The sequence below is a fragment of the Fringilla coelebs genome (assembly GCF_963513975.1).
Source record: "Fringilla coelebs genome assembly, chromosome: 18".
Lineage (NCBI taxonomy): Eukaryota > Metazoa > Chordata > Aves > Passeriformes > Fringillidae > Fringilla > Fringilla coelebs.
Window position 1 is genome coordinate 9,302,641 of NC_140044.1, and position 60,948 is coordinate 9,363,588.

Below are 60,948 nucleotides of genomic sequence, written 5' to 3' on the forward strand. Positions count from 1 at the left end.
AAGGATTGCACTGGTTGATGAATGGAGAAAGATATTTGCCTTTACAAATAAACTGTAGGTTTGCTGATAAACGAACTTGGACATTGAAAGATGAAAGAAACAATAGGGAAAACCCCCTGAATTCCATAAGAATTAAAAATTTAAAGGGAGGGTTATACACTAGAGGGAAATCTTTGGGTCTTTGGCAGGACAGGTCTCTCTCCTCTCTGGGTGCAGCTCCAGTCTGTGCTCATGGACCATCTCTGTGTGGACAGGCAGCCTGGCAGCGGCCCTGGCTGGGGATGCTGTTGGTGCTTGCCAGGGAGAGCATCAAACCCTGTGGCAAGCACACCTTTTGCTCTCTCTTTTTTTATGTGGCTGAAGGTATGCAGGAGTTTTATCCTTCTGAGAGCTCTGCCCCACTCCTGAGCCGTGCTGGCACTGCTGGCACCCTGGCTGCTCCCACTGGATAGACAGAATGTGAAAAAATTAATTATTAATGTAAAAAATTAATTAAGCAATATAACTAATTCAATAATTATTAATTATCAATTATATGATCTCTTTAAAGAGGGCAAGGTGGAGGAAAACAAGGCAGAACCAGTGATTCTGGCTGGGAGTTCCCTCTCTACCCACCAGGTCCTGCCATCTCCCTCAATAAACCACACATCCCAGCTCTCACCCAGCCTTGGGTTCTTGGAGAAGGGATGGTGCCTTTAAAAAAAAAAGAAACAACCCAAAAAACCAACTGAAATAGGTACCTGCCAGGAAAAAAAAAATCAAACATATTTTCCGTTGTGTCTTGGCTGTGGAAGGGGGATGTGACAGCCATGGAAAATGGACAGATTCTACGAGCAATAAAAAATTGCTTTGCTTTTTCCCCCTCTTCTCCCCCTGCCTCTTTTCATGTGCTGCATTTCCTACAATCTGATTTTCTTCTCTCCAGCAAGTACAGGTTTCAGGTTCCCGAGCAGGGGGCTGTGGTTTGAGAGGAGCAGTGGAAACTCCCTGCGGTGGGAAGGGGCCAAAGGCACAGGGGTGCAGGAGGGGAAGGAACATGGGGCTGTTCTCACTGGGGTGTGAAGGCTCACAGGGGCAGAGCCAAACCCCTGCACTCTGCTCTGCTCTGGGCATGGTTTTCACTCAGTGCCTGAAGGTGAGCATGCATCAGGAGCTGGGGTGTGCTGGAAGAGGGGACCCAGGAGGCTCCAATCACCCCAAGGCCATCCCAGAGCACAGGGATTACCCACAGCAGGGTCAGAGCTGGGCTTGCTGCTGACCCCTGCCCGCTGCCACCTCCACCCCTCCTGTGCACATCCCCCGGGGCACTGCCCTGCCTGGCTGCCCTGCTCGCCTCTCCAGCCTGCTGGGGGAGAAGTGAAAGTGCTTCTCCCCATTCCCGAGTGAGATCTCTGTTTACAGGGACTGCAAATATTTATCCAAAGTGCAGGGCTCTGGCAGAGACATCAAGTCTCTCTTCCTCACCTTTGGGCCGTCTCCTTCTTTTTATTTATTTCCTTGAGGATCTTCCCTGCAGTAAATCACTGCTGGCAACATCAGTCTGGGGCTGATGGGATTCAGCTGCCCACTGGCATTTTGGCCGTGACCTGCAGGAGCCCCTCTCCTTCTCCTTACAGGGGATGGATTCATCCTACAAACAGGGAAAACAATGGGGTTTTCTGGAGGCTATTTCCTTGGATCAGGGAGCTTTGAGGCAATTGGGACAAATGAGAGGCATCCTTTTTCTTCCCCACCACCCGTGCAGGATCTCCAGTGGGCAGGCACTGCCAGCATGGCTCAGCTGGGTGAGGGCTGAGCTCTGCCTGCCCATCCCTGTCCGTGCTCTCATCAGATAAAACATCCTCTGAGAAAGAAAAGGGACTTTCTGCATTAGATTCTGGCATGAATAAACACTCCTGCTAGAATTTGCCAGTCTTTCAGGAACTGCAAGTATTTTCCCAGTGTCAAATGTTCATGCAGATACTGTATAAATAATGACCTCGATTATGTCAGTTATTACAATGAGCAGAGCTCTGGGCTTTGGTTCATAACAGTATCTGCAAATCAGTGTCTTGACTATTTGCTCTTCTTGGGAGATTGCTCTGAGGCCAAACGTCTGTGGTTTTGGACAGGGCTGTGGCAGCCTGCCAGCACCTTCCTGCACTGGGCCAAGTGCTGCGTCCCCAGCACATGGCAGAGCTGTTTTGGGAGAAATGTGGGGTGTGGGATTTCCTGGGGGGCCTGGCCATGCACCATGGATCAGGGACCTCTGTCCATGGCACCTCCTGCAGCAATCCCCAAAGGAAAGCCCAGGCTGGTGTGCAGCAGAGGATGTGGGACACCCCAGAGGGAGCTGGGTGGGAGAGGGTCCCACTGCAGGGGTGCAGGGCTGTTTCCCTGAGGGGGGGCCAGGCAGAGCAGGGAAATGTGGCAGCTGTACCTTTGAGAACACAGTGCTGTCCCTGGGGCTGGGGGTTTTGGGGGCTCCTCCTGCCCTACATTTCCCTTCACAGAGAAAAGCAAGGCACAACTTCCCAAGGATGTTTTCTGGGGTTCATATCCTCTGAACCTCAGGGAAAGGAAAAACAATTCTTCCACAATGCATTCTACTTGTGGACAAGAGAAGCAGCAATTGAGAGAAGAATTGTTTTTTCTTTCTCTGAGGTTCGGAGAACGGGAATCCCAGAAATATTCTTGGGAAGTTGTGCCTTGCTTTCCTCTGTGAAGGGAAATGGGGCTGCATTGGTGCCTCTTGGGGGATGGACCTGGGATGGGAGGGAGGAGGTACCTGGGGAAGCTGGAGACACTCCTGGGTGGGATGAGCAATTAATGAGCCCTGGTTGCCCTTGGAGAACATCTGGGATCAGCCTCTGCTCCTTACCCAAGCTTGCCACTTGCAGAAATCTCCCTTTTTCTCTCTCCCAGTGAACCATCTGCCAAGAGCACAGAAAAGCACCAGACCCAGCAGCTCTGTGGCTTCTCCAGAGGGAGAAATGGCATCCACAGGCCGTGGGTGAGGAGAGCACCAGTGGGAAATGGCCAGGCAAAGGCAAACTGAAACTAATCTGAGTCTGTTTTTTCTCCAGATTGCTCTGTTTATTCAGTCTTTCTTTGATAAAATTGTAGAAAATCAGAGGCAACATACACTGCCTTCCAAATGTAAAGGGAGGGATGGAAAAAGAGCCAGGAAGAGAAGGCAGCTCCAGCACAGAGAGAGAGATGCAGAGGGGCCATCTGAGAGGCACAAACAGAGTAACTGCACTTGGTCTGTCAGCAGCCTTCATTTGCTGCTCCTTCCATGCAAGAATTTCCCATTAATAGCCAGTGTCTGAATCTGCAAATTAAAAAAAAACCAAAAACCACAAAACCAAAACAGAACAAAAATAAAAAGGAATAATAGTAATAAAAAGGAATAATAGTAATAAAAAGGAATAATAGTAATAAAAAGGAATAATAATAATAATAATAATAATAATAATAATAACAATAGTAAAGACCTTTTGTTTTCCAGGCTAGAAGCAGCTGCACAGCACCTCCCAAGATGATGGCTGCAAAGATGAAAGCAAAATCAGGCACCAGTTTCACATCAGCCTGGAGCAGCGTTCTGGAACCATGTCCTTGCCTTGTCTCCCACTCTTCCTGATTCCTCCTGCCCTCAGTTTGTCAGGAGTTGTGCATTGCCCGTTTAGGATGCTTACAGGGTACATGTGGGAAATGAGGTTGAGAGTTGGATTGCTTTGATTTTAGCCAGAGACTGCAGAGTAGGTGAGAGTCTCCAAAAGAAAAGGGAAAAACCCTAAGAAAAAAGAAAAAAGGGAAGAAAAAAGCATTCTTACAAATTTCCAGCAGTTTTTATTGTAGGTGGAACTGGTCATAGATGTAGCCTGACACTCCTAGCTACAAGGCTCTGTTTTCATTTGCCTTTAACTTTGTCAGACTCAAAACACTTGGCCTGAACTTCTCCAGGCTGGCTGCACATCAGCCAAAACAGCACCTCCATTTGCAAGGACAGGGTTCAGGCAAAAAAAAAGCAATTTCTGCACAAGGCTCCAGCAACCCTCTGCTCTGGCAGGGAGGTGCACTTCCTCAAAGGTGCATTAGCTAGAGATGAGATGAAAACCTACCCAGGTTATAACCTCTGAAAAACTGAGGTCTGCCTGGTACAAAGCGCAAAAAACCTGAGAGTTTGAGTTTGAATTTGTGTCTTTTACAGGCTGATGTGGAAGGAAGTAGTGCAGCCTTGCTCTGAGGCATGAAGGGTGTTAATGTGGAGCTCCAGCCCTGTACAGAAAGCAGAGCTTCCACTGCACTGTGCCAACACAATTCCTAAAATCCAGACTGAAATTTACCCTTCCAGTCCAAAGTGGAGATCCACTTTCTTTCTCCTTGCCCTCCTGCTTTGGGAAATGACCCAGGAAGGAATTCAGGAGGCTAGGGAGTTCTCATTTCTCCTTGTTCCAGGACTTTTCCAGCCATGCTCTGGAGAGAGGAGCACACAACACCCTCTGCACATTTCACTGGGGGTCCTCAGGACTGGCACATCAATGCAGGAACAAAATAACAAAATAGCCTGTCTTGTGTCCTGACTCCAGCAACCAGGATCCATCCTGAGCCAGCTCCACCCTTCCCTTAAAAAACTGGAGAAAGGATTTCTCCAACACTTTCTTGCAGATAGATCAACAGCAAGGAAGGGAGTTTCCATCCCTTGTGCGCTGGTCCAACTCTGCACTGCGCAGCAGCCTGATGTAGTCTGGGCAGCCAAAACCCTCCTTGCTTCTGCCTGGGATCTGACAGTGCCAGGCAAAACCTTCCTGGCTGCAGGGCCAGCTCTGGGCAGTTGTTATGGCCTGGACCAGCTGAGGAGCTTTGGGGCAGCCAGGAACTGCAGCACTAAAAAGCTACGGAAGGAACAAGTGGTGACTGCTCAGACCGGATCTTGGCCGGGGCACCTGAGTTAGCCCCTCGCCCTGGCTGGCAGCACTGAGCTCTCCTTAGCAACAGCACTTCAATATTTAACACCAAATGCATGTGCCCAGATGACCTTCCAGGTCCTTTCCATGGTGCTGCTGCTGAGCTGGCTCCAGAAGCACTGCAGCTGCCAACTGAGCCCCTGCCAGCTCAAGATTTCCTCTGCTTCTCCCAGACGAGCACTCACTGGGCTTGCCACGATCTGGTGCTCAGCACTGGTGAGCTCATGGGCAGGGTGGAGCCTTCAGCAGAAACCATGTCTGACCAGGGGGGTTAAAGACAGCCAAAGTCCAGAGGGTCCCTGGATAGAGACCATCCTGTTGTAGCCACCAGATGGAGAAGGAGGAGATGTGCTTGGAGATGCAATCTGCAAAGAGGTGGAAAACACAGCTGGCAGGAAAGCCCTGATGCCATCATTGTCCTGATTTTGGGGAAAGACAGGGAAGATGGGCACAAACTGAGCAGCTGAGCTGATGGGCAGCAGAGGCAGAAGGGGGCCTGGGGGTGCTCCATGGACAGAGGAGGGCAGTGAGTCTGACTGGCCATGAGGAGCTAATGGAAGCTGAGGGAGGCAAAGCCACGGCCTGGAGGCTGTGCAGCCAGGATAATGGCAGTGTCTGGGCTTGCAAGGGCAGACTCAAGAGAAAGTCAGCAAAACAGAGACGTGGGAGCTGCAGGAGCTCAGCACTTCTCACTCCAGTAAGTGGCTGTTTATTCTGGTTGTTATGAAAAGCAGGACTGACCCTGCTGTTTGCAAACCACGGCTCTCCTTCTTTCCCTCCATCCATCCACTCACACATCCCTGGAGCATTGAAGTACCTCCACAGCAAACTGTGTTTATTTTCTATAGATTCAACCAGGAAACTCCAGCACTGCACCTGCCTTCACCCTGAAACTTTCCTCTGTGCCTCCAAGCATCAGTGTGCACTCGTGGTGTGTGCATGGAGAGGGAACAACCCTGCCCCAAGCAGGAGCTGGGGGATGCTTTATGAAAAGCAGTTACAGCCATTCTTGGAAGACTTTGGCCCCGAGCCCCTCTGCCACATTCTTAGGAGAGATCATATCAAAAAAACTATTTTTACTAAAATTGTAGTGGTAACAGGCTCCAGATGTCTGTTGTTATGTAATAGGGTTTGTTTTAATGGATCCAACTTCCAGATGTGCAGCGTGGGCTCGGGGTGTCTGCTTGGTCCTCTGTGGGCTGGGGGGAGCAGCCAGCTCTCCCTGCTGTGCCAGAGGGGGCAGCTGCCTCCCTGGCAGATGGGATTGCTCCTGCTTCCTGAGCACTGCCCTTCCTGGTCCTTCCTGGTACAGCTGTGCTCTGCCTGGGTGCTCATCTCAGCTTCCACATCTCATCCTGGGTAAAAAGCAAGAAGGGTCACTGAGTACTGGCTTGCTCAGCTCTGCAGGGGAGAGGAAGGAGCTCACTGGCAAGGCTGGGATGGGGAATAGTCCCTGGCAGCTCTTGTCCTCCCATAGGTCTCCTTGGGACTATCTGTAGGTATCAGCATCACACCCATGAGAAGAATTGTTTGGGGATTCTGATTAAGCAGTGACTGAAGATTGGAAGCTAAAGGGAATTAAGGGATTGACCATGTCTTGATATCCCAGGGCCCATTTTGTGCTTTCCCTGCTGTGAGAAAAACTTGGGCAGGATAACTGCTAGGAGGAATGATCCAGACAAGAGGTTTCCTCAAGCAGAAACATTTTGGACTTGGAAGTGAAAAGCATCAGAGGAAAGAGACAGTCACCTTCCCTTTGAGCCTGTGGGAGCAGCTCAGTAAGCACCAGTGGGACCAGCCCACACATCCTTCTGCACCAGTTTTGTGCTGTCATTGATGGCTTCCAGCTGAGCTCTTGCCTTGGTTCATCTTGGTGAGGTTCACTTCCCTGCTGGAAGCTGAAGGGAAGGTTTTTGAAGGCATTTCCAGGCCTGGTGGTTTCCCCTTCCCTCAGTGCAGGTCTTGGTGCCACAGCATCAGTGTCTCCCTTCTCCAGCACTGCAATTAGCTGGAAAATTGGCTGCTCCCCCATTTGATAGGAAGAGCTCCAAGGAGGGATGCAGCAGACGTCTGGATCCTAGCTGCTAGGTGGACAGGGGGATGAGTGGTGCATGCTAAGCCAAGGAGGATTTAAATTCAAAGTGTGTGTGGCTCTGTGCCATTGCTATTAACATCTGCTAATGAAATGCTAAGACTTATTAAGTGTGCAGATGGAGGAGGGAGATTTAAAGGGATGTACTTGGACTGAAAGCAAGAGGCTTAAGTGCTTTCTGGAGAGCAGAGGGAAGGGAACGCCCCAGGGCTGGCTCCCCTGAGGAGAAAATGGAACTGCCACCTGATGGCAGAAGGAAGGAGAGTGAACACCAACCCTGTAGCACCCCATGGGACACAAGGGGAGCCACAGCTCTTTGGAGAAGGGAGCTCAGGGGGGCAGTGACAGATCTGCACCTGTGGAGGGGCACTGACCCAGCCCTGACATCACTGACCAGCCAGGCTGGGACCTCTGAGGCAGCTCAGGAAAAAGTGTGGTCAGAGAAACTTCCTGTGGGTTTGCTGTGTCTCAGTTTGAACCTCCCTAGTGCCAAAAAAAATCAACAAAGACCAGTGGGACAAAATCAGCACTCAGCTGGAGCCTGGGAAGTCCAACGGGGAAAAGAACTGGTCTGGGTTCCCGAGTTCACATCCACTCTTGTGCCTGATTTTATCTGCAGCAAGGCTTTTGCAGAGCTGGGATTGCTTTGCATTGCAGTCACGTGCCTGTCTCAGTGAGTTGGTTTTCTCTCTGCTCTTTGCAGAGCAGCACAAGGCGGGCTCTGGGGCTCTGCTGTGCACGTGAAGGAGGCCTTGGCCGCAGAGTCAATTGGAAAGCCATCTGCTCCCACCAATGAGGATGTTTCCATGGTTTTGTGAAAGAAAGGGACTCTTCTTCTCCTCTCTTTTTCCTTTTTATTTTCCTTTTCTTCCTGTGAGGAAGCCATACGTGTGCACAGACAGCCTTGCCAGAAATGTGGTGTTTATCAGAGGTGTATTCCCCCCACTGCCACGGGACAGAGCCTGCTGGAGGGGTGAGAGGGGAGGGGAGAGGGGACACAAAGGCATCCCCAGCCCAGGAGACAGCCCATGGAAGGTGTGGAAACAAAGCAGGGGAAATGAATGAACACTTCATCCATGGCCCTTCCCCCCAGCACGTCCATGTGAAATGTGGAGATTAGGTGGAAAATCCATACAGAAGGGAAATGTATGCCTTTAGCAGAGCAGGGCTCCCCACAGGCCAGCTAATTGTTCTGAATGGATGTCCTGGCTCACAGACAGTCTTTTCTAAGTTTGTTTTCCTGCTTTGACCAGTGTTTCTGCTGTTAACCCTTCTTCCATGGGAGGACAGTGGGTGGGAAAGAGGGAACTGTCCCTGCCTTGTTTAATCAGGCCAGAAACACCTGACCCCTCCAAGAGCTTCCAAAAGTCACAAGGGGGGAAAACATTTCAAGATGAGGTGTGAGAGGTGAACACACAGTTCTGACAACAAACAGCAAAGGAAGGAGGGCTGCTGCTGGAAGGAGAGTGATGAAGCACTCTTGTTTGTTTTCTGGCCAGCTCCTGGACTGGCAGGGGTGGGGCACAGAGGAGACTGAATTAACTTCCAGGTTTCACCATTAGTTATTTTTACAGTGCAAAAGGATTTCTCCAATACCTTCAGATGTCAACAGTCTTGGGGAAATGAAGCCTCAGATGGCATTCAGAGCAGGTGGGTGAATGTGGAAAGATGAGCATGGAAGAGGTATCTGGGCATTTTTCCAGTGGGAGATCATATCTGCAAGCTGGCTGTGCTGGGCAGGGAGAGGGCACTGCCCTCTGAGGCCCTGCCTTGAGCCACTCCAGCCCCAGGTGTGGCCCTCACACATGGTCCCTTGCATGGTAAAGAGGTGATTCACAAGGAGAAGAGAAGGGGGGGTTGTCAGACATGGGCTTAAACTGAGATGGGGAAAGCTGATGTCCTGGAGGATGTTCTTGCTCACAGCAAGCACCCAGCTGATCCAAGTGCCAGCTCCTCTGGGGACACATTGATTAGGGCCTGGGTCGCTCAAAGCAACTTGGGAAGGGAGGAGGAAACGTCCACATGATGGGAGAGGGGAGAGCCAGAGCAAGGGGCCCTCAGTGCCTGCTGAGGCAGGCAAGGCTCAGCATCAGAGCCTGCTGGCCAAGGGGGAGGGTGGGACAGCCAGACTCAGCCCAGGGTAAATGGATCTATCACATCTGCCATGGGGAGTCCTTCCAGCCAGCCTTGATGAGGGCTGGGGACCAGGGCAGGCAGGAGAGCACAGGGTGGAACTCCCAGGCCAGCTCTTGCTCAGTTTCACTCCCTCCCTGCAGCCTTGGGCAGGATTTCTGCTGCTGGGCTGAGCTCCCACGAAGGGCATCCCATGGCTGGGGAGAGCCTGCTGATGGCTGACAACTGCAGGCAGGCAGGCAGCAATGGTTCTGAGCTGGATCCTCCAGCACAGAGCCTCACCCTGTCCCCAGGGTGTCTCCTGGACATCAGACAGGTCATGGCCACACACATCCCCCTCTGGCTGGCTCCAAAGGGGATGCTAGAGGGATGAAGGAGAAGGCAAGCCCTTACCTCCTGCTTTGCCAGAACCATCCTCAACACTTCTGTGGCAGACACCTCCTATCCCCCCTGCTGCCCACTCACACCCACGGCCTGGGGGTGCCAGGAGGTGCAGTAGCTCAGCAGAGGAGGGCAGAGCGTGGCCAAGGCAGCGTGTTGAAAATACGACCACTAATTACACGATGGGTTCCTTATGCTCCCTGGAAATGCAATCTGTGGGAGGACTCCCAGCCAATTCATGTTTTAGGGCAAATCAAGGCGATATATTACTCGACTCAGCTCCTAAATTTGGTCATACTTTAGCTGGTGTTTTCAGACGTTTGTGAGTTGGGTTGGCCAATGCCACAGAGAAAAGCCATGGGGCAATTATCCTAATGAGGAACAAATGCATTACTCCTGCAAGTTATTTGGTGCTTGGAACAAGCCCTCCCCATTGCGTGACTACTTTGTACAGAGTTAACCCCTGCTGAGACCTCGGGGAGGTCATTTTTCTGGAAGATGAGAAGGAAACTCAGTGCCCATCAGATTGCTGGGGTTAAACACCGTGCAATGCATGAAGCTTTCACGGCATCTGGCAGCAGCCTCAGTGGCTTCACTGGCACTCAGCAGCTTCTGCCCTTCACAGTGGTCATGGACAGGCTGTGTGTCCTGCAGAGGTGCCAAGGACCAGCCTAGGAAAGCCCAGCTGCCTTTGGGCCCAGAGCAGCCCTGCAGAGATCAGCCTGGGCGGTGTGTCTTGCACAAAGTAGCATCTTTACCACGTGGATGAGCAAGGCTTCTCTTGGCCCTAAATCCCAGCCTGCAGGTGCTGGTGATGCCATGTGTGTGTCTCCTTGCTTGTAGCACCCTGCATGGGAGCAGGATGAGCTCAGCCAAAGACCTGACCCTTCCCAGCTGGCCACTGGCTCTGCAGACCTGTCCCAGCATCTCACCCCCAGCACCCAGGGGGCTTCTGAAAGAACCAGCTGAAACTCCTGGCCCCCTTGGCCCACCCACTGTGCCTCATTTTCCTCCTTTCTAGCAACATCCCCAGGTGATTTAGAGCAGTAAGGACCATCCTGCCTCTGACCATCCAGGATTTGCAGCCCCTCACAGCAGCTCTTCCCTCAGCCCTGTTGGAGAGCCCACAGTGGCGTTCAGGCTCTTGTGTGGCCTCAGTCACTGAGGGGACAGAACCTCAGCCATTCCCCAGACCCAATTTCAGCACCTTTAAATGGGCTTCCAACCCAGTCATCCCAGCATTGTTTTGGGGATTCAGCATCTCAGTGGTGACTGGCTGAGTCCCATGGCTGGGTGTTGAGTGGCGAGGGGGGCTCCAGCACCTTGCTGCACCTTTCTGGCAAGCAGCCCCATCCAAAGCAGACCCCCAATTTCTGCACATCCATCCCCTCTCTGTATGAGCCTGTGGCTCACACCAAGCTTCCACCACCTGCCCCAGTCCCCTAGGGAATGCTGGGTGGGTGACAAGGCACATGGCAGGATGGCTGGGACAGGCAAACCCCCGTCTGTGCAGGACTCCTGGCCACATCCACAGCGGGGGCAGAGCACGGGCTGGAGGAGCTGCTTCTCTCCAAATCCTTTTTTGCTTTTGTATTTTTCTTTCTTCTTTTCCTGCCTTCTGCAGAAGGGCCCAGATGCCTTTACTTTGGCTGGGCTCCCTTGGCCAGCAGCCCGTGGAGGCACCAGGAGCGCCGTGTGTGAGTGCGTGAGCCTGTGTGTGCAATATTAATACACAGGAATGGAAGAGGACCAGCACATAAACATTCTTTACTGTTTGGGTCACAGCCCGGGGAGCTGTAAGAGCTTTTGTGCTGTTTTGAACACACAGACTAAATAGAGAGGGAGCAAGTAGAGCAGAGAGGATGAGGAACTGGGAGAGACAGGGTAGGAGGATGAGCAGGAAGGAGAGTGAGGATGACCCCCTGCACACCATGGGGTCTGACAGGAGTGGGCAGGGGAGGTGTTGGAGCAAGGCTGGGAGCTCCCAAGGACACCCACATCTGCTCCACACTAGGGCTAGGCTGGGGGTGGGACACAGACCAGCTTGGGGCTGCTCATCATGCACATTTTTCTGCATTAAAGTAAAAGGTAAAATAATAATAATAATGCTGGAAGCTGGCTGAAGGCTGAAATAACCAGGATTCCTGTGCAGATCTCGTTAGAGTGGCTTCAGTGTCAGTTTGGGAATAAGGAGGAGGGGGCTGTGCTGGAAGTATTTCTGCAGCAGGCGAGGGGAAGGACGGTCTCTCTGGAGCTAACAAGACCCAGCTGGCTCCCAACTGCAGCCGAGAGTGTTAAATCAGAAACTATTCCGTCAACAGCCAGTTTGGCCAAATATGAAACATTTCCAGGGAATCAATGGCCAGTGCTGGTGACGCAGAAGCCAATAGACCTGACTTCTTTTCCAGAGCCTCCAGAAATACACTCATCATTTTGGACTTAAAGGGACAGGCCGCGCTTTTCCCGCTCGTCTCGGCGGCGTTGGGCTGAGAGATCCACACTGAGCAGCAAGAACAGAGGCTGGGCTGCTTTAATCCACTGGTTAATGCTTGCAAAGGGCCCCAGGGGGGTTGGACCTGCCAAGCTGCTCCACATGACAAATCTGAACTGGCCGTGTCCTCCCCAAATGTTTTCCGTGGAGATGAGCTCAGACGGAGGCCTTGAGCTGCGTGCAGCTGAGCTCTGACTGCTGCTGCCCTCATCCTCCGTGGTGCTGAGCCTTGGGCCCTCACCTGTGCAGGGCACGATGGAAAACAAACGTTCAGGCTGGGCCCATGGGGCTCCAGGAGAGCAGGGAGTCACCAAACCCTCTGGCACAGGCAGGGCTGACCGGTGTCCACCTCTGCACTTGGTGGCACATTTAATGTCCCAGTCTGCACGAGGGCTGCAGCCAGCACGTCTCAAGAACATTTAGATCATTTAGGAACAAAGCAGGGCAAATGGTGTAACTTTTTCTGTAGGTCCTCAGCCACTCAGGTCTTCTCCCACTTTCCAAGGCACTGGGATATGCCAGTGGTTTGTCCCAGCCTTCCTTCCAGCCTGGGTCACACTCGTCCCATCCCAGCAGAGAAGCAGCACCTATGGCACCTCACAAGGCACAGCCAAGCAAGGCAGGTAAATCATTAGAGTATAAAATAATGACCCCTGGGGATAACATGTTGAGGAATACACTGAGTGCAGGTAGCCTGGTGTGCAAGCTGCAGGAAAGTTTCCTTAACAGACAGAAGGGGCAAAAATGGAAAAAAAAAAGACTATTAAATAGTAGTAAATTGCTTGACAATGCAGCAGTAAGGTCTGTGGAGCTGTACTTGCTGCTACTTGGCCTGTACTGCTGTTTGGAGCAAGGCAGGTCTGAGCTTTGCAGTACCCATGCAGCCACGTCCTTTGGCATCCTCCCTGTCTCAGAGAGCTCCTTCCCCATTCCTGCCCCTGATGGGTCATCAGAGACCTTCCCCCCAAATGACATTTGGTTGAGGACCTGCTCACACCTGCAGCTTGGTACTGTAAAAAAGCCATAAAAACCAATCTCCCACCATGCTTAACCAGGATTTTCTTCCACATAGCCCAAAGCTGCTGATCAGGGCTCCCTGGGGCAAAGCTGTCCAGCTGCTGGGACACTCACTGGTCTGGCTTTTCCCAGGGTGTGCTCAAGCACATGTGGCTCTTCCAGCTCTGCACAGCTCCCAGCTGGAGCAGGTGAAGGGCACTCTGCATCCACAGCATTGCCAGCTGAATGTGAATTCCCAGTCGTGCCTGGACTTTAAAGGCTGGGTTGGTGGTCTCCTCTGGTGATCACAGCTTTTATCAGGGGCCAGGGAGCTGGAAAAAGGAGCCAAGCATCCTGTTTCTCTTTTTCTGCTGCAAGCAGCCTGCACTCTCACCAGCTGCTCCGGCCACAAAAATAATCCTGGGAGTTCTCCTGTTGAACAAACTTGGGGAAAGAGTGAAGTAGATGGAGAGGTTAACCTGGTGGAGTTGGGGGCAGCCAGAGAGGTTAACCTGGTGGGGTGGGGGCAGCCAGAGAGGTTAACCTGGTGGGGTTGGAGGCAGCCAGAATTTGGGCAGAATGAGAAGCAGGGGTGGGGCATTTGGAGCTCCCTGGAGAAAGGGGCTCTGCTGGGGCATGGCAAGTGTGTCCCATTGCTTTAGAGGTGATCATGGAGCAACTTGTGTGTCCAGAGGGCACTGGGGTGGCAAATGCCCTCGACATGGCAAGGGATCAGCAGGGCTCCCAGGCTCCTGGGGTGGCTGTGGATTCAGAGCCCTTGCCAGGCTGCCCTTGCCAGTCAAGGGCAGAGCATGGCAGGGAGATTGAGCCCACGGGTGAAGAAGGAGATCATGGTTGTGCCACAAGGAAAACAGAGGATGAGCCATGAAGCCAGAAGCTGTGTCCTGTTCCCCATCCCTTGCACCCCACTGCTGTGCCTGCACCTATCATTCATCCTGATGTTCCCCCTCCACTGTTTCCAGAGGTATTTCCAGCATGGAACATTCTATTAAAGGTATTTTTCCTTTCTCTCTCTTTTTTTCCCCCCGCCCCAGTTTGAATGAGAAGCCAAGGGGCTGTAAAATGCAGAGTTTCCCACCTAGCTGAACCAGAGGAAATGATGCTGACAAAAAGTTTAATTTACCCCATTGCAGCAGTAACAGGCACCAGTTTTTGGAGATGGACAGAAAAGCTGGAGTGGATGAGGTGGACCTTGGCTGGGGAGAAGAGGGGCTTGGCTCTCCCCCTGCTTCCTAAGCAGCATGCAAGGCACAGCTGGGAAGATCCAGGAGGGTCAGAGCAAAACTGTCCCCACAGCTCCTCTGCCCCTGGCAGCTCCAGAGCCCTGTGAAACACCTCGTGTCTCCAGGCACAGAGCAACTGTCAGAGTTCAGGACATCCCTCTGGCTGTCCTGGATTGCATGTTCCTGAGCCAGGGGGCTCAGAGACCCTGGCACAGAGCCCAAGACACCTGTGACTTTGATTATGACCCATGAAAAAAATTACCAACCTTATATGAGGATCTGCAAGCCTCAAAAGTCTGAGTAGAATAATAATTAGTATGTCATGGGGTGAAAAATAGATTTTTGGGGTTTTTAGAATGGGGGTTCAGGGGGCAAGATGGAGGAATCTGGGCATGTCCAGTCTTTCTCCTTCTTCTTCTTGGCCTCCACCTTCTGCTGTGGTGTTGGCACTTTTGGATTGGTTTAGAGTAGAAGCTCACTGTCTAATATAGGTGATAGGTATTGGGAAGTTATGGTATATAATGCACACGTATAAAAAGATAACACCAACCTGGGGGCAGGCAGAGTGCCTCTGTCTGACCTGCTAGGCAGACCTCAGCAGGCCAAAGAAAGAATTTTATAGATGAAAAACAATAAACAACCTTGAGACCGAGAACAGAAGAGTTCTGACTCCTTCTTTGACAGTCAGGCTGGGAAAAGAGACTTTCTAATGCATCTGGGGGTCACTGTGAGCAGCAAAAGCCCCGAGGAGCAACCTGCCGCTGGAGCTGAGCACGAATGAGCTGAGCAGAGCACCTCAAGCCGAAGCTCTTGCACCTCCCTCCTATGGATCCAGGGCACCTCTCTCCAGATGTTTTTCCCCCTGGGATGCCCCAGTGGAAGGGGTGTCCGTGCCGGACCCTGCGCTCCCGGCGCCGCTGGGCTCCTACGGAAGCATCCCCGCACACGCCCGATCAAAGGCGCTCTGCCTCGGCCCAGAGCTGGGCTCGGAGGTTAATCAGCTCCTGGGAAACCTCTGGAGAGCAGGCAGGGGGCAGGTCTGCCAGAGGCGCCAGGAGGAGGGGAAAAGGAGAGCGCCCGGCGGAGGTCACCGCTCTCGGGGAAGTCAGCCGGGTCCCCTCGGGCAGGGGCTGCGCAGGACCCGCCAGCCTGTCTGGGATGCAGCACAGCCTGTGCCACACGGAGGGGCGATTCCCTTGGGGGATTAGGCTTGATTAATGCTAATTCCTCTGCTGTGCCGCGTTTTTCCAGCCTTGCCGGTGTGCTTGGCTCGGACACACGCCGAGGGAGCCGCTGTAATGAGTGGGCAGTGCTCCTGGTGGAGCTGATGATTGTCTGTCTCTCACCGTTTCTTGCTGTTGGGACGGTTATTTCAGGGAATATTTTGCTCTCAAATTCACTGATGGGACATGAGCAGGCACCAGAGAGGGACAGTGAGACCCTGTATCCATCTGCTGCTGCTCCAAGCAGGCAGGGATCTGAGCATCAGGAGGGCAAGAAACACCTCTGGGTCCCTGCAGGCACCAGGAAAGCGCTGTGCATAGATGCAGAAGAGGTCAGGGGCAAATCTCTGCTCCCAACAGAAGGACAGCTGGGCAGTTGTGATATTTGGGGGGTTTTGGCTCTCCTGAAAGCCTTTTTCAGGCTCCAGCCTGCCAGCATTGGGGTTGCAGTGAAAATGAGCTCTAGGACCATGCCACGTTGCAGGAGGGGTGAGCTCAGGAGTGCCAATGCAAATGTCTGGGGCAAGGGGCCAAATCCAGCTTCAGCTGAAGGTTTGGCTGTGCTGGCACTGGCAAGGAGCACAAATCCTGGCCCTGGATGGAATGGCCATGGGTAGATAAGAGACAGCCTCTCCTACCTGAGCAGTCACTGCTCCACAGCATTCACAGGCAGCAGGGTCTGACCAAACCCTGGAGGTCAGGGCCTCCTGGAGTCGCTCATTGCCAATTAACAAGTCAGCTGCACACCAAGACCTGCCAGGTTTTGCAAGAAAGTATCCAGGAACAGACACAGGCTGGCTCTGTGAGCACTGAACACCTCCACCATGGGACCCTGCCTCTGGCCACAGCCACAGAGCTCTTTCTGGGCCAGGGCCCAGCTCCCTGGGGATGCTCCAGAGAGCAGCTGAAGATCCTGGATTTGTTTGCATCCTTCAAGCCAAGCACGCCAGGATCTTCTGCTCTGCTTCCCTTCTCTGGCCTGGGTGGATTTTGGGATAGCACTGTCTGTGCTCGAGTCCTCAGCTGCTGAATGCCCCTGCTGGACTCATGGCTGGGATGTTACCCCCTGTCCATGTGGGCCTCAGCCTCTGAGACTGCCCAAACTCCAGAACTCTTCAAGGCAGCCTCAGTTTTGGGAAAATTGTGGCACTTGCTGCTTGGGTCACTCTCATGCTGTGCTCTTCCCGTGCTGAGCTCAGCAATGGTCCAGCCACACAGGCAGATCCCCCTTTTATTCAGAACAAAGCCAGCAATTATTTTCAGGTGTTCTTATTAATGGTACAACCTTTTTTGCAGTTCTTTTAAGGAATTCTGCCTCAGATGTGCACCATCCTCTCTGGGTGATGCCTTAGATGAACCTCTAAGAGCAGTGGTGTCAAAGCATGACCCCTCTTGGGGCAGTGTCCTTCCTGAAGGCTGCAAACTGCCTTGGGGTTATCATTTCTACACCAGACTCCAGTGATGGGGACTTTTAAATTCTCTCTTTAGACTCTCCATGGAGAAATCTGGACATGCAGCAGCTCTGCCCCTTAGAGCAGTGCCTCTAAGCTGTGCTAAACTTGTGCTGCTCCAAGCTGTGAAATATTTAGGATCTAATTGTGAGTTTACCTCCCCAGATTCAGAAGCCACACTGGTCAGCCCAGTCAGCTTTGCATGCTGCAACACTGGGAGAAAACGGAGATAAAAACATCCTGTAGGGCAGGAGCAGGATGGTGATTAATCCTTGGAAAAGGCTAACTGACATGGCCATCAATAACTACAGTAACTTGTTATGGCTGCCTCATTCCAGGAGGATTACATGCCTGAACACTCCTTAAAACATCTAATGAATGTCATTTTGTTTTTACTCTCGGTGCTCATGCAAGTGAAGCACTCGGCAGCGCTGGCCAGAACCATGGGGAGAGCCAGCAGGGCTGATCCTTCTGCACCTCCCTGCTGACCTGAAATATCCTTGCTGGGTGCTCCTGCTGTCCTGCTGCCAGCTCTGTGCCACCAGGATCCTTGCTGTGGCCCAGTGCTGGCTCTCCCTGGCTTGGGTGACATCCAGCTGCAGGACACCTTCCCAGTGGCACAGGCACTGTGGCTCTCACCTCGCTCCTGCTCTGAAAACAGAGCTTTAATCAAGCAGAACTTGGGTCAGATTTTCCTGCCTTGCCCCATTTTGGGCATTTCTATGGCAGTGTTCACAGAGGAAGGTGGCAAAGGCACAAGGGCTGACACAAGTCTTGTTTCACAGAATCACAGCATCACAGAAGGGTTTGGGTTGGGAGAGGCCTTGAAGACCTTCTATTCCACCCCCCTGCCATGGGCAGGGACACCTTCCACTGCCACAAACTGCTCAAACCCCATTGGACCTGAACTTGAGCACTTCCAGGGATGGGCTTTGTCTGCTCCACCCTCAGATTCCTCCTCCTTGTCCCTGCAGAGAAAACAAAGCAGGCCAGCTATGCATCTGCCATTGGGGGCCGATAGCCACCAGCCCTGCAGGCATCAGCAAGCCAAGGCAAGGTGTGGAGTGTCCAGAGAGGGTTTTCCACCCCCAAGTTTGTCTTGGTATGCACCACCCCAGCCATGAAAGTTACTTGCATCTGTGAGATCCATTTCCTCTTAATTTTGCCAAGGAATGTTCTTTAAAAAGGAAGAATAGTGAAAGCAAAGCTGTGAAAGGTGTGTTTGCACTGCAGGACCATATTGTTTTGCCCCTCCTGAGAAGACAAGAAATGATGAACAGCATCCCAGCAGGCTGGGGCTAGGAATCAGTGTGGAGATGCTCACCTCCCTCCCACATTTCAGGGAGGAGCAGAGGGAGTTTTGGCAAAGGTTGTGTAGCTCAGATCCTGAGGGTTAATTCTCTGCCTTGTTCATGCTCTACATGGGCATTATCAGTGAAATACAGGGGCCACTGTTTTTCTCCAAAACTCCACCATTAATCCATTATGGCTCCAAGGAAGGCTTTTATATTTTCTGCTGGCAAGGCTGTCTGGGTTCATTCCAGACTCACCCCTCATCCCCACACCAGGGGCAGCCAGGACTCCTGCCTCACCCTGCTGTGGATTCATTTTTTCAAGGTGCTGACAGTTTCTTGCCTGCTGATGCTGTGGGAGACTTTCTGGATCCCGAACAAAGGTTTTTTGAAAAGGTCTGGAGATGCTCTCTGGAGTCACAGTGTCTGACCCCACCGGCGCTCTGCAGCCATGCAAAGAGACCTTGGCACTGACGGGGACATCAAAGCAGATCCAGACTCCAGGATCCCACCCCGCTCCTCCCCACATCCTGCCAGTATAAGCAGCACCAGTTAGTTGCTGGAATTCCTTAAACACAGACTGTCTGCAGAGGTGCAGCCCAGCCCCGTGCACAGCTCACACCTGACCTTCCCTGATTTCTGCAGCCCCAGACTTGGCTTTTCCTATTAGCAGAGGACCTTTCTGCTGCTTCTTGTACTCTCAGCCTCATATTTCAAATTCCTTCGCAGCTGTGTCTGGTTTTCATTTGAACATATTCCATTCAGATAGATCTATCTATATATAATACAATGAGAAAGGATTTTCAAGGTAATAAATGGAACATGCAAGCCTAATTATTCAAGATGACCCAATGCAGTTTGGTAAGTCCAGCGAGTTGTTTATATTGGCAAGATGAGAACAAAATATCATTGGATATGCTCATTACTCTTATAAGATTTCAATATATATACATTGTCAGGAGTCCCTGAGTTATGAAGTCCTCCTCACTGGAGGAATAAACAAGCTGGGTAGTAATCCTGGAAGCAATCAAAATGCCTTCAGCTCTCTCTGCAGCCAGCCCTGAGCCCGTGGGCCTTGCTCACAGCCCAGACTCACCCACAGATGGTTTATCTCGCTCTGAGGCCATGGGCAGAGCTTGGAGAGTGAGCAGAGAGCAGAAATAGGATTCTTGGCGTTTCAGGTTGAATTACTGGAGCTGACTATGACTGGCCCCACTGGTCAAATAGGAAAAAATAACATGAGGGAGTTGGCTTCTCTTTCAATCTGGCTGGGGGAGCCTGACGGGTGTCTGCTCCTGCCTGCTGGCCTGGGAATGGCCTCAGGTGTTCTGGGATGGGGAGGCAGGACTGCCTGCTCTGTGCTTTGTCCAGAACATCCCACCTGGGCACGCTGCCCCTGTTCCCCACCCAGCTGAGCATGCCTGGGCAGCAGCTCCTCCATTTGTGGATGCAAGAGTGGGCTCTGCTGGGAAGGAAGCGTGGAAAAGGGCTGGCCTCCACTCCTACCTCCTGTGCACACCTTCGTGCCAGCTGACAAAACTTCTGGAGCTTCTTTATTGCCATCCCTTGCCCATGACCCAGGGCACTGTGGGGATGCAGGGCAGGGCAGCACTGAGGCAGCAGATGCCAGAAATGTCACATCAGCCCTTCAGCTTCCACAGGAGGAACCTCTCTGTGACGGTGATGCACAAACTCCTCCAAGAAACAGGGAGAATGGCATCCTCCCAGCTCCTGTGTGCAGCCCTGGGTTTGCCTCTCCTGGGACCCCAGGGACTGTCACAGAGTGCAGGGGCTGAAAATACTCATCAGGTCCCAGCTGTAGTTACTGTCTGTCCAGAGACACACACCTTACCCACCACAGCTCAACCCCTGCTTGCTCCCAACAGGACACCCAGGAAACTCCTGGCAAGGTTCTCCAGTGGGTAAAGGGCTCACCCTCAGCTGGTCCTGTGTCTGGGGGGTATAAATCAGCCCAAAAGACAGCGTTTCTCTTTCAGGGAGAAGTTAACTTTCCGCTGAATACACTGAGCTGACAAGCAGTGAAGCCTTGGCTGTTTACCCCAGAGCCCAGGCGTCATGGTCCACATGGCTGGGAGTCTCAGCAGGGCTCTATTCACTTTGATTTTACACCAGGGTTAACTAGACCCCGGTAATTATCCCCTTTTAACAAGGCAGTGTTTACACCTATGAGAAAGGGTCAGCTCCTGCCTTGCTCACTCCTGCTGGAAGGAGAGTATTGCTCATGGCAGCTGGAGAGGTGATGTGACTGTAGGGGGGAAAGAAAAGATGGGAAGAAAGAAAGAAGTGGAAATAGGAAAGGTGATCTTAAAGCTCAGATGAAAAATATCCCCCATGATCCCTGACTCCACAGCTTGCTCCCTCCCCATCCCTCCTTCCCCCACCAGGATGCGGTGCGGCCTCGGAGCGCACACAGAGATAGTTGGAAGCTGGGATATGTTGATGGATTTCTTAGCTCCTGGGCTATTAAATGTCTGGACCAGCTAATTTTAAAGCAAACAAGCAAAGGCCAAATGACAAATTGTTTGGGAGGTGCTTCAGGAGGAGGAGGAGGAGGGAGTTTTACGACCACCAAGGGCACAGTTGCTGCCATTAAATCCGTGGACAAAGGGGAAAAATAAGATCTGATTTATTTGGTGATGGTGGAAAATATTATCCACGCTATAATTTATTGATCATTGCATCCTCAAAGTTTTCAAGGCCTCTTTCTCATGCATATGGAACACATACATATTTTTCTGCACATATGAGGCTGAATACATAGTGGCTCCTGCACCTGAGGAATTTTTGCGTGCTCTGCTGGCCGTGGGGCAGGAGCCAGCAGAGCAGGACTGTGGAGCAGCTCTCTACAGTGAGGGACAGGTCCCCTTGGGGCTGGGGCTGCTCTTCAGGCAGGCAAGGAGCTGTGGCATTACTGGGAATCACTTGACCCTGGCAGGTCTCTTCCTTCCAGCTGGGCACTGATCACCAGGTCACTGCTCTGGGATCCTTCCTCTCCCATCCTGCCCTCCTTGACCCTGTGCCTGCCCTGCCTGCTGGCCCCCAGAGCATCTTGGAGACATTGAATTGTGCTTGGAAAAACCTGCAAGATCAGCAAGTGGGACACAGACACTGTTACTCCAGCACTGCCAAGGCCACCACTGACCCATGTCCCCAAGTGCCACATCCACACACCTCTTAAATCCCTCCAGGGATGGTGACTCCACCGCTGCCCTGGGGCAGCCTGTGCCAAGGCTGGATAAATAACCCTTCACATGAAGAAGATTTTCCTAATCTCCAATCTAAACCTCCCCTGGCACAAGCTGAGGTCATTTTCTCTTGCCCTGTTGCTTCTTGCTTAGGAGAGACGGGCTCTACCTCCCATCCACGAGGAGGAATGCTGTCCCTGGGGAAGGGTAAACTGGCCCAAACAGCCCTGCACACCCATGGGCAGGGGAAAGCAGACCTTGAGAAGGTTTGGTCTTTGCAAAGGGGGGCAGGGACACACAGCAAAGTGCTGTCAGCAGCGTTTCCCAGTGCTCCCAGCCAGCTCAGGGGCCCGTGGAGCCCAGCTGCCTCCGTTACCAGGCTCAGGGAGCAGGATTGCTTCCCACAGCCAGCACGGGTGGTGGGAGCAAAATTCAAGATGGCAAATGAAAAGAGGGCAGGTTTGGGCCCCTGGGAGCCTTTCTGGAGCTGGAGGCTCTCTAAGCCAGTCCATCTGGAGAAGAGAGAGCCAGGCTCTGCAGGGATAGCCGGAAATAACAGCAATTTATGCAGTTATGTTTCCAGATTTTTTTTCCTCTAACTATCAAATAATACCATAAGGAAAAAATAAAAAGAAAAAAAGGAGAAAGGAAATAGAAAAAGCAATATAGGGACCAGAGCTCTTAATCCTCTCTGCGTTCCCAGAGAAATCCAGGGGCTCTTTCCACCCTTTAACTCACTCCTGCTCTCCATTAAAGCCTCCTCCAGTAGACCCAGGGAGAGGAGCCCAAACCATTCTCCACAAGTTCTGGGACACCTTTTCCCTGTTCAAACAATCAGATGCAAAACCCATTCCCTGCAGCTTTTGAGGGTGACCACGGCGGCCCTTCTATGGCAGGTGACATTTGCAGGGCCTCACACACCTCCAGCCTGGCAGCCCAGGGACAGCAGGAGCTGGTGCTGGGGGATCTGTGGGAGCCAGGCACTGCTCCTGGAGCAGCAGGGAGCCCTCCCACCCTGCCAGGATGATGCTCCCACCTGGTCAGACCCGGCATTCCCCGGGTGTGTCCATCCCTGCTCGCTGCTATCCCACAGCCCCGCCGGTAGCTGCAGCTCTGCCCGTGGGGAATGACAGGAAAGCAGCTTCTACTGCAAAGGCTCCCAGCCCTGCTCCACAGCCTGTGCTTACCTCTGAGCCTGGGAATGCCCCAGGCGCTCCAGGAGCTCGGGATGTGCTTTGGCTCAGAGCAGAGCCCTGTTCCCTCTGCTCTCTGCAGTCACCATCGCCCAGCCCTGCCCGAGGGCTGTGCCCAGGTGGGATTGCACAGAGGCCCCTGGATCTGCAGCATCCTGCTTGAAGGAGAGCACCTGGATCTGCAGGATCCTGCTTGGGAGGAGAGCACCTGGATCTGCAGGATCCTGCTTGGGAGGAGAGCACCTGGATCTGCAGGATCCTGCTTGAAGGAGAGCCCAGGAGAAGAGCAGCTGGGAAGGCAGTGAGGCAGAGAGCCCTGCGAGCACAGAGCCCCTGTGGTGCCACACATCTGTTTTCCTTGATTTGGGGAGCAAAGGCCAGGGCAAAGGTGGGTTGCCCAGACCACCCACAGCCCTTGGTGGTGACAGGGAGTGATGAGCCACTAGGGACCTGCCATCCCCTCCAGAGCAGAGCCACAGCCAGGCAGAGGGGATGAGCACAAGCTGCGGCAGGGGTGGATTCCTCTGTGGTGCCTGGCTGCTCCCAACAGCCTGAGGATGGGGGAAGGCATGGCTTGCCTGGACAGCAGGGTTAGATCCAATAAACAATAAACAGCACAGTCTGCTTTTAGTCTAGCACAGCATCTGGAAATGAGGTGAAGAGAAACATTTTTGGGTGGATTGAGCGTTCCCATTGCACCTATCAGGTTGGGAATCAGGGAGTAGATGGATAACTGTATCCTCCCACCTGTCAGGGAGAAAATAAACAGTGCTCAGAGAGCTGCTGGAGCTCTTGCCTGTGACACAGATGGACCAGGGTACAGGTCCTCATGCCTCTTCAGAGACCAATGAGAGTATTTAAGTGAATGGAATACCCCAGTGAATGCTTCTTCCTAAGACTCCCCTCTCCCTGGAGTAAGAGCATATGGTACCCAAGCAGACTGTCCTGATCCGTGAGGAGAGGGGGCCCTGGGAATGATGATTTCCTGCCTCAGCCCTGAATTAAACAGCAAATATTTTTTTTTCTTTTCTTGGAACAAACTGGGAAGAGAGTTGTGCTGCTTCCAGGAGAGAGCAGAGCCTTTCAGCGTGCTCATGCATCAGCTGGACTCGATGCCCAGAGCACAGTGCAGGATTTCTGGCATCACCCAGGCTTGCTGGACGAGCTTCCCCAGGGACAGGCAGAGCTCGGGGTGAGCCAGCCCCTGTCAGCACAGACCCCCCTGGATGGGTGCAGACAGAGGACATGCAGCCCTCACACTGTGCAAACAGAAGAGGATCTCTCTTGGCACTGGAGCTGTTTTCCCTTCCCAGAGTAAAATGCCCAAGTACTTGCTATATTTAGACCCCGGGGTTTTTCAGGAAACACAAAGAAGCTTGTGTGAAGCTCCATATTCACCTCTGGACATGGCTCCTGGCCTCCTGACTAGGGCTGGCTCCAAAGCCCATCGTTGCATTGGTGCCAACCCCACGCGTCCTTCCTGCCCCACCAGGCCTCCCATGGGCTTTGGGGGTCCCTGAGATGGCCCAGGGCGAGCTCTGTGGGCTCTGGCCAGCCCTTTCCACACGGGAAAGGCTGAGGAAAGCCGGCAGAGGGCCAGGGCGCAATGGGAAAGAGCAGCAGCGCCTGCTCCTGCTGCCACCCAGCCCCGGCAGCGAGGGCTGCTGCGCTGGACGGCAGAGGGCACTGGAGGTGGCAAAGCCATCCCATAAAAACATCTTTTCCAGCTTTTAATGCTTCTACCTGGAGAGAAAAAGAAAAAGGTTGCATTTTTGACTAAGTTAAAGGCTTGCCACCCCTCCTTGGGGTGCCCGGGCTGGGGTCCCCATCCCTGTCACCCATCCTCAGCTGCAGGGCAGCCCTCCCTCCCTCCCTTTCCCAGCTGGATGGCTTCCCAGCAAGGAGCAGCAGGAGAAATCTTGGCTTCTGGCGGGGAAAGGCAGCCAGGGAAGGGAAGGGCGGGGAGGGAAAGCGATGCATTTCCAACGTCGAGAGCACCATCCTCGCAAGCATCCCCGTAATTGCAGCCACATGCTGGCTCCCACAGCCCTCGCCTCCGAGCCCCAGATCCTCCTCGCTCCTGGGGCTGCTGTACAGCCCTCCCCGACCCAGACATGCCTTTCTTCTCCTGCTTTAGGCCGACAGAGAGCTGCACCCGTTCTGCATCACGCACCCCTAAACCCAGCGGGGGCAGCGGGGAATTTCTAACACACCCTTAAGCCGCAGAGAAAAATGACGGACCCTGGATTATAGCGGTCCCCAGGCCCTTCTTTCTCTTTTCTTTCCTCCCTCGCTCCTCCAACATGAATATTTATCCCCTCGTCTGGGCTGTCTCCTCGCCGGCCGTCGCCATCGGCATTCCTGCAGGAATTCCTCCTTCTCCCGCCACCGAGCGCAGCCCGGGGCCGGGGCCGGGGGCAGGCAGCCCTTCCCCTTTCATTGCCAGTCCCCCGTGCTCGGTGCAGAGTAAACATTGTTCCTCTCACAAAGGCGGGCATTGTGGCAGGACGGGGGGAGGCGGGCGGGGGAGATGAAGTGCGGGCTGGGGGGAGGGAGGGCACGGGAGAGCCCCCTGAGAAGAGGGCGAACGGGATGTGAATATAAATTCTGTAAATATTTTCTTTAGGGTGCTGCATGTAATCCCAGGAAATAGATCCAGTTTCACGGGAGAGTGGGGGCAGCGGGACTGACTTTGCCGCGGGTTTCTCCTCATTGATGGAAAACCTGATGGAGAGCTCGGGAGAGCACCAGAACCTCCCTCTGCCGCCGTCCTGCCTTCCCTCCACGCCCAGCCGGCCGGCAGCAGTGCCTTGCCCCGGTGCTGTCCCCACTTGCACTCTTCAGGCCCTTCTCCCCCCGGGTAACACCTGGCCAGGATGGTAAAGCAGAGGAAAAGGAGGGTCCAGTCCTGCAGCAAAGGGTTCAGACTCCATCAGGCCCATCATCCTCAGCAGGGACAAGGTTCTGAGTTGAGCTGGGGGCATGTGGCACCCAAAGGAGGTGTAGGGACAGCTCAGCCTGGCCATCACCCTGTAAATCAAGTGCAAAGTTTGAGATCTGTCTGAAGGAGACAGCCCTGGTGATGGTGTCCCGTGGGCAGCAGCAGCAGCAGCCACGGGACAGCCCCACCATCCCCTCCCTGCCCAGGAGCTGCTGTGCCCCTTCCTCACCCAGCTGCACCAGCTGCCCTTTGCCAGGGAGGGGACAGGGGGTGGGGTGCCTCGGGCTGGCACTGCTGGCCATGCTGGGGGGACACTGCTGCCTGCCCCCTGCCTGGGGCAGGGCTTTCCCAGCCCTCCCACAGGGCTGCTCCAGGAGGATGAGCCTTTACCCCGTTCCAGTCGGACGAGCCATTGAGCCTCCTTCAGAAAAGGATTACCAAAACATCCAATTATGCTTTCCTTTCTGCCTGTCTCCCCTCCCTTGATGGTCTTTGTCATTGTATGAAACAACTCTGTCCAGAATTCAGGCTTTCCATGGACACTTCCCTTAATGGTGATTCTCCACACGCCCAGGCCCATCCCAGGAGCCCCATTCACCCTCCTGCAGGCACAGCTGCTCTCCCCACCCCACAACCCCCTTGCTTTAGGGCTCTGAGCAAAGCACCCACTGCTGGGCAGGAGCCAGGGCCATCTCTGCATCCCATCACTCCTGTGGGAGCTCATCCATATCCTCAGGTCAGGCCTCTGGGGCAGAGGAGCTCCTGATGCTTTTGGTTATCCCCCAAAGGGCAGAGGCTGGGAGGCAGCCGTGCTCCACCTGCTCCCTGAGCCATGTGCAAGCACAGAAACCCTGATTCTGAGGCATTTCTGGGAATTCAACAGTTACTCTCTATAGGTATTGCTATCCCCTTGCTCACAGGGGATCCTACCAGCCCAGCTGGTCCCCCATGGCCCCAGGGAATGGATGCATGCCATGGTCACAGTCCCCTTTCACCAGGAGCACCACAAAATGTGACGCTGGTGGTGGGGCAGTGGGGAGGTCAGAAGTAAAACCACATTGCAGAAGAGATTAGAGCAGTTCAGGGGGGCTGCAGGGGGCTGGCCCAGAGGTGTGCCTCACCCTTTCACTGCCAGCAGCATCCCTGCACACTTACTTCATTCCTCCTGTCCCAGTCCCTGCTGCTGGCTCATATTTGACAGGTGACGTGGGGCTCCCCAGGCCTTTGATCTGCTCCAGCACAGCTGTTCCCAGACCTTTATGTAAGGGACAAGAAATGTGACTGAAATAACTGACAGAGTGAACAGGAGCAAGTGTGAAAGGCTATAAATAAATATGACACAATAGCTGTGGTCACTGCTAAATAGGTTTTAAATTGAATTGATGGTATAAATAGAGTGGAAAGCAAAGATGCCACCAGCAGGTGACATGGATCTGAGGCGGGGAGTGACCAGGGTGATGCAAGTGCAAACCCAAGGAGGCCCCACACATTCTCACTGCCCTGCTCCATCCTTGCTGCCTGTCAGCCATGGAAGTGGTTGTTTTGCCCTCTCCTGCTTTACAGGGGATGTTGAGCAGCAGCCAGTACCCAGCAGTGAGTCCTCCTGAGGGTCAGAGTGCCCCTGAGAGGGGAGGGGGCTACAGTGGCATGAGGAAAAGCCAGTGGGACCTGAGGCTGCTCCTTCCTTGCCTCCCCTTGGCCATGCTGGACCTGGATGATCCAGGCAGGGTGGGATGTGCCAGCCCAGCCCTGGAGGTACATGAAGAAGGCTGAGCCCCTTTGAGGGATGTGGAAGCTTGGGCCCCCTCTCCCAGAGCCCCCTTGGACAGCTGACAGCCTCACATGTGGCCTCCATGCAGCCATTAACTGGAGTTTACATTTCACTTTCAGTGTTTAAAATCTTTTCTCCCTTCCCTTTCCCTTCTTTCCCCAGCAGATGTGTTATCCCTCGCTCCAGCAGGTCCTGGCCCTTCATGGGGCTGCAACACTTGGCAGCAAGAGCTGTACCTGCATTGACTCCTTTGCTGGCTGATGCAGAAGTCTTGAGAGCTCCTTAAACCTTTGCACCTATCCCCCAAATTCCAGGGGCACAAATGCTCTGGACACCTCAATTCCAAACCCATGTGAGAGTGCACTTCTGGTGTGAGCACTGCAGTTCCCACGTAACCAGGGCACCATCCCATGTGCTTGGCCACAAAAACAGACCAAGGAACAGAGCCAGAGACCTGCCCCCCCTTGGCTGACCTCACTCCTCTGGGCACAGCAATTCAGCAATACCCCAGAGACGCTCAGCAAATGCTGAGAGAACACTGAGATCAGCCATGGGGGATCCTGGTGGGGACAGCGATGTGCCACAAAGGGGCTCACACTGCCAACCTCCCTCAGTGCCAGCACAGGACGCTGCCAGCTCCACAATGCTCAGCAGCACGTGGGAGGACATCCCATCCACGGCTGGTGGGGCAGACACCTCTCCTGATTTCATCCATGGATGATTTGCCCAGCTCAGATTCACAGCAATCCTGCCAAGCTGGAAAACTTCCCCGCTCTTTTCTCCCTCTTTTCCACCTTCCTTGCTGCGGGTCCAAACCAATCTCTCTCCCAAATAATGTTTTGGGCAAACACCCCCCTTGGTAGAGAGCTTTGGGCTGGGTTCAAGCTCCATGCAGGGAGGAGCTGTGGGAAGGGGCGAGGGGCTGCAGATCAGGGCTGATATGGCCTGGCATTTTGGCAGAACTTTCTAGGACAGTTTGTACAGTGCCTTCCCCATACAATGGTTGTGTCTAGCCACTGTGCTGCAGCTCTCATTTCCATGAGCAAGGAATTCAACCGAAAAGTAAACAGGAAAAAACGTTACATCTCACAGTTTATAAATATATACCGAATTATTTAGGCAGTCAGGCCAATTTGCACAGATGCCACATATATGCTGTGACAGATCTCTGTGTTGTTTTGGAGCCACCCCTAGTGAATGGGAAACAGGGCTGGTTTCTTGCCATGTCTGCATGAAATATCAGTATCCTCCTGCAAGCTGGCTGCCAGCAGCGAGTGCTCCGGCTCTTGGGAACAGCTCTGTGAGCTGATGTGAGCTATTTGCACGTAGTGCTCACAGACTCGAGCCCCCACGTTTCCAACTTGGGCTGCACAAGGCCTTGGGAAGAGGCAGGGGAGTTTTTCCTGGGGGTTGCATCGGGGATTTCAGCCTGGGATCCGATGGGACGAGCCGTGCTGCCCTGGCACAGACATCTCCATCAGGGTGAGTCAGCACTCTGGAGTTCCCTGTGTCTGACAGGAGCCACGGGTTCCCAGGGCCTGGGGGCACAGATGGGCACTGGCAGGGCAGAATTGCCTCAACTCCACACTGCCCAGGACAACAAGGGACCTTAGCCCTCATCCCATCCACCTCCTCCACAGGGAGCAATCCCACTGTGCCCCAAACCTGGAGCCACAGTTCAGATCAAAATGATGGGAGTGGGCTTTTTCACTTCCTCCCCCCCTCACAGCCAGCCTGAGCCCAGAGGTTTATTCAACCTGACAGGCGAGTGACTTGAGCCTTCCAAGCAATGTCTTAATTGCAGGACATCCTCCGTGGCGTTTTCTGGCTATGGACAGCAAAAGAAACTTCTCTTTGCCGTCCTCCCTCTGCCCCCCCAGCACCACTGAGCCGTGCCGAGCCACGAGAGCTGCTCAGACAGTGGGGATATTGTTTTGGCCATTGCCTGAATGGCCCAGCCTCCTCAGCTGTAAAATTACCTAGAGGATAACTAAACAAATCCCAGACAAACACTTCTTTAAAGGCACTGCTTACTTTGCAGCAGCCATTTCCCCCTGCCCGCCACATGTGCTCACGCTGGGTTTTCTTTTCCTCCTTCTCTCAAGGGTGACACAGTTGCAGTGGCCTTGCAGGGCATGGGATGGGCAAGAAGGGACGTGAGGGGACATGGGGGATGCCATGGAGGCCTTGCAATGCCATCCAGAGCAAACAGGGAGGCAGAGAGCAGCTCCTTGGGCTGCTGTGCTGGAGCTGGGAGGAGGATGGTGTTTCTAAGGGTTCAGCTCTGACCCATTGCCTGCAGGGTCTGGGGTTTTTCCCAAAGGAATACTGGTCCAAAATCTACTGGAGCCAGTGGAAAAGCTGTCCCACCCAGACTCCAGCATGACCCAAGGGAGTTGCTGAGCTCCTGGGGACAAACCCAAGAGTTAAGGGATGATAAAACCCCTCTGGACTGTACTGGTTAAATGGGAGGTCAGGACAGGTCCCCTCTGGAAGGTTTTGCTGCTTTCCAACTATCCTTTATAAATAGGAGAAAAGTTCTGTCCAAATCCTCCTTCAGAGTCAATCTAAGCATTTCCTGAGTCGGTGTTGATTTCACAGATTAAAGCTGGTCAAAAACAACCTGGTTGCAATCCAGACAGCATTAATTTTAGGAAAAAGACCTTGAGGAATTTCCTTTGAGTTTGTTCTGACGATAGGGACTGCGCTCTTCCCACCCAGAACCTTGTTTGCTTTTGGAATACGTGCAATAAACACATGAACATCAAGCTCCAGCTACAAGCAGGAAGGCTGCCTTCTGCTGCAAAGGCTTTATTTTTTTTTTTTGGGGGGGGGGTGGTAAAAATATGGGTTACTAGTTAAGCTGAGGTTATGCCTTTAATTTCAGGTCTACCAGTGAGCCACTACCCCAAAGTATTACAACTGCACCCAAGTTTCCATGTTCATGAGGGCTGCAGTAAAAGGCTGGGTTTTGGCATGGGGAAGCAAGACGGGAATTTAGGATCAAAAATCCCATTGATCCCATAATAAAGGGATGTTCAATAAATCCCCCTGTATTCCTGCAGCCTGTCTGAGTGAGACTTTCCTTTCTCTTGTAGCTGACCCCTTCAGAGAGAGTGCCACAAAGGGGCAAGTGCAGAGACAGGGGTGGAAACCTACAACACAACACCGCAGCGTGTGCTCTGGAAATATGCACAACCCAACCGAGGCAGATCCCAAATTTTGGCAGATCCCTAAGATCAGGAAATTCCTTGAGAGTTCGGGAAATTCTCCAAGACTGAACCCAAGCCATTTCACTTGCAGAAGATATCAAGTTCTCCTCCTCCTCCTCTTTTTTTTGTTTGTTGGTGATGGGTCAGTGGGACCTTGGCGAGCGCACGTTGCTGTACAGTGAGACAGAGGATTAGCAAACCCAAGCACAGATGCAGGGCCTGCAGGAACAGCTGCTTGCAAAGGGAAGAGGGTGAAGCCAAGTGTCAGCCATGAGCTCCAAGCAGGTCTGGAAGGAGCCCAAGCTGGTATCAGTTACTCTTTCTTCCCTGTGCATAAATAACCACCTGTTATTTACGGCCATTCTCATCGCGCCCGCGTGCCTGCGGTGTCACCTCAGGGGATGGGGCAGAGCTGGCTGCAGCAACAGGACATGGAGGGCCCCTCTTTGAACCCAAAAATAACTGCCACTCATCCCCTTGCCTCAAGAGATGTGGATGATGGCAGGGTTTCAGCCCAGCTGTTCCCACATTTGGTACATCCAGAGTCACCCAGTGCTTGGGGACATGAGGGAGCTGTGCTGCCTATGGCTTGGAGCAAGCAGGTCATGGCCACGGCCAAGAAAAAGCAGGGCTGAGGTGTGGGAAAGCCCCCTGCTGTCCCAGGACCCCATCTCCAGGCAAAATGTCCATGGGTAGGCAAAAATAGGCACAAAATAGAGAATCAGATGTGCAGGATAACTCATCCCAGGTGGGCTGCTCTCCATCAGTCACCACAGAAACACTCACTGGCCACTGGGACAATCCTCATCCAAGGGGAGGTGCTGTGGGTGCATCCTGGGAAGTTCTGTGTGGCTTGTGCCTCTAAGATGCAGGAGATGGGGGAGAGGGGGCAAAGCTCAGGCTGCTTCTTCACAGAGCCCTGCAGCAGCTTCTGCACTTGGCCATCCCCCCTGAGGGCCCACCAGGTACAGGGAAATCTGTATCCACAGCTGTTCCTCATGTCCTTCTCTCTTGCTGAAGTCACCCCAGCAGACCTGGCTTGCTGCCCTTCCTCACCTGCACAAACCAGCTGCCCGTGGGTCAATTTAGAAAAAAAAATCACCTAGGAAGTTTCTTTGCATTATTGCCCTTCAATATTCCCCACATCCCAAAGAAAAAGTATTTTCTTTCTGCTTCTGTGGTGCTTTTCTTCCACTGTGTGCAGCAGTGAGGTCACTGAGCAAAGGTTTTGTGACTCAGTTGCTGGGTGGCTGCCATCATCCTGTTCCCAGGAAAGGCAGAGGGTGACTCAGCTGGACATACAGCAAAGGAAGAATATGGATCTTCCTAAAATCCAAAGGCACAGCACTGCAAAGACCAGGCTGAGCTATGCAGAAGCAATCAAACATTTCAGCTGGTTTGGGCTGGAAGGCACCTTAAAGATCATCTAAACAGTTCTGGGGTGTTTCTTTAACCCAAAAGCAGTGAAATTGTTTCTTGCACCAGGGACATTGACACAGGAGCCCTGAAGCCACCCAATTCCCCAAAGCCAGGGCTCCTCAGGAACTGCAGACAGCACAGTCTGCAGGATAATGTGATGTGCTGGGGATGAGCTGGCACCAGCCCTTCTCCCAGATCCACAGGCACTGGCATCCCAGACACCTCTTCTCATGGCTGATCCTCTGTGAGGGCACCAGGGACCCCACGCTCTCAGTCAGGCTGAGCAAGCCCATGACCTGCTGCCAGAGCCCTCTCCAGCAAAGCCAGGATGGACAGGAATTGCCAGGATGGACGGGAATTGCCAGGATGGACAGGAATTGCCAGGATGGACGGGAATTGCCAGGATGGACGGGAATTGCCAGGATGGACAGGAATTGCCAGGATGGATGGGAATTGCCAGGATGGACAGGATTGTCAGGATGGACAGGAATTGCCGGGATGGACAGGAATTGCCAGGATGGATGGGAGTTGCCAGGATGGACAGGAATTGCCAGGATGGACGGGAATTGCCAGGATGGACAGGAATTGCCAGGATGGACAGGAATTGCCAGGATGGACGGGAATTGCCAGGATGGATGGGAATTGCCAGTATGGACAGGAATTGCCAGGATGGACGGGAATTGCCAGGATGGATGGAAATTGCCTTGCAAGGACTCCTCCTGCCAAAGCTCCCCAGCTGCACCAGTGCCTTCCCTCACAGCACATCCCTTCAGCTCTGCTCCTGCCAGCACAGCTCTGTGCCTGACAGCCTCAAGCCTGCACTCCAAAGGCATTTTCCGCTCCTACCACTTTCCTTTGGCTTCAGGGATATCCTTTCAGGTAGGCAGGAGCTGACCAAGTTTTTTCTTGCCCTAAGGATCCCTCCCAGATCTTCACCTGCCCACAGAGCAACCTTTTCTCTCACACCCTGGATACCCTGGGGAAAAAAACCCTACTCCTCCCTAGCCCTGGCACCAGCCTTTTATAGCATTCCCAGGCTCCTGCTCAGCTGAGATCAGGGCTGCTCCTCCTTGGGGCTCCCAGGGCCAGCTACCCCACCACCACAGCCTCCCAGAGCACCCCATCAACATGCTGAGGTCTGCTGGGAGGCTGCAGTCTCCTGCTTTCCTCAGTCTTCATCCTCTTCACCCTGGCCCGTGTGCAGCTGAATCCTGCTCCTGTTTCATCTCCATGGCTGTTGCCTGTTAATGCTCTCATCTCTGGAGTCCTGGCACAGCTGGGAAAGTTTTCTAAGCACATCACCTCCTGCCTGCCCCTCATCCTTGCTGAATCTCCCACTGCCAGTCTCCCTGCACATTTTCCTGAAGGAAAGACACTAATGGATATATAAATAAAGCAACCTGTGTATTCTTTTCCCTGCTCAGAGCTTGGATAACCTGTGGTTGACCCCTCCTAGTCCTCCCTAAACCACAAGCCCAGTATGTGCTGCCGCTGCTGCTGCTCTGGCATTTTTATGAATGGCCTTGAGCCCAGGGAAGAGATGTGAGCTGGATTTGGAGCAGCTCCATCCCTTCTACCGCAGCGCTAATCTTGACAAACGATCAGCGTGTGCCTTTCCAGCCAGAGATAAGGCTGCCTGGCCACTTCAAGTCACTCTGCTTTCCCACCAAGGAAAGGATTTTGTTCTCAGCCCCTGGCCATGCCTTCCTCTGGAGCCTGGGCAAGCCCAGGTGCCCCCACCCCACAGTTTGGGGGGCACGCTCTGAAATCACACCCTGGGACTGCAGCCAGGGGATAGTTCAGAACAAAGCCTTGGCAACCTCCAAACTGGACAAATGTTGTGACCTTGCCTGGGCTTCTGATGCACCAGGGATGCCTCCTGCCTGCACACCTGTGTTGCCCTGTTCTTCTAAGTTCTTCTAAGCCTTCTGATGTTTACATTTTTGTAATGGAGTTTTTCATGCACTTTTCATGTAGGTAATGATTGTTTTGCATTCCTTGCTAGAGGAAGAGAGAATTTGATAAAATGTTGGTTCGACCAGTGTGGCTGGAGAGGTGGCAATTTCATCCTCCAATCCATAGTCACCTTTGAAGGTCTATAAACATTGGAGTTTGGAAATAAACTACCCCTTTTTCACCTGAGACATTTCAGCTTGTGCTTGTCGTTCATTTCATGACACGCCTGCATCCCCTTCCCCTTGACACCAATGGGAGAAGTGGTCCATGCCCAGCAAGGAGCAGGGATGTGGCAAAAGCATGTGCTGGGAGCCAAAAAGAGCTCCCAGTCCTGTAGCTGAATCATGAGCTCAGTTTTAGCTCAGTTTTTAGGGAAGTGGAGCACCTGCAGAGCTATCTATCATTGTTCTGCTTGAACTGGTACCCCACTGCACTGCTGTGGTTTGGCTCATGCCTCCTGCCTGACAGCTTGGGCAGCACAGTGTCCCCACCCCTCCCCAGGGCTGGGGAAGCAGTGTGGGATAGCTGTGGGATCTTCCCAGGGATTATGACATGGGAGAATGAGCCCTGAGTGGGTCCTGATGGATGTGCACCTGGGAAATCCAGGCTGTCCAGAAGGGTCCCTCTCTCACACAGACACAGACCCGCTGCCAAGAGAAAAAGCCTCTGTGAGTGCCAATTCAAGGAATGCCTTTGATCCAGTGGGAATCACTAGGGAGAAACTCTGCCTCTAAATAGAGCTGCTCTCTTGCTTTGCCACTTTGGGAAATGAATTTGTACTTGGAAAAAACTCAGGCTGGGAGAGCTCTTGGGAAGCCATCCAATCCATTTCCCTACCCCAAATTGGTCCTGACAGTTTTTTTTTTTTTATCTAACCTTTCCTTTAAAATCTCCAGATGGCTCAATACAGTCTCCTCCAGGGCTATATTATTTTTACTAGCAGATACTGTTTTATTATTAATATTCAAATTAAATTTCTCTTGCTGCAATCTGCTCCATCCCATGGCAACAGAGAGAGCAACTGCCCTCTTATTGCCCAGCATGTTGGGGTGGTTTTCCACCACTGGTACCTATTTAAAGCTCAGCATTAGGGTGGGAAAGGCTGGTCCTGGCCAAGATCAAGCTGAGTTGCAGAGTTCCTAGGCTGTGCTATCACTTTTGCTGTCTCTGTGGATCTGGTGGTACAAGAGCACACACCCACCCCTGTGCAGGCACCAAACCTCATACCCAGATGGGAACAGGAGGTCAGGGGCTGCTGGCTTGTTGACCCATGAAGGGAGGCAATTACTCAGCTGATGAGGCCATGCAAGTGCTAATTAAAAAGCATGGGAAGCAGACCAGGTCACTGTTTGGTGTCATCCGCTCGTGAAATTAGCCTCGTGGTGGTTCCCCCAGCCCTCCCCAGGAGCTGGAGCAGGGGAGCAGCTGCCCTGAGTGCCTCTGCTCTTGCTCTCATCAGTTCCTGCTCAGCTCCTGTTTCTGGGTGCCTCCTGTGTCCTGCATCATGTTCCTGCTGGATCCTTGGTAGGGAAAAGCTACCTATTCATTTCTGGACTGGCTTGGAGCATAGCTGTGCAGGAGTGAGAGGCGTAACCAAAACAATCAGCTCCTGGCAGTCCAAGTGGAGAAGGAAGCTCCCCAGGCACATGGTCAGCCATTGTAGGATGTGCTCATATGGAATCACTGATGGACACGACCCTCCTGGTTAGGCACCCCTGTGGGCAGGGTTTTCCCAGCATCCAGATTTGAGCAGCAGCTCTGATCCCCTTCACTCTGCAGGGGAAGCCAGGGGAGAAAGCAGATCTTTCCTCTGGGAAGAACCAAGGGCTGGTGCTCCCTGACCAGAGAGCAGCTCTGCAGAGCCCTTTGGCAGCAGTTCAGTGTGGCAAAGCCCTTCCATTCTGCTGGAGAGCTCAGTGCTCAGCAAGTGCTTCACAGCTCTGGGAGATGGGGCTTGGCATCTTCTCTGTCAGCCCTGGGACATGCCCGTGTTGGGAGGATGCCTTGGGAGAAGGGAGTCTCCTGTTTGTTCTCCACATGAGACCTCTCCAAAGCCAGGCTGCCGTGCCAGGCTCCTCATGGGCACCCTCCTGTGCCTGGCCAGGGCTTGCAGTGTGGTGGGGACTGCCAGAAGCACAGCTGAGCACCAGAGAGCTCAACCTGAGCTGCTCCCTGATAAGAGCAACTTCACAAATCCCAGTTTCCTGCTGCTCTGTGTCTCATGGCTGGATTAGCTCACAGCTAATAAGGCACATGAGAGTTTTCCCCACGATTTGGGGCACCCATAATGGCTCTTTCCTGTATGGATTCCTTGATGTCTTACAAAAGAGCTGATGATGAATCCATTTCCTCAGCTGGGACCTAAGTTTGGCGTTCTCTTGCCTACTCAGATGTCTTTTTTCATAAACAATTAGACGATAGAACAAGAAAATGGGATTCAGTGTCTCTGAGGATCCTGCCTCACTCTGAAATCTGGTGCTTCAAAGGTGAGTTTGGACAGCAGTGCCAGACAGACAGACAGACACACCCACCCAAGCAACGGCTCCCACCTCCCTCCCTTTCCCAGCCAAGCTGGTGAGAATGAAGGAGCACTTTTAACTCAGCCCTGTTGTACCCATCCAGCACAGCACAGGCTCCAAGGCTGGGGCCAAGGGCTCTTTCTGAAGCCGTGCAACACCAGATGTTTTTTTCCGGAGGCCTCAGACACACACGTGCAGCATGCTGTTATTAGAACTGGCTCACACTCCCTGCGCACAGGGAAAAAAAATTAAGGCCGTGCTCAAACTTCATTCTCCACTTTGGCATCCAGTATTAAACCAGGCAGGCTCGGTCAGCTTTTGTTTGTTTTTATAGAATTGCTTGTGGACCGCCCCTCCTGCAGCATCCCAGAGGAGCAGAACAATTCAGTGCACCAGCTGGATGAGGATTGCTTCATGTGCTGCCAAATGTACCACGTACAAAGCACGCTGCAGCACCTCTGGGGTGCAGCCTGACAGGCTCAGCAACACCCTGCAGCAGCTTGAACCAAGAGGATGCTCTGCTTCAGTGCTCAGGCTTCCTCTTCTTGGTTTTCTGCCTGGTCTGTCCAGCTTGACTCTCCCAGCTCGGCCTTCTGATGGATTTTTCTTCTCCTGATAATGTTTCCGTACTCACCTCAGACTGAGCCAAAGATTCATTTTAACTGAAAAAGGCTGTTTGTCTCAGTATCTTATCATCTCTGTCTCAGCCCAAGCCTTGATGCCTCCTTCCCCCAGCAGCAGGTTTCACTCCTTCATTTGGAATTTCACACAGCCACCTTTTCTTAGCCACCTCTTGTTTTCTTCCAAGAATTTCAGAGAAGCATGGCACACCTTGTCATGGTGCTTCCCTGACTTAAAGCTGGCTTCTGCCGGCCAAAATAGGGGTCTCATCAAAAAACCTCTGGTGAGGTTTTGGTGGGATGCTCAAGGTAACTGCCTGCATACATCACAAAATTTCCTGCTCCCTGGCATGGCTTCGCCTCGCAGGGCTTCAATAAGAGTTCCACTGGGTAGCACTGGGGATGTTACCCCCTCCCAAAATGCCCAGTGCCCCAGGTGGGGGTCCTTTCCTCCCACCTAACAGCGGTGGCTCACACAAAGGGTGTTGAATCGCTGTGGGTAATGGTGTGGGGCCTGGGGAGGGCTGGCAGGGCAGGGCAGGGTGCTCAGGGTGCTCCCTGCAGTTGGTCACCTGTGGGTGGGGGCACCGAGGTGCAGGTTAGCCGGGATCTCTGCAGGGCAGGGTGGCAAGGAGGCAGAAACATGCCTTCCAGAGTCATGAGAGATGAAATGTGCTTGGCTATGGGAGATGCAGGGGTCTGCTGGGAAAGGCAAAGGATTCCTCCCTCTCTCCTGGAGCCTGGATCCAAAGCCAAAATCTGGGGAGGGCTCCAAAATAGCGCCACTTCCCTCTCCCCCTTCCTGCAGGTGCTGGGTTCGCTGGGGGATGCTCGATGCACCATGCTGGTGCCAGCCACATGAGTGACAGCTGCCAATCTCCAGCAGCACAGACGTCCTCGGGGGCAGCGTTGGGGTCGCTTCAGCCTTTCTCTCACTTGTGCTCCGGGATGAAGCAGGGCAGAGCTGGGGAATGGGGGGAACCAGAAGCCACAGGGCTCCAGACCCCGCTGCACCTGCTACCCCGTGGGGGCAAACTCCCAGTGCGCGGGGAGGGGGCATGGGGACAAGGGGACAAGAGGGGGCCGGGACAGGGTGCGAGCCCCTTGCATCCCCCGCCGGGTGGGCAGCGCTCCTCCCGGGCCGGGCCGGGGGCTGCAGCACCGCTGGGGAGGCTGCACGGGGGGAGAATGGGGGTCGGGGGGCTCCGCTTTGTCTCCTCGCCCGCGGGGCCGGGGTCGGCGGCCGTGGGAGGGCGGGAGGAGGAGCGCGGCCCGCCCCCGCCGCCGCCGTACAAAAGGGGACGGGCGGGCGGCGGAGCGGCGTGTGCCGCCGGGCAGGGCCGGGCAGGGCTGGGGACAGGGACAGGGACAGGCAGGGCAGGGGCCGGGCAGGGCGCAGCGGGCGGCGCTCGGTCCCCTCCGCAGCGCTGTCCCGGCGGGGCCCCGCGGCCGCCCCGTCCCGCCCCGTCCCATCCCATCTTATCCCGTCCCATCCCATTTCATCCCATCCCGTCCCATCCCATCCCATCCCAACCCATCCCAACCCATCCCGCTTCACCGCTGCCGGGCCGGGACCATGCGGCGGGCGCGGGCGCTGCGCCGCCGCGGAGCGCTGCTCGCCTGCCTCTCCTTGGGGACGCTGCTGGCCCTCGCCGACGCCAAGGGAACCTTCTACCCCCCCGCCGCCCCCCTGCCCTACGGCGGCAGGTACAGCCTCTACACGGCCGGCTCCAGCCCGCAGCTCGGCCCCGGCAAGCCCGTGGGCAAGCACAAGTAAGCGACCCCCGGCCGCGGCCGCGCAACCCGTCCGGAGGGCACCGGGAGCCGCCGTGCCCGGCACCGAGCCGGGGCTCCGTCGGGCATCCCTTACCGGGAACAGAGCGCGGCCACCGCGCACCGGCCGCGCCTCTGGGCTCTACGAGCAGCGTCCCCGGGGGACGGGCTGCCGCGGGTACCCAAACCCCGGTGCCGACCGTGGGTGCCTTCCCCAGGGCTCGCCTGCGGGTATCGCCGGCTGGGCGGGAGTCCCTGGGTACCGGCCGCGGCATCCCTCGCTCCGTATCATCCGTCAGGTACTGAGCGAGGGCTGGCGGCAGCGCAGCAGCGTCCGAATGTCTCAGTGCCCCCCTCCATCTAGAGGAGGCTCCGGGAGTTGTATTTCCAGGAGGGAACGAACGGGCTGCGTGCGGTGGGGACACGTGTGCTGCGGTGCGGTGCGGTGCGGAACGGGGCTGGGGGAGGTGGGGATGGGGGTGCCCGTGTGTGGTTTTGGGGTAGGTGCGTGTACCTGCTCTGCGTGACCTCGGCGGGCGGTGATGTGCGGGAGGGGAGGATGGCAGTGCACAGACCTACGTGTGAAAACAGCTTTGGAGGGAATTGCTTGTAAAATACATACATGCTGGAGTTGAAATACGTTTTCAAGAAACCTGGAAAGCTCAGGCAGTGAGGAATGTGGGTTTTACACAAACTGTAGACTTTTTCCGTTCAGTTGCATAAGAGCTGTTACACTGGGGGCGGAGAGGGGGGGTGTTGCTTCCCTCTCTGCTTGTTTGCTAGGGCAGTTTCTGCCGGGCTCCTTTGAAAGAGGGAGGATGTGGGGTTACAAACAAGCTGAAATGAATAAAGTAACACTGGGGATGAACAATACTGGCAGTGCCAGTGAGAGCTTTCAAAAACCCATAACATTTTCCAGCTGCTCACTCTAAAAACATCAGGCTGGAGCTATAAAACTGCTTGCCACAGGTGTGTGAGAAGGGAAGGGGTTCTGAGAAGGAGAGAGAGCCAGAACCACACTAACCTGAGCAGTCACAGGTAGGAAGGGTTCATTAGTAGTGGCTAGTAGATCTGCCTGCATTGGCTACTAGCTAACTTAGAGACAACTGGTGGTGTTTGTAAGCAGGTCCTGGATTTATGGATAGACTGTGATCCTAAATTTCCACACATGAACACACATTAACTCCCTTCTCTCCAGCTGAGAGAAGTGGCTGGCCTTCCTTCTCCTGTGGTCCTGTGCATGGATGAATGACTCACTTGTGGAGGAGCAGGGAGCAGCGCAGGGCCCTGCTCATGCTCTGAGCCGGGCAGCCCCTTGCCAGGGCAGAGCTGCTCAGGTCTGGGCAGGCTGGAAATGCCAGTCACAAAGGGGGAACAGAGAGGGGCTGGGGTGGATGTGCTGCTGCAGCTCCTGGGGGCAGCAAGTGGGATGTGCTGGGGCTGTGGGATCAGGGGATCCCTGCTGGAAGGGAGCAGAGAGAGGCTTGGAGGGAGGATGACCCTGCTCACACCTTGCTGCTCCACAGAGAGAGCTCATGCCCTGGGGGGCTGTTGGAGATCGTGCAGCCTCTGGATGCACTGGGGGCACTCTGGGTGGCATCTGCTGCAGCTCAGCTGCCTGGTCACAGGCTGGGATGCAGAGCTCCCTGGCATGGCCATCACATGGCCTCTGGAAAGCAGCCTAGGAGCTGAGCACAGAAATGAGCTGTAGGGCCTCAGCCCAGCTCTCATGGGCTTGCTGTGGTGGTCTGGATGATGTCGAGACACTTCTGGCAGGTGGAGGTACAGGAAAGGGGCTGTGACAGTCAGGATGGAGCAGAAGGGTTTGGTAAGAAGGGCTGGGTGTCTCCTGTTTGAGTGTGTGTGTGTGTGCACAGGGTGGGTGTGCACAGCCCTCCCCCAGCCCCCCGTGTCACACTCAGGGGCCACTTTGGCTCGCCCTGAGTGGGGAAAGATCAGTGAAGGAGGGACAAGCACTGATGGCAAACAGGTGAAGACAAAGTGTGCTCCCTACCCATCCGTACCAAGCCCCCAGCTGGCACAGGGGCAGCCACGTCCTCCCGCCTCACTGAACACCTCTCTGCACCTGCAGCTTGCGCTGGCCCATCTGCTCCCTCCCGCTGACCTCCTGCCTCAGCTCAGCTCTGCACCCTGGGCCTGTGCCCTCCTCTCCTCCTGCTCTGCCGTCTGCCACATCCCCCTGCCCTTAATCCCTGCCTCCCCACACATGCCTGCTGTCTCTGCCCCTGTGGACCAAGTCCATCTGCTCCTGCCATCAGCTCTGCCTCCATCTGTCCTACAGCAGCCCTACATCCTTCCCACACGCTGCCTTCCTCCCAGCCAGCTCCTCCTCAGTGCCTGGCCGTGCTGCTTGGCTCAGGAAAGCTGGCTGGTACCTGTGGCACCCACTGCAGGGGGGTGGCAGGAGGGAAGAGGCTCTCTGTACCCACTGTCCCAGAGATCTGAGGGGCTTTCAGCCTCCGTCACTGATCTGCTCCGTGTCCCTGTCTCCATGATGGAGGGACCCACGATGTGCAGCCCTACAGAACAGCATCTCCCCTCTGTGCCTTGTCTGTGGCAGCACCCACAGCAAGGCCTGAAGGCTTTTGGGTTGGCCTCTGCACTGGCAGCGCTCCAGGAGCTGCAGCAGGACAGACCACCCCTGCCAGGCACTGCTGGAGCTATTTCTGGGATCCTATTCCTACAAGTGCTGCTGCTGGGATTCTGATTGTCCTCACAGCCTGTCTCACCACACAGTCCATGCTGTGCCGAGCACAGCCCAGCTCTGGGGACACCACCAGCACTGGTGACAACGTGGCTGTGACAGTGACAGGAACCACGCTCCTGCAGCATGCTTGTGATGCCCCTCCCCAGCAGCTGCCCAAGCTGGGGGGCTCCTTCCAGCTTGTGCCCTCAGAGCTCTCTGGCAGTGTCCCTGCTGGGTGGGGGGTGACAGTGTCTCTCTGTGTCCCCCCAGGAGTTACTGTGCCTACGTAGTGCAGCGCAACGTGACGTGCACGCTGCAGGACGGGGCCGAGAGCTACGTCAAGGCTGAGTACCACAAGTGCAGCTGGGGACCCAAGTGCCCAGGGAAAGTGCTGTGAGTATGGGGCACACTGGGCCATGGCTCCCTTCCCCTCCCAAAGAGATTTATCTCCTGAGACCCTGTGCCACCGTTCTGAGCATGAACCCCCACTCTCCAGAGGGCAGTGAAAGGGGCTGAAGGGCTTCTCCTAGGCATGGCAGGCAGTGGCAGGGCAGGGGTGTTGGGAGGAGGCAAGGTGGGATCTGTCAGGAGGGAGAGGGAGCTCTATCCCTCCTCAGAAACTGTCAGGGGAGGTTTAGATTGGCTATCAGGAAAAGGTTTTCACTCAGATGGCAGCTGAGCACTGGAAAAAGCTCCCCAGGGAAGCTGATCGTGGCACCAAGCCCGACAGAGTGGAAGAAGCATTTGGATAATGCTCTCAGGCCCATGGTGTGATTTTTGGGGGTGTTCTGTGCAGTTGCTGGGCACAAAGATCCTTATGGGTCCCTTCAAACTCAGGATATTCTATGATTCAGCAAAAAATCTGTAAATCATGGGAAGTGGGGAGGTGCCTGTGCGAGTGGGTAGGAAAGCAGTTTGTCACACACCTGCAATGTGACAGAATGATGGCAGCTCAGGGAGAACCTGGCTGAGAGGATGAGGAAATGGAGCCTGTGGCTGGGGATGGCTCAGTGCTTCCTACTCCAGGAAAATACTTGCAAAACTCTGCCACCTGGTCAGTGCTGGGGGGAAACACTTTACTGTGCCACAGCTGGAGCCACCAGTGGTGCAGGGACTTTGTGCTTCACCACCGTCCAGGGATGCTGCTCCATGTGGAAAAGCTCTTCTCCTGCATCCTCCCCAGGCTGGAGGAGTGGAGCAGAGCTGAGCACAGAGGAAAACTGGGATGAGAGAAGTTTTTGTCAGAGCCTAGTACCCGTCCTGTGGCAGCTGGCTGGGACTCTCCATGCCCCAGTGGTGCCATGGGCTCTGCCCAGATCCTCTCCTGGCAGAGATGGGCAGCTGGACCCACTCACTCACTTGTTCTTCCCATCACAAGTGTTTTAGCAGCATTTGGGGACTTCAGGACATCCTGCAGCTGCTGGTACCCATGGAGGATAAAAGCCTCTCCCATCTCCACGATGTCCTCTGTTTGTCTCCTTCAAACAAAACCAGGGTGAAACCAGAGTGTTTACTAAGGGCAGATGAACCCACAGCTGAATTTTCTGCAGAGCCTCAGATGCTGCATCCATGTACAAAAGGGAAACATGGATTTTCCATATGCTGGGCCCATCAGTGAATGTTTGCACAGCTGGCTGCAAATACTTCCCCTTGCAGCTGTTTGGAGCAGGAGTAGAAAGATTTGGAGTTGCCCAAGGCTTTGAGCTCTTCTGCAGAGGCTGGGATGACACAGAGAAGGTGCTGGGATGGCACAGAGAAGGTGCTGGGATGGCACAGAGAAGGTGCTCTGCCTTTTGGATGCTACTTTTCTTCACCCCCTGACAATGGCTGGAGCAGCAATCTCCTGTGGTACATCCAGGCAGTGGTACACACTACAACAGAAGGAAAGATCATTGAAATTCAGCAGCATCTGTGAAGAAGGAGTATCAAGGAGAGCTTGTTTTGAAACTGTGCCTTTGGGAAATTGAGGTTCAGAAGTTTTGAAGAGATTCAAAGAGCAGAGGCTTTGGGTTTGGTTTATCCCCCTGCCCTGTGGTGTGTATGGAGGTGGCTGTATCCCACTGGGAATTGTCTGCAGCACTGCCAGGGGGTGCAACCTGGGCTGGGGACACTGAATTCAGACAAGGACATGGATGGCAGGGACTCAGCCCCACGTGCTGCCCTGACTGATGGATTAGTGCCTTCTGCAGCCCCTCTGTGCTGCTCCTCCAAGACCTTCTGCTGAACGTGCTGGAGAAGAACAGGAGGCTGATGATGTGCGTTGTTGCAAAACAGCAAACTTCAGGATTTTCAGGCCCTGGTAAATTCAGATTGGAAATTTCCAAAAGGCAGGCTTAAAGCATTGGTGTTTGGAGGTGGTGAGAAAAGTGCCGTGTTCAGCCCTGTACAGCTCAGCTCAGCTGGTGGGGGAACACAGGTGCCAGCAGGGCCCTTTTCCAGCACTGCTGCCCCACAGGAAAGCAGGGAGCAGCTGAATCCTCCCCCATGGCTGGTGGGACCCCATCCAGAGTGAGAGCAGAGGGGGAAGCTGTGAGGTGGGCTTGCACCTTGTGTGCTGGCTGTGGGAGAATCAATGCTGCAATACCCAAATTAGTGATGGAGACACTTCCCAGGGCATCCCAGCTGAGGCAGGAGGCAGGGTAAGGAGCCATCCCTCTGTGCACATCACAGCATCACCCTGGAGACCCTCACCAGGCCAGCCCAAGCCCCTTTGGGCTTCCCAGCAAACTGATGCCCTCCACACAGAGAGAAAATGCCTTTTCAAAGGTATTTCAACCCTCATGGGTGCTTCCAGACAGGATTACAGTTGAGAAGAGGATTTTTTTGATCCCACTAGGGAATTCTAGAGGTCAATTCAAAGTGCAAACCACTTTTACAAGCAGTCCCCTTCCCTCTTGAAAGTGATGTGAGCTTGCAGGGCTTTTGAAATCAGTTCCATCTTGTGCTCTGCTGAGAGCTCTTCTCTGAGAAGTTGCCAAACAGTGTGGCATCTGTCACAGTGGTCACTTATCAGGCCAGGGACTGCAGCAATACACTTAGAGCTGCAGTTCTAAATCACCACAGTGTCCCAGGTTAGAAAATACTCAACCAAAACCCCACTGTAATGCTGCAATGAGCTATGGTGCAGCAAGAGCTCTTGGAGAAGATGGGCCATGGTCTGCAGGTGCAGCACAAGGGTTTCAGCCAGGCTTCCCCATGTGCCCAGATCTCCCACACCCAACAGGACCATGGCCCTGCTCTATTGCTTGATGTTGAGGTTGCTTCTCTAAACTGTCTTCTCTCTCTCTCCCTCCCCTCTCCTGGCAAGGTACCGCACCTTCTTCAGGCCCAAGTACAAGATTGGATACAAGACAGTGACCGAGCTGTCCTGGAGGTGCTGCCCAGGCTTCATGGGAGAAGGGTGCCATGACAGCCCGACAGACCAGCCTGGCCTTCTGCCCCAGCATCCCAGCCCTAAAATGCCCCCTGGGCAAAAGATGTTTCCAATGCCCAGACTTCCTCCCTATCCCAAAAGCCACCCTGACCTGTTTCCAGGACCAAAGAAGAATCAATATGGTGAGATCTTGCTCCTGCTTCATGTCCCCAGGTCACCACACCATTGTCATGCACTCGAACCTCCAGGTTTTCTCTGTTCCAGTGTAGAGCATGAATCTGGCAAAAATTCAGTGGGTGATAAGTTTTCCATCAGAGACCTGACATTTGATTGCTTTGAGGACCACTTGGTTTTTAAATCTTGTTTCTTTCAAAACATGCAGCTTCAAAATTGCCTTTCCTCATGGATTTAGAGCATTTTCCCATTAATTATGGTGTTGATAGGGGGCATCTCAAGATGAAGCTCTCCTGGGCTGTTATCATCACCTGCTGTTGAACTTGGGAACAGAGGGCTGGATCCCAAGAGGAAAGAGGGCTTCCTGATAGCTTAAGGAGAGATGTGGGCTGAGATTTTGCTGAAATGACAATAACAGAGGGCAGGACACAAGGTTATTATGGGAAAGGACTCAAAGGAGGGAAGTTAAAGGAGCACCAACCCTCACTGTGCCCTCTCTATTTGTGGCAACGTTCCTCACTCGGGGCTCACCAAATGCGGTGGTGTTCACAGGGGTCCCAGGACGAGGGAAGAGATGAGAATCTTGACTCCATGTTTCAGAAGGCTGATTTATTATTTTATGATATATATTATATTAAAAGAAAATGATAGATTAAAACTATACTAAAAGAATAGAAGAAAGGATTTCATCAGAAGGCTAGCAAGGAAAGGCAAGGAATGATAATAAAATCTTGTGACTGCTCACAGCCTCGACACAGGTGGCTGTCATTGGTCATCAAGTAAAAACAATTTCACATGCTGGGTAAACAATTCTCCAAATCACACTCCGAAGCAGCAAAACATGGAGAAGCTGAAGCTTCTCAGCTTCTCAGCAGAAAAGATCCTGGCAAAAGGATTTTTCATAAAATATGTCTGTGACATGTTTTTCTTTCCCTGTGCAGGCAGGAAGCTGCCTGGCCTCTTCGGGGACCGCCTGGATCGGCTGGAGGAGGAGGTGAGGCGCCTTTCCCAGTCCTACGACAGCCTGCACACCATGGTGAGCGGGCTGGGGGACCGCCTGCGCTTGGCCATCCAGGAGGACACCACCAAGATGATCGGCTCCCTGATGAACAGCCCGGGCACGCCAGACTCTTCCGTGGGCTTCGGCATCATTCCCGACGGCCTGGTGGACGTGGCAGACAAAGCTGACATTGCCACCTACCCTCCCGTGGGGGACATCCTGACCAAAGTGACCGAGGTGAGCGACGTGCTGAAAACCAAGGCGGATCTGCTGCACGAGGTGCGGGGCATGGTCCTGGACCACGACGGGCAGATCAAGCACCTGCTGGAATCCGCCCGGCCCTCGCCCCTCACCTCCATCGACCTGCTGGAGGAGTATGTGGACACGAGGCTGAGCAACCTGCGGGGAGAGCTGCTCGACGGCTTCGAGAAGAAGCTGGGCAAGATCCAGACCACCTGTGATTTCCGCATCCAAGAGGTGCGGCAGCAGTGCGAGGAGGAGAAAGCCGCCAACCTGCGGCTGCAGCAGACGCTGGATGGGAAGGAGCTGGAGATCAAGAAAGAGATCTCTCAGCTGGAGACCCAGATCCAAGGGCTGACGGTGGTGGAAAGCTGCTGCAGCAACCTGGACTACCTCACTGATCGCATGAACATCCTTGAGAAAGGCCTGCACAGCATCTCCGAGTCCCAGAAGAACCTGCACTCACGCCTGGACGGAGAAATCTCCACTGTCACCCTAGGGAACCTCTTTGAAGGGCGCTTCGAGGACCTGGAAGCCAGGCTCAATGCCACAGAGAGGGAAACGGGGAGCTGCTGCTCTGGTATAGAGGACAGCATGAAAGGCACGGTGGTGGCAGAGGTGGATGGCATGAGGACTGCCTTTGAAGACAAAATGCAGACCCTGGAGGACAGGTTCATGACCATCGTGGGGGAGCTGAACAATGTCAGCTCTCCCATGGGCATGGACGGAGCAGTGGTGCCTGTGCTGGAAGGGGAGCTTGCCAGCATGAGGAAACGGACGGATGAGACACTGGAGGCGTTGCAGAATCGCCTCATCACCCTGGAGAGCACCTGCTCCCTGGGCTGCACCTCTGCCTCCAAAGATGTGGAGACCTTTAGGACGGAGATCGAGGACTGCCAGAACAAGAACCAGGACCTGCTCCTCCGCATGGACAGCAATAACGACCTCCTGCGCAAGCTGAACGCCACCATCCTGGAGATCCAGCGGCGAATCGAGGAGGAAGCATCGGGGGCTTTGCAAGGGGAGATCACCTTGCTGAAGATCAACCTGAACACTGTGAGCAAGTCTCTGACAGGGCTCAAGGACTCCGTCTCCCAGTACTCAGACACCGTGACGCACGTTAACACCTCACTAGATGAGCACGAGCGGAAGATTGAGGATGAGGTCCACTCCATCCAGGAGAAAGTCAATGACCAAGGTTCCCAGCTTTTCTTCAGCAACCGCCGTGTCGTGAACCTCAAGGGAGACCTAGAACGACTCAAAGCCAGGATTGTCAGTGACCTGAGCTCCTGCAGGAACGTGGCCCACGGCCTGCAGCAGGAGGTCTCTCGCTTTGACGAGCGGGTGGCGCGGGTGGAGAGCGCCTGCGGCAGGCTGGGGGCCATCCCCGGCAGCCTGGATGACATCAGGGAGGAACTGGAGAAACACACGGGCAGTCTGTGGGACTACATGGACCACATGAACGGGACACTGGCTGCCCACTCTCAGGAAATAACAGGACTGAAGGACAACTTGCTTGACTGCCAAGCCAAGGTCTCTGAGCTGGCGGAGCAGGTCGGGCACTTGGAGGAGAAGGCGGAGAGGAGGCAGCATTAGCCACACTGCCATGCCATGTGTCTTCCTTCTCCTGCTGTGAAGGACAGGATTAAATTATATCACACAGACTCACTCCAATGTGACAACAGTTCTTGGGATAATTTTTTTATGAAAAGCTGCTACATTTTTTTTCCCCCCAATCTTGTTGGCCCCACTTCTCCTTAACTCCACCATGCTGGTGCTCCCCTACTGATGCTCAGCAACTGTCCTGACCCTGGTGCAGCAGTGTTACTGCCTCCTGGCTGGGGGTGTTGCTTTGGCTCCTGGGCTGATGACCCCAGAAGGACAACTCAAGAGTAAACTGGAGGCAGAAACTTTTTTTTTTTTTTGTGGTTTTATCATTTCTTGAAGAATAAAACCCTGTAGTTATCAGTTGAGGAATAGTTTCTCTGACCTAAAGACCACCTGCATCTTAATCCAGAGACTGAGCAGAGCCAGGGCTCCTTGCAGGGAACAAAACTCACCACAGGAATTGTAGATTTCAAAGAACACACGTATTCACACGTCCCTCCGGGAACTGGCTTCCCTTCTCTGAGATGGCAGCCCTCCTTGTGTATGGTAAATCCATTTATAATGCTCCCTCCTCCATGCAGATGCAAATGCCTTATGGAGCATATGAGGGTGTGCATTAGGAAAACACATATGCATATATATATATATATATATATATGGTATGTGTATGTATATTTTTGAACAATCCTGTGTCATGGTGCTCATCTGATTCCAGTTTCCTAATGCTGCCCCCATGTCCTTTGCCATGTTCCAAAGACCCACACGGAGTAGCTGTGGCAGCAGTGTTTGGAGAGAGCCCCATGGTTTTGGGGGCTGCTGTGCTTTGCAATCCCACTTTGCTGGGCTCTCTGGTTACACCTGGGACTGACACGATGATTATGGAAAACACGTGTCTTCCCTGAGAAGAACTGTGTCCATAGGTCTCTGCAGACACCAAGCTGGGAACAGAGCAGTCCTGTCCTCCAGCTCTGACTCTCCTGTTTTATTGCTTAAGCTGTGAACTCCATCATCTCATCCCAGGCAGGAGAGTTTCCAGCTGCTGCAGGGTGTGAGCGCACCAGTGGAGGAGCAGGAGCCCACGTCCTCCTCAAGCTCTTCTGATCCCACTGGGATGCCAGTAGCCTTGAGACCAACACTGATGTGGAACAAGGCAGGGCATCTGTGAGAACACCTCTGGGGGCCTGTCCTCAGCTCAGAATGAAAACCCACATCATTTACCCAGCTTGACTCTGGTTTCCCACAAATAGGCAGGCTGGAAAACATTGTCCATGTTCCTCAGCAGCTCCAGCTTTGTCCTGCAGAGCTGCTGCACACAGAATCTATCTCTCCTTAGGAGCCCACCATGGGCACCCTCTGCTGATCAGCCAATGGGGACTTCATTACTAGGATGAGGAGGAAATTAAAGAGCCTCCATCCAAGCAACTCTGGCACTTTATAGTAGAGGAACATACTTTTCTTTCAGCATTGTAGCTCATGAACCCTTCCACACCAGCCAGCCTTTGGCCCTCACACAGTGCCTGTCACCCTCACCAGGCTGTCCCTGCTCTTCTGCACCATGATTCCCTGCCTGATCCTCCCTAATTGCATGAAGGAGCAGCTCTGTGCTCTGCCTAGCACAAACCAGCAGCAGCTCCCAGCAGAGATGCATCTGGGCACCTTTTTTCCCCGAGAAAATCTGGGTGAGCTCCCTTAAACACGCTTCCAGTTTAGGGAGGACCACAGGGATCACTGAGTCCAGTAGCCATGTTCCCCTGAGGCAGTAAAAGCTTGGTCCCCTTCCAGAGGAGCACGAGCTGTGGGAGCATAGAGAGGACACGTGGCCTCCCCACCACTTGCCCAGCCCTGCCAGGTGCTCACAGCACCAGAATTTGCTCTCACTTCTCTGGGCTTTGCTGATTTGGAGCTGCCCTCCAGCTGCTGAGACACTTCTCCAGCTGAGGAACAACCTCCTGCTGCCATGGCATCATGAAAAACCTGCACTTAGACAACAAAACTTATTTTTTTCTCCAGCCTAAAGAAGAAGTCTCAAGGCAACTCTGAGTACTTTGTGATGGGCCAGGGGAGCCCTCACCCTGCAGGGGGAGCATCCTGCCTAAGCCCCTTTTCCATCCCCTCACACCAGGGAGAAAACCAAAGAGAAAACCAAGCCAAGGGCCAGGCTCCCTGTTCCCCAGCCAGGGCTGGGTTAGAGTGGGTGAACAGGAACAGTTTCCCCAGAAAAGAGGGAGCCAGGACTGGCCATAACAAAACCAGGACAAGGAAGAAGTCTGGCCTTCCAGAAAATGGTGCTATGTTTGGACTGTTCCTGACTAGTCACTTGAAGCTATGGACAGTTTGTTATTTCAGTTCTCAGCTATTCATGTTTAAAAAATGAAAGGAACTTTGTACAAAACTGGGCATTTAAAAAAAATTGCTTGCAGAGTAAGGAAATGCTGTCCATGGGGTTGTGCTTGCATGGGCAGTTTTCTGAGGCAGTTGATAACTGATCCTGTTAAAAGACTGTATTCTATTGTTTTTAAAACCATGTCTATTTGTTCAGATTTTAAAAGCTGAAAACTGTTTGTACTGGAAAGGAAAAAAATAAAGTATTTCTTGCTGAGGTTTCCAGGATCAAAATGACTTGTGTGGCTTCCAGAAGTGGCAAACAAGATGATTTACACACAAGGGTCAGGGAAGGAGAAGGTAGATGCCAGACTGGAGGAAGGAGCCCAGCAGTGCTTGTTTCACTTTGTACCTCTCATGAAGAGAGAGTTGGGAATGCTCAGCCTGGAGAAGAGGGGGCCATGGAAGGGCCTCACTGCAACTGTACAGGACTTGAAGGGTCCCATAGGAAAGATGGGGATAGTGTTCAACAGGGTCTGTGGTGGGTGCAGAAGAGGGGATGGCTTTCAACTGCAGGAGGTCAATTAGGTTTTATCTAAGAAAACTGGTATTTTACTAAGGGTGGTGAGGCACAGACCCAGGCTGTACATAGAGGCTGTGGATGCCCCATCCCTGGGAACATCCAAGGCCAGGCTGGATGAGGCTCCTAGAAACCTGGTCTTGATAGAAGTGCATCCCATCACCCCCCACACCCACTTGGTAGGATGCTTGAATAAGAATAAGCCAAATCACATTTAAAAAGGACTTGAAGCCTAGTTCCCACTTCTACACACAGGGCTAGAGCAGAAAAGAGACAACCTTGAATAAGACAGTGTTTATTATTGGTTTTTGTTCAGAACACTCAAAATCCCAGCATCTTCCATCAACCTTTACAAGTTGGTGGGCAGTTTCAGCTACCAAACTGCAGGTAGCTGGACTGTCTGGAACACTGGTCATACCAAAGGTAGTAATAGCTATGTTAGAGGCTCCTCAATAAATACAACAGTGAACAACCACCACCTTTAAAAAAGAGCCAGGCTTTAGAGGAGCTACAAACACCAGAAGAGACCCAGCTTTCAGGAATTTGTGTTTAGCAACTGGAGTTTTTGTAGAGTCAGAACTCCCTCTTACCCCCTTTGGCTTCCTGCTAAGGGGTGTCATGACCTCTATTACAAGTGCAAAATGCCCAAGCAGCAACCAGGGAGGGTGAGGTCCACCTGGAGCATTTAGTCCTGGCAAAAAACATGCAGGAGAGCTCTGGGTCAGGTCTCCACAGGGATGGGGTTAGGGGGAGCCATCCCAGTCATCATCAGGCAATGGAGATCTCCAGGAACTGTACTCTGGGGACACCAGAGCAGCGCTCCCCCTCCGTCCCACAGGAGGGAAGAACACCTCCACCAGCTCCGACAGCTGCTCATACCTGTGGGAGTAAGAAAGAAGTTACATTGGGGTCATTGGGTGTTTGTTTGATGCTTCTCTGCACCAAAGCTGGGTCATCCCAAAGAGGCAGAGGAATAAACACTTTGCTTACGTTGACTTTTGGTTTTTTGTGAGCTCCTGGATCAGCTCTCCTTTGGGGTTTACTGTGAATATGCGGCTCTCTGGCAGCCCCACTTGCTTGTAAGCGTAGACATCCTGCCCAAGGAAGGCCAGCATGGCATGAGAGCTGCAGCAAGGCACCACCACCCAGCCTGAGCCCTCCCTGCACACCTGGAGACACACTCACATTGGGCTTGTTCCCAAAGCCTGCATAGAAAGGAAACTTTGTAGCAAACAGTTTTCGGATGTCTGTCAAGCAGGGGACCTTGAACACCTCTGGATTCTTCTCAATCACCTCCCTGAAGCACAAGAGACATGGTCAGAGTGGTGTCAACTGTCCAGGATTGTGGCACCAAAGCTGTCTGAGGCTCAAGGAAGTGATTTGAAGGGCAAGAGGTTTTGTGCATCGGAAGCTTCATTGTGAAGCTTCAGCAAGGCCAGGCAGCTCCCCTGCTGCCTCCCACGAAAGGCACTGTGCACCAAGGAGGGCAGAGCAGTTTAAGGCCAGGACAACCCTCAGGGTCAAGCTGGGGAAGGGGGGGGGAAGGGGGTGCTGTCCCCAGGGATACAGGAAGTGCATGAAAAGACAGTACCTGTGGAAGGCAGACAAGAGGCTGCTGGGGGAAAGCAGCATGGGGCCCATGGGGAGGTTACAGCCCTGCTCATTGACCCATTTGAGGTAGCCTTTGGTGATGTGGGCCATGCCAATAGCCCTGGCCGAGCAGTAGAGGAACTTGTAGCCATTCCTAGAGAGAACACAGGGAGCCACTCTGAGCTGTGGCCTGGGCAAAGCATTCTCCTGCTCTGAGGAGGAAGAGGTAACAATGTACCTGGCCTAAGACCAAATCTTATTCCAGTAAGCAAGGTAGTTCCACCAAGAACATGAATCCCTTATCTGGAAACCCCAACTAAGCCAAATCCCCACCTGCCTCACACTGGGAGCCCCTGCACCACTCTCCATGCTCATCCCAGCAGCCACACACCCACCCAGCCCAGCTGCACAGCCCCCACTGGTGCTCAGCGCCCTCACACAGCACTTTTATCCCACAGCACTGTCGACTGTGGAGGGCTGTACCCAGCCCTTGCAGAAGCCTGGGCAGCTCAGCAGAGGCGGTACCCGGTGGCCAGAGGCAGCCGAGATGCCGGTCGGTCCCTGCAATCCCCGGGAGTGCATCCCTCCCATGCTCCTGCCGGGACCAGAACGAGCCATCCACGGGCCCACAGTGCCTCTCAGTGGCCACAGGGGCCAGGCACCAAGCTCCACAGGGACTCACTGCTGGTGTCACCCCTCGCAGGTGAGCCCCCTGGGTTGTGGGAAATGATCGCTGGGTGCCCAGAGAGGTGCTGGGGAGCCCCGTGCCACCTCTCTCAGGGGGGACCTTAGGTGGTCTTGTCGCCTCTGCTGTTCAGCTATATCTCCACAGCAAAGTCTCCACTGACACACACTCCTTCCAGGGAAGGTAATTCCAGCATCTGCTTTCAAGGGACCCTCTGCTCTCACCCCTCAACATCACGTAGGCAGTGCAGCCAGCATCAGCCACCACTGACAGTACATAGTGCAGCCATCTGGGCCTGCATCAGTGAGTAAGAAGCCCTGACTCTGACTCAATCAGCTTCCCACTTCCCCTTGAACTCAGCTGACCCAATACCTACAGGTGGATTTTGTGGAAGAGTTTAACAATCCCAGGGTGAGTCCAGTCTCTACCCAGTTGTGGCAAGATTTGTCCAAGAGCGTCCGATCTCAAAGGAAAGGAGGCTGGGTTAGTGCCCTCCAACGCGGTGAGCATCCACCCCCACCCCAATCAGGTTTGTGCTCCCTTCTGCCTGCTTATGCAAGCCTTTAAAGGAGAACTTTCCCCCAACAGGGGAAAACAAGGATTTTGGGGTGGGAGAAAGGCCTTTTACTTGGTGATGGTGCCATCGATGTCTGAGATCACCACTTTTTCATTCCAGTTCCACAGGTAGATGGTGGCCTCACAGCGGCACGTACCCTGGTACTGAGTTGTCACGCTGAATGCCACCTCATTGGGGCCATCCTGCAGATTCAACTTTCCCTGGGGCAGAGGGGCACCAAAAGTGTTACATCAGCCCCAATTCACACCACTCCAAGGCTTGCCAGAGGCCAGACTGCCACCCACCCATGCCAGTGGTCCCAAGACTCTACAAGGAGTCCAACAAGGGCAAAATATTTGGATGTCCTATGAAAACATGAGGTCAGGAGTAGAGAAATCCCTGTTTAAGGGTTGTCTCACCCCTGCACACATGGACAGTGAAGATGGAGGAATAAATACATACAATTTGTTTGGAGGAGAGCCGCAGGGATTTCCTGAAGTTTGTCAGAGGTTTCTGAGTGAGAGATTGTTCTGCCAACAGGTCCCCAGGGTGCTGGGGCTCAGTTTCACTAGGTGATTCCTTTTCCTCCTGCCTACACAAAGAGAAGGGGTCAGCCAGAGTCTTAAGAAAGCTTTCTACCCTCTTTTATTACGCAAACTTAAGAATAACTAGTCACATAGGAGAACAGGAGTATCCAGACTCCAGAAGATGGCCTGGGAGGGAGACACTCACCTCTCCTGAAGAAGGTCACGCCCTGGTGTTTCCACACTGGCTTTCTCTGGCCTTGGCTGCTGCTGCAGGCAGAGAAGGGTGTGCTGGTTCGGGTTCATTTCCTTCACAGTGACTTAGGTATGGGGCTGTGTTCTGCATTTGAGCTCAACACAGTGATGTTTCTGTTATTGCTGAGCAGTGCTTGCACAGAGCTAAGAGCAAGAGCATGGGCTGCTTTGCTTTTCTTCCAGTTGGAACAGCAATGCCAAAAGAGATATCACTGCAGTCCCTGCCTTCACAGGGACACTGCTGATGGAAGAAGCAGCACAACCTGATGCTGTGGGGGGGCAGGGAGACCAGCAAGTACACGTGGTGCCAAGAGACCTGGCATGACAGGCACACAGCAGGAGGTCTCACCACTACAAGTTCCACATTTCTGCATTACCAGGTGCTGCTCTGCTGCTCAGGCATTAACAGACCAAAGGGGATGGGTAGGAATCTTAAGAAGTCACTTCATCAGGTCCTGGATGTCCTCATAGTCAACCTCAGGCCATCCCTAGGACCCTGCTCCCACCCTGGCCAGTCAGCAGAATGATGCCTGTCCCCTGGGGTTGTCATATCCACTGCTGCAAACATACCTCCTCTGTTGGGAGTTCTCTCCTCCTCCAGAACCAATATCTTCTGTCTTTCTTAGGCATCTTCTCCTTCACCAATTCATCAATGATGCTCTGTGAACATGGCAGAACATAGGATGAGGTCATTCCTCAGCCCGGGCCCTGCTGCGAATCATAGCCAGTAAATGTGTTGTACCACTGACCTCAGGAATGTTCCTCTGGAAAGCCTGCAGGGCCAGGACTATGGGACCAGCCACTGCCCAGTTGTAATACCTGGAAAAAGCAAGAGGGATGAGTACATCACCATCCTGCAGCATGGCCAGGTCCCACAACTACTTTGGTACAATCATGCTCTGGGATGGAGTCGCATTCCTACAGGAGGGTTTCCACAGGGACAAAGGGGCCATGCTGTCCATGGTGGGATGAAGCAGCAGGAAGAGGAGGCCACTCACTTCTTGTTGATCATTATCACCAGGTTTGGGTCACTGATGAGCCTTGGATTCTCAGCAAACTGCTGGTAGGAGACCCTGTGTTCCATGAACTTCTCTGGTGGGACAGAGGCTGTGTCATGCAATTGGAGGATAGAAAGGATTTCAGGGCTGCAGATTGCCCCTACCCTCCTACCTACCATGAGAGATCTGCATGCTGTCCCTGAGGCCCCCACACAGTGACAGGGCAACTGTGGGCAGTGAGTCCATGGGGCTGTTGGCATGTGAGGTGGATGGCAGCTGGATACTCAGAGAGCTGCTGGGGTCTGTCTTTTGAGAGACAAGAGAGAGCAAACTCTCCTCCGAGTCGCTGCCAGCAAGGGAAGAAACGGTGGTGACATTAGAGAATAGCTTTAAACAATACCTCCATCCTTTGTGCCAGGGGAATTGCTAAAAAATGTCTGAGCTTGGCCAGCTGGGGCAACTCATACCTCTCGGCCAAATAGAGAGCCACTGGCTTCTTGGTAGGATTGGAGAAGTCTTCCAGGTAAATGGCTCTGGGACCCATGCGAGGACTTCTTTTGATGGATCCTCAATGCACAGACAGAAGAGAAAAAGCTTAGTTGAATCACCTTTCCAATCATCCCAGCATCTATTGAGAAAGCCAGCAGCATTTTTCTCACATCCATGTACCATACAAACAGGGCAGACATTTTCCTACTGGAAAAACTGCTTAAGTCAACAGCGACACAAGTGCCTCAAGACACTTGCACTAGCATGATCCTTAAATACACTGTGAAGGAGGGCACAGAAATGCTTCTCTATGATTTCCCCTGACTTGGCAAGCTCAGGATGAAGTCACAAGTCAGGCCAGGTGCTGTCTGACACTTGAAATTAAGGTATGGCCTGTACTGCTGAAAAATCTTCTAAGTATGCAAAAGCAGACACATTGAAGGATGGACTTCAGGGAACATAAGGCAAGAAAGCCTTCCTGGGAGCAGGGTGGTTACTGAAAGGTGGACACCTAAGGCATGTCTCTTCAAAGCAAAGGAGCTGGCGGCACACAGAGAAGGCAAAGCAAACACACCATACCTAGAAGTTGTGGAATTACACTGAAGGGACAATCCAGGGGCTCATCTGAGTCAGACACATCTGCAGGCTCAAACACCACTTCAAGCAGCACCAGTCACCCTCTCACCTTGGCTCCTCTGCCTCTCCAGCTGGGACGCAGGGCCTTCTGAGTCCACCTGCCTTGGAGCAGTGGCTCCCTCAAAGTGCTCCACATCTGGCTGCACCTCTGGCACAGCATTCACATCTTCCTTCTGTTTCTCTTGTGGGACTGAGTAGGCCACCGAAAATCTCTTTGGCCTGACAGCACGGAGGGCGTCCTTCAGCTTGGACATGCTGTCCCTAGCCTCGGGTGTAAGTGTTCGCTTAGGTGCAGAACGGGGCATGTCCTGAGGTTCTGCTGGGCTTGAAACCCTTCCTGGATGTTCAGAGGTGGAAACAAGAGGGGTTGCCTCATCCACTGGGACCACTGTCGCAGAGATGGTGGTTGCTGCAGCACCAGTGATCTTTGTGGACTTGGCTGGTTTAACTTCCACCAATTTATTCACCTCAAGGGAAGCAGAAGAACAGGTTTAAGGATGGGAAGTTGCCCAAAGCATCACACAGAAGAGGACAATTTCTCTATGGCTGCCTGGCCACAGCCTCCTCTGCTTTCTGCAGGTCTTTTGGACACCCATTCCCAAAAAAGAGCAAGAGCAGGGACTTACCTGAGGGAGCCTTCCCCAGAGCCACTTCATGCGGGATTCAGCCCCTAGAGAAAAGCTTTCCCGTGGTTTGATCTGCAGTTCAGAATCACTTTTGTGAGAAGACCGATGGCTCAGCATAAAGCTGCAGGAAGAGAAGGTGATATGGAGCCTCACCTACACTGCAGCCCCTTGCCCTCCTATCAGTGCAAGGATATTTAGGGCCAAGAACCCTGTAACACTGGTTTCCCATAAAGTCACTTCTACCCTGTAAGATTGTCACTCCTAAAGGACCAAGATCTATGGAAGCTGAGGCCCAAGGAAGCAAAGGGCTATGCCAGCAGTTGCCCAGAGCAGCTCATCAGCAGACAGCCCTGTGCACACAGGCTTCTCATACCTGTGACCATAGCCACAAGAGTCTCTTGTGCTCTCTGAGCTTTCCTCCAGCCACACCATATCAAGCTAGGAGAACTCTCCTCTCCTGACCTCCAAGTCACTTTTCCATACCTCCTTCCCTGCCATGGGGCATGTGCCCTGCTCTCACCAGAGCTGAGCAGAACACCTTGGCTCTGCCTCTTACCTGTCCGCTTCCAGCAGCTCCCCATCGGAGTATGGGTATACGTCTGGGGACTGCAATGACCCAGTCACTTCAGGGAGACCAGAAAAGGATGAACTTGCTGCACCGCTGCAAAGGAGGAAAGAGAAGGAACTTGTGATACACTCAAGCAGCAGCCTCCTCTCCAGAAAGCTGGCAATACCCAGTTTCACCATTTCTCCTGGCCTTCTACTCCACACGAGACTGGGCTCCAACTTGCAAACACTTTCCCCCTGTTTCAGTACTGCTGGCCATCACCAAACGAAACCACAGGCTTGACCTACTGCATCACCCTGCCCAGACCAAGCAGCTCACCTCGGGGCTGGCAGCTCTTTTTTGGTCTCATCATAGCTGTCAGAATCTGAGTCCAACACCTCCTTCTTCCTGGGCCTTCTCTTGCGTCGCCTCCTCTTGCGCAGGATCACTCCAGTGCTGGAGGCCTCCACCCCATGGGAGGGTTGAGCAGCACCCTTTGGGCACCGCTCCTTGCAGATGGGGGATGTGCAGAGGAAGAAGGGGATGCTGTCCTGGAACAGGGATGGGGCAGAGCACATCAGCTCCCTCCAGCACATTCCTTTTCAGCATAGCAGCTCCTTGCTGTCTATGGAACATACTATGGAACTTCACAACCAACACCACCGAGCCCTCAGCTCAGGGGTGGTTTTGTGGCCTGCCCTAAAAGGAAAGGATTTGTACCTACAACATATGAATAAAAGATTATTAGGGTGATCCAGTCACAAGCTAAAGACATCCTTAACACGAGCAAGGAGAGACAGGCAGAAGATGGCACCACAAGACCAGAGTTACCAAGGCTGCAAATAGGATTTGACTCCAGAACCCTTTCCTACTTCCAAACCCAGCCCAAGCCAGCAGTGACCACAAGTATGCCTGAGAGAAAAGCTGCCAGGATTTCTGGAAGCCACAACTAGTCTCATCCCACTTCCCATTGGAGCGGGCAGCCTGCCACAGCATCTGTCTCATTCTCATCCCTGCCACAAGATCCCCTGAGAGGCCAAGCTCCAAGACATCCACCTGTCTGGCCAGCAGCCATGCCCATTGATGGAGAACAGTCTGGGATGCAGATATTTGGTCTAATACTCCCTCAGGCTGCTCCACCACGTGGGTTGCAAGGTCCTTTGAGCAGGAACCTTTGCAGACACAGAAAACATCAGATGGGACAATGGAGTCACTCTGGAGGAGAGCAGCATTCCAAACCTGGTCATTCTAACTCAACACTGCACTTCCAGGGAGTCACACCAGGACACAGACATGCAGCACCTCCTCATAACCAACCTCACGCTCCTCTAACTCCTCGACAAAGAAGGCCTCTCCATTGTCTCCCAGCTTCATGTGCAGGTCGACAGGCTCTCCGTTGATTTCAATGTCAACCTAGCAAGGGACAGAAGCATCCTGTCCATCTGAACCCCCTCATCCACTGGAGCACAGAGGCACTTCCAGATGGAGGGGATGGGTTGAAGTTGGTCACAGGGCTGACAGCTACACAGCCTTTGAGGCTAGGGACCTCTCCCAATTTTCCTGGAGAGCACATTCCACCCTGAAAATTGATGGGCTCCATTTGGGGGCATCCCCCTCAAAAACTTGGCAACCCTTTCAGCAGGCTCCCATTCCCCTCAAACAAACCTGTGGGTTATAGAAGATCCTGGGTCTGCAGACACTGGGAAGGAAGCATAGCCCCAGGGTAGGCATCACTTACCACCTTCTCCTTGGAGTGCAGCACCCCCAGCTTCCCAAAGCGCACATGAAAGGGGGAGCACTTGAAGGAGTTGTCGGGCTGCCTCACCACGACCACATCGATGCAGCCCGACAGGGTGGCAGGGTTCAGGTCATGGTACAGCTTCTTGACTGTGACAAAGACGCTCTCAGCGAGGTGCCCCACATAGTTCATGGTTTGAGACTGCAAGTGAGAGACACAAACAGACCCAGGTAGGAGAAGAGAACTGCAGCAATTAAAGGCAATGTGAGTTTAGTGTAGGAGAGTCATGTCATGGCTGCAACACAGACCCATCATGGGGACAGGCAAGCCTCTAGAGAAACTGAGGCAAACGCCTGAGGGCTTTGATGAAGGTCAGCCACGGCCTCTGTGAGCACCAGAAAACAGGACAGAAGCCAGAGCATGAGTTATTGCATCCAGCTTGGAGGAGAGATGTCCTTTCCATTGGGATACACCATCACATTTCCTCCTTGAGAGGGCAAATACAGCCTCATAGCAACACTGCACAGTCAAGCTGTCAACATTCCATTCAAACAAGAATCGGGCTGGCAGGAGACCTCCTGTCCTGCACTGTCCTTAGAAATTCCCAAACAACTCATGGCAGAGAGGTGGGAAGTCCAAGCTGCTCCATACACCACACACTCACTTCGAATAAAGTCCAAACCTAACATTTCCCACTCAGAAGGAAAGCTATCCCACTTAGGCATTGCAGAATTGGCCAGACATGGCTCCTGTACAAGCCAGAACTCCTGTGCTGGGCAGCACAGCCAGGTGATGATGTGGTGTCCCCAGGGACTCTCAGCACAGCACCCAGTGCACACTCAACCCAAAGGGCAGGTGGGGGGAGTTGGTACTTTACCCAAAGGGATGATGACAAGCATATGCCACGCGACAAGCCCTCTGTCCCAGCAGGTATCCAGCCTCTCTGATCTGTTTTGCATAAGCTCAGCCCTGTCCCATTCCCAGACATCCCTCCTGGAAGGCGGTCTGAGCGAGCAGAAGTGGTTCCTGTTCCATGCCCCGTCCCCCACCTCTCCCTGGCAGCCAGGAGTAAGTCCAAATCCCAGATCCCCTCTGGAGGATAACAGCAGGGAAGTGCTAGCCAGCCCCCGAAGCTTCGGTGGCTCCATCAGCTCTGCTGTGAGCAAGGCTCGGATCACGGGACCTCTCACCAACCTGCTGAGCCCAGCTTTCCCAGGCATTGCTGCCAGGGCAGGCAGCCCTCCAGCTGCTTTCCCTGCTGTGCCGCAGGGCCTGGCAGCAAATGGGAGACAGCTCCTCTTTGCACATGGGAGCAGTTTTGGAGAGGAGGAATGATCAGACTGACCCAGATGCTCCCCAGGTAGCACTTATGAGCTTCCAGTTGACATATACACTGACACAGGCCTGAAAAGTGCATAGGGAAAGTCCTGGGCAGAGA

At 53.6% G+C, this 60,948-nt stretch overlaps 2 protein-coding genes across 2 annotated transcripts; one reads left to right on the forward strand and one right to left on the reverse strand.

Moving 5' to 3' along the window:
* Positions 1–38,665: 38,665 nt before the first annotated feature.
* EMILIN3 (elastin microfibril interfacer 3) lies at positions 38,666–48,497 on the forward strand (the record flags this gene model as incomplete). Its single annotated transcript, XM_084217819.1, has 4 exons — positions 38,666–38,862; positions 41,840–41,962; positions 44,877–45,124; positions 46,058–48,497. The coding sequence occupies 4 exons, from the start codon at positions 38,666–38,668 to the stop codon at positions 47,950–47,952; spliced, it is 2,463 nt and encodes an 820-aa protein (XP_084073945.1). The 3' UTR covers positions 47,953–48,497.
* Positions 48,498–51,609: 3,112 nt separating this feature from the next.
* Positions 51,610–59,702, reverse strand: LPIN3 (lipin 3; the record flags this gene model as incomplete). The annotated part of the gene is made up of 19 exons (XM_084218094.1): positions 51,610–51,745; positions 51,857–51,960; positions 52,052–52,163; positions 52,458–52,610; positions 53,518–53,604; positions 53,770–53,918; positions 54,160–54,289; positions 54,740–54,792; positions 55,047–55,136; positions 55,226–55,295; positions 55,475–55,568; positions 55,651–55,820; positions 55,942–56,041; positions 56,649–57,066; positions 57,226–57,346; positions 57,782–57,886; positions 58,112–58,323; positions 59,090–59,185; positions 59,511–59,702. The coding sequence occupies 19 exons, from the start codon at positions 59,700–59,702 to the stop codon at positions 51,610–51,612; spliced, it is 2,592 nt and encodes an 863-aa protein (XP_084074220.1).
* Between the last annotated feature and the right edge of the window lie 1,246 nt (positions 59,703–60,948).